This window comes from Biomphalaria glabrata, chromosome 7, assembly GCF_947242115.1.
Source record: "Biomphalaria glabrata chromosome 7, xgBioGlab47.1, whole genome shotgun sequence".
NCBI lineage: Eukaryota > Metazoa > Mollusca > Gastropoda > Planorbidae > Biomphalaria > Biomphalaria glabrata.
This window is the reverse complement of record NC_074717.1, coordinates 9,947,964-10,012,733: the sequence shown is the minus strand read 5'-3', so window position 1 is coordinate 10,012,733 and position 64,770 is coordinate 9,947,964. Positions and strand designations below refer to the sequence as shown.

At 34.3% G+C, this 64,770-nt stretch overlaps 5 protein-coding genes across 5 annotated transcripts; 2 read left to right on the top strand and 3 right to left on the bottom strand.

Moving 5' to 3' along the window:
- Positions 1-10,964: 10,964 nt before the first annotated feature.
- LOC106053299 (uncharacterized) lies at positions 10,965-14,941 on the bottom strand. Its single transcript, XM_056035629.1, has 4 exons — positions 14,784-14,941; positions 12,811-12,962; positions 11,962-12,185; positions 10,965-11,085 (listed from the first exon to the last, which is right to left on the bottom strand). Exons 2-4 carry the CDS (start codon positions 12,955-12,957, stop codon positions 11,043-11,045), a joined length of 414 nt encoding a protein of 137 aa, XP_055891604.1. The 5' UTR covers positions 12,958-12,962; positions 14,784-14,941; the 3' UTR covers positions 10,965-11,042.
- A 5,672-nt stretch (positions 14,942-20,613) lies between these two features.
- Positions 20,614-23,277, bottom strand: LOC106066298 (uncharacterized). The gene is made up of 4 exons (XM_056036760.1): positions 23,257-23,277; positions 22,675-22,826; positions 21,541-21,764; positions 20,614-20,723 (listed from the first exon to the last, which is right to left on the bottom strand). The coding sequence occupies exons 2-4, from the start codon at positions 22,819-22,821 to the stop codon at positions 20,681-20,683; spliced, it is 414 nt and encodes a 137-aa protein (XP_055892735.1). The 5' UTR covers positions 22,822-22,826; positions 23,257-23,277; the 3' UTR covers positions 20,614-20,680.
- A 7,198-nt stretch (positions 23,278-30,475) lies between these two features.
- Positions 30,476-32,869, bottom strand: LOC106066297 (uncharacterized). Its single transcript, XM_056036749.1, has 4 exons — positions 32,715-32,869; positions 32,386-32,537; positions 30,934-31,157; positions 30,476-30,647 (listed from the first exon to the last, which is right to left on the bottom strand). Exons 2-4 carry the CDS (start codon positions 32,530-32,532, stop codon positions 30,605-30,607), a joined length of 414 nt encoding a protein of 137 aa, XP_055892724.1. The 5' UTR covers positions 32,533-32,537; positions 32,715-32,869; the 3' UTR covers positions 30,476-30,604.
- A 7,140-nt stretch (positions 32,870-40,009) lies between these two features.
- LOC106066296 (uncharacterized) lies at positions 40,010-42,702 on the top strand. Its single transcript, XM_056036832.1, has 4 exons — positions 40,010-40,140; positions 40,443-40,597; positions 41,088-41,311; positions 42,577-42,702. Exons 2-4 carry the CDS (start codon positions 40,451-40,453, stop codon positions 42,617-42,619), a joined length of 414 nt encoding a protein of 137 aa, XP_055892807.1. The 5' UTR covers positions 40,010-40,140; positions 40,443-40,450; the 3' UTR covers positions 42,620-42,702.
- A 5,741-nt stretch (positions 42,703-48,443) lies between these two features.
- Positions 48,444-53,405, top strand: LOC129927391 (uncharacterized). Its single transcript, XM_056036264.1, has 4 exons — positions 48,444-48,560; positions 48,850-49,004; positions 50,368-50,591; positions 53,280-53,405. The coding sequence occupies exons 2-4, from the start codon at positions 48,858-48,860 to the stop codon at positions 53,320-53,322; spliced, it is 414 nt and encodes a 137-aa protein (XP_055892239.1). The 5' UTR covers positions 48,444-48,560; positions 48,850-48,857; the 3' UTR covers positions 53,323-53,405.
- Positions 53,406-64,770: the final 11,365 nt, after the last annotated feature.

The following is a 64,770-nucleotide window of genomic DNA, read 5'->3' as shown; positions in this document are numbered from 1 at the left end:
TTTATACACAAGTTTATACACTAGTTTCAACTATATTTATATTTAAATCTTGATAAAGACTGGATCTAGACTAGGATGTAGAAACAAATTTAATACATAAAAATCTAAAAAAAACAAACTACAACAGTAATCACCCCTTAACAAAACTTTGACATCTGAGATATAACTATTAGACAATAAGTGACTTTATTGTAGACTAGTGATTGTATTACACAAGTGAGCACCCAAACGAAAGAGATGACCAATAAATATCAATTTAAAAATATTATCAAAGACACACATCCCCCCCCCCCCCCCCCTAAACGTATGAACAACTTGAGATGACTTTCGATTGGGTTCAGAGCAAGGAAAACTGATCTTCCCGTAGTGCTCTGGCGAGAAACAGGGCCGTGCTGGCGTAGTGTAAGATCAATCGACATAGAGACCAGAACGAGCTATTGGTTCCACTGCCCACAGGTTGCGACCTCGAAGGTCTATGTTGAGCCCTAATATAACAATTGGTCTAGCGTAGTGCCTGATCTAGATCCAGATCTAGTCACCTTCCATATTCGGCCCCTCTAAACTTTCGGAGTCAGAGACACTCGTGCAAGATTAGTGACACTGTTTCCACGAAATTTTATCACTTTACTCGGACCTTTCTTTCTTCATTATGGGATATTCTCCAATCAGGCAAATGACGAGATCGCTAGAGTTATGGCGTATCAGGTGCACTAAATATAGGAAGAGTAAATAATTAATGTATTTTTGAATGTTTAGTACCATACCTTAGTGTTTGCAATTTTGAGAAACGTAAATTTAAATGTCTAAACCAGTGATGCCCAAGATACGGCCCGCGGGCCACATCCGGCCCACTACGTGGTTCTTTCCGGTCCGTGGTTTTAAAAATCCCCCCTTCCTTCATAAAAAAAGATTGAATAATGCATTTTTTCCTACTTTATGGCCCTCACTATTAACCTTTAACACTTTTGCGTTTCTGAAATGGGACTCGTGAATGTAGAATCAACCTGGAAAGGTGAACGGATCTTTATTTTTTTTTATGGTACATGATAATAAGCCAACATATTTAACTTGTAAAGAAAGTGGGTTTGATTTAAAAAGCATCAACATATTTAACGGCATTTAAAAAAATTATGACCGCATTCTTGGTTTGAGACGCGAATAAAGGGTTGTTTAACTACGCCTAGAGATTGGAGAATTGATGAAAATATTTACCAATACCAAAAAGAGACAAGAAAATAAGTCGATGGTAAGGCTAGCTGCAATATTTCTAACATTTTAAATGAGAAATGAAGCCACTTTCTGAAGCGTAAAAAAAAAAGATGTCTCATTAATTAATGTTTCTAATCAAATAGTTTTAGATCGATTTCATTTCGTTTTTTTGTACCTTTTCGGTCATGTGTCCCGTGACACGAGTGGTGGAAATGAAAATGGCCCGCATTGGATTGGGCCTCACTGGTCTAAACTCTTTTCAATAGTAGAACAAAGGAATGTGGTGTTATTTAGTTGATAACAAACATCTTTTAACATGATGTACTTGTTCATTATGATGTACTTGTTCACTATAATGGACTTGTTCACTATGATGTACTTGTTCACTATGATGTACTTGTTCACTATGATGTACTTGTTCACTATAATGTACTTGTTCACTATGATATACTTGTTCACTATGATGTACTTGTTCACTATGATGTACTTGTTCACTATAATGTACTTGTTCACTATTGTTACGGTCGTAGCGCAGCACGGTGTGCATGAATAATGGTGCGAATTTGTGTAATGAATGGAAGTGATGTTGAAAAGGGGAAGCCGGGAGAAATTGACAGGAAGAGAAATGAAATGTTCGTATTTACATAACTTGTTGTAATATTAAAGTATTTATAGAGTAATAACCTGAGAGTCTATTATTATTTCGAAGAGTCTTGTGTCGTAACAAGTGGCGCCCAACGGAAAAGGCAAGACCTGCGTTATATCGGTATCTAATTCCTGTCTACTGAGGTATTACTAGTACTACAAAGTGTAACAAAATCTCTAGATCTATTAAGATTGGGAGAGTAGCGTCATCTAAATCTCAAAAGCTATGTACTAGACTCACTGGTAAACATAAACCTTTAGTGGAAACTTAACTAAAAACATTATTGTTGAATTAATCAATTGGATTAACATTTAAATCTAGATTTATATCATTATAATTATTATGACGGTCAATTCTCTACATTCACCAATGTGAAAACGTCGGGGATTACCCACTGTATTTGAATGTGCTACGAATTTATTGGAAAAAAAAATAATTTAAAAAAATCATGTCAGGGGCTGCTGAAGTACATGTTCATTATTCTGGCTGGTCATAGTTCTCAACAATAACCTTTAACATTCAATATTGATGGAAATTTGTACGATTATTAGCACTGCTGTGGGCAACACTAGTGAATTTTGACTACGGTGGAGAACAGTGCCTATTTAGGACCAACGGATATACACTGACCACGGCATATAGACAAATAACGAAAGACACATATCACCGGCGGAGAATATACACTAGCATTGGCAGTTATACCATCAGGAAGAAGAGTATTCCGGGAAGTAGATACATATTTGTATTGGAATAACATTAAACGTTTGGTTCATTATATTACATTTAGATATGAACATTGTTGGGTCCAAGCATTAAGTATATGAGAATCAAATATATTTAATTGATATGGTCAGATAACTCGATAAAGAAAAAATACAAATGGCGGATAAAGCTGAGATAGTTGCTTTGAAAGAAGAAGGGAGACTATTGGAATTAGAAGGAGCAGAGCTGAGAAAATATGTACAAGAAAGATTAATAGAAAGAGAGAAACTAGTCAAGGAAAAGGAAATAGAGAAAGAGAAGTTAGCCATGGAAAAGGAAATAGAGAAAGAGAAGTTAGCCATGGAAAAAGAAAGAGAGAAAGAGAAGTTAGTCATGGAAAAGGAAATAGAGAAAGAGAAGTTGGCTATCAGTAAAGAGAAATTAGTTACGGATAAAGAAATTGAGAAAGAGAAGCTAGCTATGGAGAAAGAAAGGTTAGCCATAGAGAAAGAAAAGTTGGAAATAAAAAAAGGAAAAGCTAAAGATGAAGGTACTGGAAAGAAAAATGACGTGTCTGGAAATAAATTGGCAAAATATAAAGGTACAATGTTTGATGAGAATAAAATAGACATAGATATTTTCCTAAAGAAGTTTGAAATTGAAATGAAAGAATTAGCTTTTCCGGAAGATAAATGGACATTTTTGTTATCGAAGTCATTTGCAGCGGAGGTACCGTCAAAGATTTGCATGAATCAGAATAATTACCAAATAGTAAAGGAGCAATTACTACGAACATTTGGCAAAACTGAGGCGTTTTATCGTCAACAATATGTTAATTGCACCATTGAAACCAACGAGGACCCCCAAACATTTTTAGACAAGATGAATAGCTACTTTGACAATTGGACAGAGTCATCAAAAATAGAGAAGACGTTTGATGGACTAAAGGTATTTCTTATGCTGGATAAAGTCATTTATGAGAGTCAGGACGAACTAAAAATATTCCTGCTGGAGAGAAAGCCAAAATCTGTAGATGAGATTGTAAAATTAATAAGGGCTTACAAAGTGGCACATCCTGAAAAAACGTTAAACAGAGGTAGCGATATTGAAGAAATAGTAGCATTTAATAGAGCTAGAGAAACACAAGACAGTTATAGCAACAATAGAAGATTTAGATATGAAGGACAGAATAGGTTTAGAGGACAAGGAAGGAGCCAAATAGATAGTAGACAAGGCCAGTATAATAGCTACAGAGGGCGATATCAAGGAAACAGACAGGGAAGATATGACAGCGGAAGAAATAGAAGAGATCAAAGTTTGTCGTTATTGTCGAGTTCAGGAAGTCTAGACTGTTTTCAAGCATTTGTAGGAAATAAGGCTGCAAGAACGATAAGGGACACTGGGAGCACTATTGTTGGAATAAACCGAAAATTGGTTGAAGATCATGAATATACTGGAAAAAACAAAGCATGTATTATGTTTGATGGTAAAACAGTACGATTACCCGTGGCCCGAGTGAACATTAAAACACCGTATTATACGGGGATCGTAGAGGCATGTGTTATAGACCATGATAAAATTGATTTGATTATTGGCAATATACCAAACATAAAGAAGTGCACGGAAAATGAGATAGAAGTTTGGAAAAATTGTTGTGGAATGGCGACTACTCGATCCTGTAGTAATGATGTAGAGGAAGGAGATTTGGCAAAATTGTTTGAGTTATCAACTAAGGAAAAAGAGCAAGATGAAGAACAACATGAAAACACAGAAACAATAGAAATCAAAGATATAGTATTTAACAAAGAAAAATTTATCACAAAACAAAAAAATGACCCAGAGTTACGTCAGCTGGCTCAGAAAGGAGGTAGAGGAGGAAGATTCTTTATAGAAAGAGGAGCTCTTGTTAGAGAGATTGAATGGCATGGGGAAACAATAATCCAGCTTGTGGTACCTAGAGAATTCAGGCAGCTTGTTATGGAAAATGGGCATGATGTAGCACACGCAGGACATATGGGAATACATAAAACGAAACAAAGAATATTCAAGGATTTCTATTGGCCATCTATTAGTAAGGACATCAAAAACTATGTGACTTCGTGCAGACTATGCCAAATAAAAGGGGCAAGAAAAATAAAAGCACCATTACAAAGGGTGGATATAGCAGATAGACCATTTAGTAAAATAGCGATTGATTTGATTGGTCCAATGCCAGTAGTTTCGAATAGGGGTCACCGTTATATTTTAACTGTGATAGACGTGTGCTCAAGATGGCCAGAGGCTATTCCACTTAAAAGAATTGAAGCCAGAGACATAGTACAAGCATTATATACGTTATTTACAAGATTTGGATTTCCCAAAGAAATATTATCAGATAGGGGCACTCAATTCAACTGTCAGCTGACTACAACATTCTTGAACATGTTTGGGATTCAGCAAAGGTTTACAGCCCCTTACCACCCACAGAGCAATGGTATTTGCGAACGCTTTAATGGTACGCTAAAGAAAGCATTATCTTAAGTAGTGGATGATAAACCCAAAGAGTGGGATATGGCTATTCCGTCAATACTATTTGCATACAGAGAGAGTCGTAATGAAACAACAGGGTTTTCACCATTTCAAATGATTTATGGAGGAAATCCGCGAGGTCCAATGACAATAGTGAAAGATTTGATAATCTCTCATGAACATGTAGGAACTAATGACAGTTATGATATTGTAACAGAAACTAGAAATCAGGTTATAAAGGCATGCGAAGAAGCGGGTAGACAGGTACTAGAGAAAAATGAATTAACGCGTTGCAGGGTGAATAAACATAGAAAAATGACGGAATTAAACGTAGGACAAGATGTTTTGGTCTTACTCAAGGATAAGAATAATGTACTGTTCACAAAATGGCTGGGACCGTACAAAATAACAAGGAAAATTAGCGATGTGGATTATGAAATAGACATTGATTCGAAGCTCAAAATATTTCATGTAGATTTGTTAAAAGAGTTCAGACCAAGACAAAGAAGTGAAGAAAGGAGTAAAGATGAGTCAATGACAATGAGTGCCTGTGTGACGGAAGAAATGGAGACAGAGGAAAGGTTTAGACCAATAGAGACAGTGGCAACAGAAAGTAGGCAAACGTGGAAGGATGTCACGGTGGATGGAGTTTCTCTTGATAGAGCTAAAGAAATCAAGGCACTAATTGAGGAGTATAAGAATATTTTTACGGATTTACCTGGGAAAACAAGTATTATAGAACATGATATCAAGTTAACTGGCAAAGTACCGAATAAACTGCCACAATATACGATCCCATTACACCATAGAGAAACATTACAGAAGGAAATTGATGAGCTACTAACACTTGGAGTGATAGAACCATCTAGTTCACCATGGGCTGCACCAGTTGTGCTTGTTAAAAAAAAGTGTGGCAACTTAAGATTGTGTGTGGATTATCGACAGTTGAATAAAGTCACACAATTTGATCCATTTCCAATGCCACAAGCAGAAGAAATGTTTACTAAGCTAAAAAATGCAAAGATTTTTAGCACGTTGGATCTGTCAAGAGGATACTGGCAAGTACCTCTAAAACAAGAAGCTAAACCATTATCGGCATTTAAGACACCTTCGGGCATATATCAATGGAATGTGATGAGCTTTGGCTTGGTAAATGCTCCAGCCACGTTTAACAGAATGATGGCCAAATTATTCAGCCATAGAAGAGACACAATTTGTTATTTAGATGATATATGCATTTTTAGTGAGCAATGGGATGAGCATATACAAAGCCTTGGAGAGGTTTTTAAAATTATCAAAGAAAACAATTTAACATTGAAACCAACAAAGATAAAAATTGGCCTAAGTGAAATTTCATTTTTGGGGTATAAGATTAAAAATGAGTACATTACACCATTGGAAGAAACTGTATCAAAAATATTGGACATTAAGGTACCAAAGACAAAGAAGCAAATTAGAAGCCTTTTGGGGTTATGCAACTTTTATAGAAAATTTATCGCAAATTTTTCAGAAATAATTGAACCACTAACAAATCTAACAAAGAAAGGAAAACCTAACAATATAGTGTGGACGGAGGAATGTCAAGAAGCACTGGACATAATTAAAACTTTCTTTTCTGGGGCACCGATTTTGAAATTACCTGACAATACTAAGGAATTTATTTTGGCTACAGATGCATCAGCCATTGCAATAGGAGGCTGTGTAATGCAAAAATGGAATGGTGTCCCACATCCTGTTTTATATGTGAGTAGAAAACTGACAGCATCTGAGTTGAAATATGCTACCATTGAAAAGGAAGGACTAGCCATTGTATGGGGTATAACAAAATTAGGGTTCTACCTAATGGGAGCTAAATTTGAACTATGGACGGATCACGCTCCCTTGGCCTTCATTAATACAAATAAACTAGGGAACAACAGAATAGCCAGATGGGCATTGCAACTTATGGATTATAACTTTGAGGTCAGGACAATACCAGGGAAAGACAATGTGATAGCTGACACATTATCACGGTGTACCTAAGAAGGAAAAGAAATGGAAGTAAGGAAAGGAGCTTGGCCACGTCAATTTTGTTTCTGTTGGTTGGTCAAAAGAATAATGTCAGTAAAATCATTTTGGTGAGAACACAATGAATAGCAGTGTAATGAATAGACATCTATAACAGATTGGAACATTTTGTAAATATACACATACTACATGTATATGTAATCGAAGACTGTATGGATTGACGAAGCTTTGTTACATGTGTGAGGTGTCGAGATATTAATATATGGTGTTGTATTTAGAATTTTATGAAACCATTGTTAGAAATGTAAAATATAGTATTACAGTTACATAGTTAATTATAGTTTATAATTGTGAATTATGAGATTTACTCTGATTGGTTCGTTGGGGAAGTCTGGACATTATACATTGGGATGGATGTAAGTAATTTTGAACCTAAAATAATAATGTAAAGAATGATGATATTTAATTTTGCTGTTGGAGGGTTTTGTTGTTGTCGTTGGTTTTTACCTGGTTTAAAAGAATGAGAATTAATGAAGATAATATAATTATATTGAACAGTGATTTATAATTTTATTTGATATTTAAAAGACGTTCGATGTACATCGAACTTGGCAAACAAGGGGGGTGTTACGGTCGTAGCGCAGCACGGTGTGCATGAATAATGGTGCGAATTTGTGTAATGAATGGAAGTGATGTTGAAAAGGGGAAGCCGGGAGAAATTGACAGGAAGAGAAATGAAATGTTCGTATTTACATAACTTGTTGTAATATTAAAGTATTTATAGAGTAATAACCTGAGAGTCTATTATTATTTCGAAGAGTCTTGTGTCGTAACAACTATGATGTACTTGTTCACTATAATTTACTTGTTCATTATGATGTACTTGTTCACTATGATGTACTTGTTCACTATGATGTACTTGTTCACTGTGATGTACTTGTTCACTGTGATGTACTTGTTCACTATGATATACTTGTTTACTATGATATACTTGCTCACTATAATGTACTTGTTCACTATGATGTACTTGTTCACTATAATGTACTTGTTCACTATGATGTACTTGTTCACTATGATGTACTTGTTCACTATGATGTACATGTTCACTATGATGTACTTGTTCACTATGATGTACTTGTTCACTATAATGTGTTTGTTCACTATGATGTACTTGTTCACTATGATGTACTTGTTAACTATAATGTAACTGTTCACTATGATGTACTTTTTAACATGATGTACTTGTTCACTATCACATAGCCTACTTGTTCACTATAATGTACTTGTTCACTATAATGTACTTGTTCATTATAATGTACTTGTTCACTATAATGTACAAGTTTACCATAATGTACTTGTTCACTATGATGTAACCTACTTGGTCACTATTATGTACTTGTTTACTATGATTTAGAGTACTTGTTCAATATGATGAAATGGTTCACTTTGATATAGCCTACTTGTTCACTATGATGAAGCCTACATGTATAATATGATGTACTTGTTTACTATGATGTAGTATACTTGTTCACTATGATGTACTTGTTCACTATAATGTACTTGTTCACTATGATGTACTTGTTAACTATAATGTAACTGTTCACTATGATGTACTTGTTAACTATAATGTAACTATTCACTATGTTGTACTTTTTAACATGATGTACTTTTTCACTATCACATAGCCTACTTGTTCGCTATAATGTACTTGTTCACTATAATGTACTTGTTCATTATAATGTACCTGTTCACTATAATGTACATGTTTACTATAATGTACTTGTTCACTATGATGTAACCTACTTGGTCACTATTATGTACTTGTTTACTATGATTTAGAGTACTTGTTCAATATGATGGAATGGTTCACTTTGATATAGCCTACTTGTTCACTATGATGAAGCCTACATGTACAATATGATGTACTTGTTCACTATGATGTAGTATACTTGTTCACTATGATGTACTTGTTCACTATAATGTACTTGTTCACTATGATGTACTTGTTCACTATAATGTACATGTACACTATGATGTAGTATACTTGTTAACTATGATGTTCTTGTTCACTATGTAATATTTCACTATGATGTATAATACTTGTTCAATATGATATAGCATACTTGTTCAATATGATATAGCATACTTGTTCGATATGATATAGCATACTTGTTCACTGTGATGTACTTGTTCACTGTGATGTACTTGTTCACTATGATATACTTGTTCACTATGATATAATTGTTCACTATGATATAATTGTTCATTATAATGTACTTGTTCACTATGATATACTTATTCAATATAATGTACTTGTTCACTATGATGTACTTGTTCACTATGATGTACATGTTCACTATAATGTACTTGCTCACTATAATGTACTTGTTCACTTTAATGTACTTGTTCACTATGATGTACATGTTCACTTTGATTTACATTTACACTATAATGTACTTGTTCACTATGATGTACATGTTCACTATAATATAATTGTTCATTATAATGTACTTGTTCACTATGATGTACATGTTCACTATGATGTACATGTTCACTATAATGTACTTGTTTACTATAATGTACTTGTTCACTGTACTTGTTCACTATAATGTACTTGTCCACTATGAAGTACTTGTTCACTAATATAACTTGTTCACTGTACAAGTACATGTTTACTATAATGTACTTGTTAACTATGATTTAGCCTATTTTTTCAGTATGACGTACTTGTTCACTATGATTTAGCCTATTTTTTCAGTATGACGTACTTGTTCACTATGATGTAGCCTACATATTTACTTTAATGTACTTGTTCAGTATGATGTATCTTACTTTTTCACTATGATGTAGCCTACTTGTTTGCTATCCTGTTTCTGGTTCACAGCAGCCGTTGCTCAAAACAATATGGAAAGACAAATACAGTCCTTGACACTTAGGTCAGACTGAAGGGCTCTCTACTCATGACCACATATTTGTACGCTTGCGAATCTTGGACGCTAATCGCAGAACTAGAAAAGAGAAACCTTAAATCGAGATGCTATACAAGGATCTTAAGTATTATCTACATCAGCGGTTCTCAACCTTTTAAGCTCGGCGCTCCCTTTTTACAATCTCCCACTCAGCCGCGACCCCCCCAGACACACACAGCAATAGAAGAATAGACAATAACAATCCTTATTTTTTATGGTCTTAGGCGACCCCTGGCAAATCGTCAATCGACCCCCAAGGGGGTCGCGACCCACAGGTTGAGAACCCCTGATCTACATAAAACGCAGCACAAATGAGTAGATTAGGAACAAGATCACAATGGAAATAGGGCGCCACGATGACCTGCTTACTACTGTCAACAAAAAACACTTTATGGCCACATCACAGGTTCTTCAGAGCTTGGAAAGACCTTCCTTGAAGAAAATATAAGAAGAGGCAGGCAAAAAAAAAGAGACGAAAAGACATTAAAAGTGGTCAGGCTTGTCACTGTCTTTACTGGAAGAGCACAGGATAGAGTGAAATGGAGGAAGACGGTAGACAGATCATGTGTGTTGCCCCAACGGTTCAACAGACTTAGGGACATGTGAAAATGAAAGTAATAAGCATTGAGGATAATAGAATCTATTTCTAAAACGTAGTACCTGCAAAGGAATGCCTTTAAAAATAAACGTACTAATGAATATTTGGTGACAAGATTTTCTGGTGCCATACACTATCTAGTGATGTGGGGCCAGCTATCTTATTTTTGAACCCAGTTCACGAAAACCTTGCTACGCCTCTACTGGACCCTAGGCAAAACCTTTCTCTTGCCACCTACCCTCTTTAAACTTCAATATAATTCTAAATCTTCCATTGACTGTTGACAAAATAAATTTAAATAATAGAAAATAATATAAAACTATAAAAATGTTATTTTTTTTATTTTTATTCAACATGTATTAAAAAATATATATAAATAGTGTCTTCACTATAGATTCTTGTTTTATTTGCCAATTGGGTCGATTCCAGTCAAATCGTAAAAATATCTGAAAATAGAAAAGGTCAAAACCTAAATATGGTCATATTGAATTAAAATGATTTCAGAAAGTTTGTATGCTGTGTTTAAAACCCGCGATATTGTTAGTTAAATTGAGAAACCTCAGACCAGTCCAGATGTCTGCAAAATTCTACTGGCAGAGAGAATAGCTGGCAACAGCTTAATTTACAAATGACTAAGGTTTTAACCCCTAAAGGCCTCGATAGAAAGCATGCCAAAAATATAGGCTTTAAATGACATAGAAACAAGAATTTGATCCCCATAAGGCAATGGCTTTATTTGAGTTCACGTGGCAAGAAATATGTTGGTCAAGACTGGCTGTGTAAAAGAAAAGTAAAATTGGCTAGCATGCTTCATCTTCATGCTGGAAGACAATTACAGTGTAGTTTTAAAAACATGGCTTCTTTATTATCTGTGTAACATTCTAATTGAATGTTTTAGAAAAAAACTTTTGCTATTATAAAGAGTTTCCACAATGATTCGGGAATCTTCCAAATGTCTTGCATTTTTTTCCATTGAATCGGAATAAATAAAAAAAAAATCAATTAGACATTCTCTGCAGTGTTGCGTAGAAACTACAACTGACTAGAAAGTCATGCGTCCACGAATATGACCAGAGACCTCTACGTTTTACCGACAAATTAAAATGTATGTTTCTAGTTGATTAATATTTCTAATTACAAATAACAGTAATCAAGCCGTATGTTAAGTCACAGGTGTTTTTAGTTATGTAGGCCTATATAATAAGAATCAAATTATATAATTGAAAGGCTATACTTGCATATATCAATCTACATCATTCATCTGATATTTGTACTAACCTTATATTAAGGTTATATATATATATGTACGTTGTAGCTATTACCTAAGGAACTCCTGCTGGCTGACCAGTCGGTTGTTGTTGATATCGGCAGCTATGAAGAGGTCAGAGTAATCAGGGCCGTCGATGTGGTTGTCGTTGTCAAAATCTAGGGCGTCAAAGAGCCTCAGGAGGATGGAGTGAGCTTGAAGATTGTTTTCATGGTGAGTCTCCACTTCCTTGGCGTACTCTTGCCTTGAGATTCTGTTGTCATGGTTGGCATCAAAACGCTGTTGAAAAAAAAGTTTTTTTTTTTTTAAATTAACATCTAGATCGAAATGGAATATGTGATTGAGGATGTCATTACCCGTTGAACGTATTTTGTGCTATTTCTATACGATGATTTTGGATGTAACTTAGGAGTGAATCTATTGTCAGCTCTTTCTAACTCTTTCTAACTCTTTCTCAATCCTCAATCAGTCAATCTCTTCCTCTGTCTCTTTGTCTGTCTGTTTGTCTATTTGTCATCTCTCTCTCTCTAAAAATGATTTTAAGATGTACCTAATCTCTCTCTTGGACCAAAATGTCCCAGTAACAGGTCCAATATTATTCATACTTCTTGTGTGATCGCAAGTGTATACAATATTTGTGTAGAGCCGAACTCAGAAACTTCTTCTGGTCTCTAGGGCGATGTAAGAACGCCCAGAGATATGGGATAGTGTTGCTGCTAGTCCGCAATGCCAATAATATCAGATAGATAGTTTTATGCAAATTAAGCCCGTCAACTTTTTAGTATAAACCGAAAGTTACTTCAGAGTTAACGACCATGTACAGTTAGCTCGATCAGGGAGGCAAAGAATATGCGAAGCATACGACGTTCAATGCATATGTATCCATTCAGAATCAGAGACTTACTTCAAAGTATTGCTGTGTTTCCAATGGCTCTACATTACCATCTTGGTCAATGTCCAGCCTGTTAAATTCTAGATTTCCCAACGCAGTAATGTCCACTTGGCAAATGACCACAACTGGAAGGCATAGAATGAAAGCGAGTCTCCACATTGTGTCTGAAGATAAAAAGATCAATACAATAAAAAAAAATTGATAAAGAAATCAATAATTAATATTTTCTTTATATGGATTATGCTTTAGAACAATGTTTACTTATTGAGAAGTTATTAACATTAGTGATATTGATAATACAATGATAATAATTCTATGTCTGTCAAACAAATTTTATTGTAATTTTAGAAATATTTTTGTTTCTTAATCATTTTTTTTGATTGCGCTGTGAAAACATCACAGGGATAAGCGATGAAGCGAAACACTTTCTGGTTTGTAAAAAGTCCCTTGACAGTTTACGTCAGGGCTTGCACACTAAACGGTTTTAGGGGCCTTCTCGTAACGCCCTGACGGTACTAATCGGTGTTCGACCCTTTCAAGCAGCCGTGTCTTGCCAATGAATTTGACGGGGCAGTGCACTCATCAGCGTACATAAAGAAATGACGGCTTTCAGTCAGTTCATTGGTTTTCGAGTCATATTATAAAATACAAATTATGAAATAAGCAAAAATCAAGGTTTCAAAGAAAGTTTGTGTGGAAACACAAACTCAAAATCGGCCCCCGAAGTGGTCCCCCAGGAAGGTAAAGAGGCAGATTTCAAAGTTTTCTGAAAGAATACCAGAATGAAATTCTATTAAAGGCAAACGACAGAGAAGAATGGAGAAACAAGGTTGACAGATCTTGTGTGATGCCCCAACGGTCCAACAGAACAAGGGATATTGAAAGTGAAGGTGAAGTTAGATGTGAACCTGGCGTAGCCGATGTCATATAATGATTATCAAAGTGATCTAATTGTTTTTTCAATCTCTTATTCAAGCCTAAAAAAAATTCCTTTAATTAAGTGTTCCATTGCTATTGGGTCACACTGCAAAACACGCGATAATATGAAAAACTACTTATAAATTGTTGTTTTAAATTATTTTCCACTTATATGCATACTAAATAGTTTTTTTTCTCTTTAAACAAAATAGTATTATTTTTTTTTGTAAATATAGTTATTAGTATGGCAGAACTTTTTAAACTTCCCAATACTATTGTAAAAAAACAACAACAACCAAAAAACACTTTTTGACAAAAAATGTAAAATCATTTGCATAAATGTTTTAAAATAATGGTAATTAGTTATCTTCCCTACTAAGGAGCATCCCGTATTTGTTACTATTAATGGTGAATAATTGTAAAAATGGTGTATTTTTATGAAAAAAAAACTGCTTGCATAGTTGATTTTAAAAATTAGATTTTTCGCTTTCAGAAAAGAAAAAAAGTAGCCGTTCCATCAGAACTTTGAATTGTCTAAAATATCATGATGTCAGATTTTCAATATCTTTTCTAGTTTACGAGCTCTAAACAGCACGGACGAAGGACGGACTGACGGAAGGACTGACGGACGGACGGGCAAACAGACCACACAAAACTAATAGCGTCTATTCCATTTTCCTGGGCCGCTAAAACTGAGGATAGCTAGATACAGCAATTTAAAATCTCATCCAAAATAAAAAGCTACCCTCGACACTGGAAAAACTCCGTACGGCGAAACATCGTTGTATTTACGCACTTTGGAATATTTAGAAACGAGAAGGTGAAATCCCGTCAAATATCAAAGTTACAACGACACCAAAAAAAAAATCAAATTTTTTCTTCTTTAATCCGTACCGTCAAACCGTATAATGTGCAAACGAATTCATAAAATAATCTTTTATTTCACGCTTGTTAAATGTAAATAATGAAATTCGGATACATGCAATTATAGACATTGATATACTTTATAACAATGTTTAGAATAAACAAGAAACAAGTTCACTGTACAGTCTGTAACAAATTCATACCTAGTCAGCGGACGCTTCAGGTCAACAATTAGATTTCGTTCCGTCAAGTTTCCTTTTTATGCCAAAGGAGTCTAGGCCAGTCAATCAAAAGTCTCAATGACTGACACCAAAACCTTGGTTTAAAAAGTAGCGTGAGAGCAAAGTGAATGAAAACACACACGTGATCACCTATATACACACATACACTTAATTTCTAGTCTGATGCAGAATTTGCTGACTTTAAATCTGGTTTTCTAATCATTCGTTTGGTTCAGTGATTCTCAATCCATTACTTCGTTTAAAGTAAAGTACCCCTTTCATACATGCGTTCCATAGAGCAGATGATGTTAAGATCATCTGTTTCTTTGGCCAACGGTTAACGAGCAGGTTGTCATGTGGCCAGCACAACCACCAACCTCCTTTACTTTCCCCAACTAAAGTCAGGTACCCATTAGAGTTGGGTGGACTCAGGGGTGCCCTAAAAATCCCGAAATTGAAAAGCCCGGTCTTCACCGAGATTCAGGAGCTCTAGGTTAGGAGGCCAAGCGCATAACAATTCAGCCAACGCGCCTCCATTACTTAGTTTAGTGTTTCTCAAATTTTTGAATGAGTTACTAAAATTTGACTTTTTTTCCTTCGTAAACACGGAATATCTGTTGTAACGCCCGCTTGTTTCTGTGGGTGAAATTTACAAAGTACGAGATGTTCTGTCTGTAAGTCTGTAGCATTAAAAGCAAAGTTTTATTACGACTAAATATAGGTCTACAGAGACATGTTTTCTAGATTTAAAATAAAAAATCAAATAGTTTTTCACCTTCACCTATCCCATGGTCAATTAAACCTATTGAGATAAATACTGGATGTTAGGTCTAGAGCTACAATTGATATGAAAAAGTCATTTGTAACTTGCGAATTATGCTATCGTGTGACTAGATTGACATATCGAATTGAAAGGAATGTAGGACTATTTTTTGCAGCTTCCGTAAGGGTTATAGACGCTATTAGTTTTGTGTGGTCTGTCTGTCCGTCCGTCCTTTGTCCTTCCCGTTTAGATCTCGTAAACTAGAAAAGATATTGAAAATTCGACTTCATGATATTTTAGACCTTTCAAAGTTCTGATGCGAACAATTTAATTTTTAAAATCAACTATGCAAGCAGATTTTTTTCATAAAAATACACCATTTTTACAATTATTCACTATTAATAGTAACAAACACGGTAAGCTCCTTAGTAGGGGAGATGACTATTTACCATATTTTTAACACATTTAAGCAAATGATTTACATTTTTTGTCAAAAAGTGTTGTTGTTTTTTTTTACAATTGTATTGGGAAGTTAAAAAAGTTCTGCCATACTAATAGCTATATTTACAAAAAAAAAATACTATTTTGTTTAAAGAGAAAAAAGCTATCTAATATGCATATAAGTGAAACATAATTTAAAACAACAATGAATAAGTAGTTTTTCATACTATACCTTGAACTGTTGTGCGTGCAGAGTACAATGCGATAGTTAACTTAAAGGGAAACTCCAATAGTTTTGATAATTTTTGTTATAATATGTGTTTTGATTTACCGATAATGAATATATTATTTTTTTTCTTTTAATTTGCAATAATAACTTAGTAATTGATGTTTTTCTGGCGTAATTTTCCTGCGCATCCAAAAACGATCAGATTTTCACCGGGTTTCTATGTGACGTCACACTAACCTATTAATTTAATCTATTGACTTATTGTATAACGGGAGACCATACAGCAAAGTTTACATTCTATTAAAAGAAATATATCTTCGTCTTTGAAGTTAGATCTAGATCTTGTAAGCAAAGAAAAAAATTGCGTGTTGAAATTAGATTTACATGCATGACTAACTACGGCTGTGTGTATTTTCTCGCCAGACCGCTCAACACACAACAAACACTATCTCTTGGTTGTCTTGTCATGACCGACTACACGTAGTCTAGACTAGCCTTACACTGACCAGTTTGTTCGAATCAGTCAGACACACAATCTATTTACTTCTTGGGACAGGGAGGGGCTTAGATGAAAATGTTACTTTTTTTCAAAAGTTGGTTATCCTAATGCTTTTAGATCTATCTTTACATGTATAAATATAGCTGTACCTTAGCTCTGGACCAGGCCGTCACTAAGCCTAATAGCATAACAGCTGCTATAAGAATGAAGCGATACGATTGGTCTAATCTAGATTCATTTTCAGTATTGTTGAGGGAAGTGACGTATGCCTAACCTAAAAACAGAATCTCAAAGATCCCCGTTTTTTGGAGGTGTCAAGAATTTAATGACTAATTTATTAAATATAAATGTTTCTAAGCATTTAAATCAAAAATGGTAAAATGCTTACTATTACAACTTTTTACGCAGAGTTTAAATATGTCAATAACTCAAATTTGAAAAACCATCGGAGTTTCCCTTTAAGGAATTTTTTTTTTTTTTTTTTTTTTTTTTACGAAATGTTTTTTTTTTTTGTTGAGACATTGAATATGAGATTGATCCTTTACAAAACAATTAGATCAGTTAGATAATCATTATATGACATTAGTTAGGCCAGGTTCACATCTAACTTCACCTTCATTATCACCTATCCCTTGGTCTGCTGGACCGTTGGGGCACCATACAAGATCTTCTCTGTCATTTTCCTTTGATAGAATTTCATTCTGATATTCTGTCTGAAAATATTTTCATCTGCCTTTTTAATTGAATGGGTGGACCACTTCGGGGGCCGATTTTGAATTTGTGTTTCCACACAAACTGTCTTTGTAACCTTGTTTGTTTTTGCGGTTGGAGATAAAAGATAATACAATTTTTAGCCAATCTTTTAGACAAGAGTTCTCAATGAAAAGAAACGTTCTAGACAATAAATTAAGAGCCATGAGTGTCCCTCTCGACTGCATAGAGCGTGTAGAGCCATGATCAAAATAAGGGTCAACATTTTTTGGATGTTAAAGGACAGTTGAAAGATTAGGAAATTCTTGAATAAATACACAAGTAGGTTACTAAAAACAGAGAAAGTTCTAAGGTGAAAAAAATTTACAAGTTCATGTATGTTACAGCACACGTTATTTTTTTGTGGCTTCTAGATTTCACTTAGATCTATCGACTATCTTACCATTACGGTTCTCAAACTTAGATCTATGGACTATCTTACCATTACGGTTCTCAAACTTAGATACGTCTACTCTCAATGAACATAAGGACACGACTCACTGTTAAATACTGATATATGCATGTATATGTATACACCTTTTTACCTTTACCTATCCCTTAGTCTGTTGGACTGTTGGGAGCACTATGCAAGTTTTGTCGACCGTCTTTCTCCATTCCTCCCTGTCTTTTGCCTTAGTTAGAACATTTTTCAATGACAGTCCCGTCCATTCTTTTATGCTGTTCTCCTATCGCTTTCTCTGTCTGCCTCTTTTTCTTTTTCCTGGTACTGTTCCCTGAAGGAAGGTCTTTGAGAGCCCCGAAGATCTTGTAATATGGCCATAGATTATTAGCTTGCGTTTTTTTTTACAATAGTTAGCAGGTCATCATGGAGTTATACATAAAAATAATATAATAATCATTTAAATGTGCTGATGGTGTAGGAACAATTTTAAACTATATTATACTTATTCTTCTTTTACACTAGTGGTAATTAATGAAACACTTGACTAATTCAATATAAGTCCATAATCGTCAACAGAACATGGAATCTATTTTCTAACCATAATGCTCTCTTATGTCTGCCAAATAAATGTCCACGCATAAAACAAGCTGTAGTAGATCGGGGCGTAGATGTTTATTAATAGTTATCGGGAAAATCCACAAAACAATTAGCGGAAATAGTTTAGTGACTAAAAAAAAACTTTAAAAAAAAAGGCCGACAGTTGCTCTATGAACTTTGAGTAGAGAAGAGTTTTAGTTGTTCTTTTAAATGGAATATAACTAGGATGGACGTGAGGCAGTTACCCATCGGATCAAATATCAAGTTATTTGTTTAACAGTCTCTAATGTATGCATGTGTCTGTCTAATTGCGTGTTAGTTCTGTAAGTTAATAATTAACTGAGGTATACAATAAACAGTAATCAACTCAAGAAATCAAGACACCACATCAACAGTTCCAATAGTAACAACCAAACAACTGGCGACCTCTTACGAAGCATAAGTCCCTACAAGCCGCCGCATGAAGCTCAAGTAACTACAACACAACTGGCGATCCATGACGCAAGCTACGACACGACAATGCTTCATTCCAATATGTTTTTTTATAAGGCCAAAATCACTATCATCTTCACCAATCCCTTAGTCTGTTGGACCGTTGAGGCGCCACACAAGATTTTTTGACCGTCTTTCTCCATTTTTCTTTGTATTTTTCATTTGATAAAATCTCATTCAGTAACAGGCTTGTCCCTTCTTTTATGTTGTTTCCCTATCGCTTTCTCCGTCTGCCTCTTCTTCTTTTCCCTGGTAATTTTCCCTGTAGGAAGTTTTTTTTACGAGCCATGAGAACGTTGAATAAATCCTGTCTTTAATCTCTACGTTAGTGATGCGGCAGAAATACCATTTTATAACAGCACACAATTTAACATCTTTTTTTTCTAAAGCACTTTAATGACACGTGCGTAATTTCTGACCGATCTAAAATCTAATTAATCTTTAATTCTACACATCTACTCTTTTTTTTTTTTTTAACCACAGAGACACAGTCAAAATTAGCAAAAATAATTGATTAAACGAAATTGTTTTTTTTAGCGCTAAAAGAAGTTAGATGTTTCACAAAGTTGTTCTCTAATATACATTTGCGATAACCATAGACTGTATATATATATATATATATATATATATATATATAGTCTATAAAATAACTAAGTTTTGTTTTTCAGAATCCGTTTCATACTTTAAATAACAAGTAAAATATTTTTTTCCAAAGTGATTTGTGTTCGCTTTCTTTCGATTCGACTTTTAATTACGTCTTATTTTGTTTTTGTTGTTATTGTGGTTAAAGAGTAATAGAATTCACGGGTTAGTAGTCTATGTGGGAGGATATTACAAAGCTCAGGGTGCAAAAAACAAACAAACAAAAAATAAAAAACTAACACTTAAAATCGATTTTTAGCATCTCATTTGGGTTACACTGGATAGATGAATAATTAGGGTTGTCGTGTTAGAAGATTAAGTATTTCCCCAGCTGTGAACTATATGTGGGTAGATGAATAATAAGGGTTGTTGTGTTAGAAGATTAAGTATTTCACCAGCTGTGACCTACATATGGCTAGATGAATAATAAGGGTTGTTGTGTTAGAAAATTAAGTATTTCCCCAGCTGTGACCTATATATGAGTAAATAAATAGTCCTTGAATGATTAATTTTCACAATACGGTCTATGCGGTGTAGATGTGTCAAATAAACATAACAGAAAAGGGGGGGGGGCAGGAGATGGGAAGAATAGTGATTATAAAATACACGGGCATTATGTAGGTGTTCGTTGAGAGGGGGGGGGCGTTAAAAAGCGGACCGTTCCAATTTAATGTTCTAGATACTAAAATTCACGGTCCAAAAGTATGTTGAGAAGCGTTAAAATCCAGCTGTTGTATTACGTGTGAAAATAAATTAGGTGGGTTCCTGATATACTATATGGGAGAGAGTTACCATGCGAAGGATGCAATTAAAAGAAAAGGGGGTTTCGGCCGTTTAATTAGATGTGAAAAAACAAAAGAGGGGGTAACGTTTTCATATTTCATTTTACAAACAAAACTTAGCGAAATATGGTGAAATTAAAATTTAAATAGCTAATGTAGTTTTTGAGATGAGAACTTAACAGACAGACAAACAAAAAGTCTTTAAAGTATATAATTATGTTCTTATAAAATATTTATTTAACAAGGATTTATACAAAAATATAATGCCGAAATCAACTTTTTTATTTGCCTATTGGATCTATACCGGTCAGATCGTAAAAATATCTGAAAATAGAAAAAATTTGCATTTTAGAAATAAAATGGAACAAACAAATCAATCATTTGAAGTTATCTTTTAAACGTACTCGTCTTTCAAGCGTATTTTATCTGCAATAAAAAGTTTATCAACGTTTCTTTTTTGATCTGCTTGTAAGGTAAAGTTCTTTCAGACGTTGCGTACAACTGGACGGTTATTGTGGGTGTCATGTGACCAGCAAAACGACCAAATGCACTAAACATTAAAATCTCAGTCTTGACCAAGATTGGAACATGGGACACCTCGATTTGGAAGCCAAACGCTTTACCACTCAGCCACCCACTACATGTACCATTAGTCAAATAAAGCTTACTTAGACCAGTTCTGCCTAATTCTACTGGCACAGAGAAGTTTACCTTGCATGAGCTGAACTTGGAAACGACTTAAATATGACCGACTACAGACTAGACGACGAAAAGACATTATATCGAGCTTCAGTTGGCAGGAGAGACTTTGCAACGTCCTGTAAAATTCTGCAATCATCCTTAAATTTTATAACGTCAAGACAATTGTCTTGCTATTTAAACACAACTACTGCGTTGTCTTCTAACTCAAACAGATACAAAATCTTTAACTTTTTATCCATATTTTAAGAACCACTGGAACAAAACTTTAATAAAGCAACTAGAAATCCTCAGTAAACTTGCTTCAGTAAATATATGAAACCGACACTCTTCAGTTTCCCCAACAAATATCTGATACTCAGTATGTAGACATTACATTTATATCTTACAGAGATGAGCTTTATAATTATGTCATTACGAATACATCTTACTAAGTATTTACCTAAGGAATTCCTGCTGGCTGACGAGTCTGTTGTTGTTGGAATCGGCAGCCATGAAGAGGTCAGAGTAATCAGGGCCGTCGATGTGGTTGTCGTTGTCAAAGTCTAGGGCGTCAAAGAGCCTCAGGAGGATGGAGTGAGCTTGAACATTGTTTTCATGGTGAGTCTCCACCTCCTTGGCGTACTCTTGTCTTGAGATTCTGTTGTCATGGTTGGCGTCAAAACGCTATTTCAAAATAATTTTTTAAGGAAAGAGGTAAAATACAAGGTTATAATCGTTTGAAAATTTCCTATTGACACTTTATGATTTTTTAATAATAATTTAACACTAATTCGACGGACAAAGAAGGTCAATTTTTTTCTGTGAATATAAATATATAAAATTATAAATGTAAAACAACAATATATTCTTGAATAATTCAGAGAAGTGTTGCTCGAAGAATCCAATGAATTTGGAATCAATGATATTTCTTGATGTGGCCAGATTGTAGAATTCTGTTTTGCAAAATACCGATTTGTACTTTTTATTTTACCGTTGCCAGGTAATAAGTTAAGCTGATTAGATCAAGACTTATCGTTACAGAAGGCCTCAACACAAACACAACACAAATCTGCAACGTCACAACCTGTGGGCATTTTAGACCAATAGCTCGTTGCCACGTCACAGGCAACCAGATATTGGTCTAACTTGCCCACAAGTTGTGACGTTGCAGGTCAATGTTGAGAACTTCAGTGACGAATGGTCTCGATTAGGTTCAGTAACTTCTAATTGTTCAGTTTAGAAACGTCTTCTTGCATCAAAATCTAGAGAATTGGGCTTCATATGATGTCTTATCTATTCGGGCCGAACTCATATGCCAATAATATTATTTCAATACTAAAGTATGGTTCTATGCCTATTAAGCACACCAAAATAAAATAGAAGAATAGTTGCTTTTTTGTTAAAAAAATAAACTGTATAACTTTTAATTACCAATAAATTAATACTAAACGTTAAAATACAAGAAAAGTAATAATTTTTCCCCACATTGAAAAAGACTCTGGTCTTATCTCGATGGAGACCCATATAATGCAGACATCATGCACATAAGGTAATCAAATGCCATATATATTTAAAAATAAATAAAGAGACTTACTTCAAAATATTGCTGTGTTTCCAATGGCTCTATATTACCATCTTGGTCAATGTCCAGCCTGTTAAATTCTAGATTTCCTAACGCAGTAATGTCCACCTGGCAAACCACCAACACTGGAAGACAGACAATAAAAGCGAGTCTCAACATTGTACCTGAAAACAAAACAGAAATACACCGATGTAGTCGAGTATTATTAAAGAAATCAGCAATGAATGTCAAAAGTTCCACTACATGTTTCAATGATAACGTCCTCATCATACAATATTTAAACTTACAATAAAGTATACATTTTAAACTGTCTGAAATAGGTGAAGGTATATACGCATATGTTTTGCTAATGGTAGCTTTTATTTAACAGAATAAAGAGACTTTGTTTTATTTTTTTCTCCCGTTTCCGTGGTGGATACATCACATAAAATATAAAATACCATAAAACGATATACAGAAAAATGTTTTGCAATATTTTAAGTGAGGTAGAAAAAAAAACAAAAAAAAAACAACAAATAAAAATTTTTTTATATTTATTTATTAAAGATCGTTTTTTAATAGTTAAATAAAAAGTAACCCGTTGCAGATAGCTACTTTGTCGTTCACGGGGCAAAATATGTAGGTCACATCAGGGTCTGCGTAGAAACATGAAATACTGCCTTATTCCCTAAGCATTGAGTTTAAATACAAAACTGTCTAATATTTTTGTGTACATACACAACAGAAGCAGAAAGAAGGGTGAAAATGCAACGGTGCCTGGTGATTACATATGCCCAACCTGCGACCGCAGCTGTGTATCAAGGATTGGCCTCTTTAGTCACACAATAAGTTGCAAAGGGAAAAGATCGTCTCTCGAGACATAAAAAATGCCACAGATCAGAAACAAACATTTTAACCTAACATTTAATAGATAAATACAGGACAGGTAGCTAGAGTGGATAAAGTATAATTTAATCCTACCTAGTTAGAAGTGTTTTCTGCTGACGTTACAGGTAAACAAATGAACTTGGCTTTGTGAAGTTTTCTTATATTCTGCTATCAGTAGGTCACTTTGAATTGTGTTTGACTGAGACCTAGATGGTGGTTTCAAAAAAAAAAATGTCGTGTGAACGAACTTATTGAAAGAAAGTGAAGGAAATGAAAACACGTATGCAAGCATACACAAACACACACACACAGAGAAATTTGTTTCTAGCTTGACAAGAAAATAATTATTCTTAAAATTATTTATCTAGCCATCCCATAGTTCAGTGCTTCTCAGTCTTGCATCTAGCTCAGTGCTTATCAATCCTACACATAGCTCAGTGCTATTTGGTACAGCTCCAAGCTCATGGCTTTTCAGTGCTTCTCAATCTTGCACGTAGCTCTGTTCTTCTCAATCCTGCTCGTAGCTCATTGCTCCTCAATCCTTGACATGTCTCAGTGCTTCTCAATCCTTGACATGTCTCAGTGCCTCTCAATTCTTGACATGTCTCAGTGCTTCTCAATCCTTGACATGTCTCAGTGCTTCTCAATCCTTGACATGTCTCAGTGCTTCTCAATCCTTGACATGTCTCAGTGCTTCTCAATCCTTGACATGTCTCAGTGCTTCTCAATCCTTGAAATGTCTCAGTCCTTCTCAATCCTTGACATGTCTCAGTGCTTCTCAATCCTTGACATGTCTCAGTGCTTCTCAATCCTTGAAATGTCTCAGTCCTTCTCAATCCTTGACATGTCTCAGTGCTTCTCAATCTTGCACGTAGCGTATTGCTTCTCAATCCTTGACATGTCTCAGTGCTTCTCAATCCTTGACATAGCTCCGTGCTTCTCAATTCTTCACGTAGCTCATTGCTTCTCAATTCTGAACACAGTTCAGTACTTCTCAATTTCGTTCATAGCATAGTGCTTCTCAATCCTGCACATGGTTCTTCTCAATCCTGCTTGTGGTTCTGATCAACACAATCTCATAACAACATTAATCTAGACATCTTGACATCTCGCACTCAAGCTAAACATATCGTCTCATCCATCATCTCACAAACTAGGGCAATCGAAGGGAAAACACTCTTGTCCAACAACGATCTACGTCCCGTAGCACTTACATCAATTCCAATGAAGTGCTTGGAGAAAATGATTTTAAAACATCTATTGAAAGAAGTCGAAACACGCATTGACCCGCACCAGTTCGCTTACAAACCGTCAAGAAGTACAGAAGATGCAACACTATTTATACTGAATTGTCTATACCATCATCTTGATACCCAGAGACACTACGCCAGAGTATTATTCGTAGATTTTTCATCTGCATTCAACACCATCCAACCACATCGCATGATACAAACACTATCTGAATTGAACGTTAGCAAAAACATACAAGCTTGGATTCTAAACTTTCTTAGCAAACGCCCACAATATGTAAAAGTGAACGGGCATGTGTCAGGCACGAGAGAGCTTAGCACTGGAGCGCCGCAGGGGTGCGTCCTGTCATCAGTGTTGTATACCATATACACAAATGACATTCAGAGCCTATCAGCTGACACTCCCATCATAAAATTTGCTGACGACACAGCAATCATTGGCCTTATTGCAGGTGACGAAAATATGTACCATTCAACAATTAACACTTTTTACGAATGGTGTATATATAACTTTCTAATTTTAAATGAATTTTCAAAAAACTAAAGAAATGATTATTGATTTTAGGAAAAACAAAGACCATATTGCGGAAATTCAGATAAACAACCAAATCATAGAACAAGGACAAGAAAAGGCACAGCTATCAACAACAAACTGAAATGGAGTGAACACTGTCAAAATCTATACACGAAAATTCACCAGCGACTCTTCTATCTCAGAAAGCTAAGAAAATTCAACATAGACAAAACAATAATCAAACTTTTCTACACAGCAACCATCAGCAGTCTTATTAACTTCTCCATCACCTGCTGGCATGGTAATAGTTCACTGGCACAAAGACTTAGAATAAATAGACTAATTTAAAAAGCATCTTATATCACTCAAGTACAGCTACTATCTCTTGAAGAGCTTTTCCAAGAAAGATGCTTTTCCAAATCACTCATGATTCTTAAAGATAACCTGCACTCATTAAACCACTGTTACATAAGATCTGAAATAAGTGGTCGTCTGCTTTCTCTTTCCATTAGGACTAAAACAAAGATTTTAAAACTCCTTCATCCCACTTTCGGTCGAAGTGTTACAAGATCATCTGTTATCATCGAGAAGTACATAAGGGGGCTGTGACATCGCCATTGTGGTTCATTTTGTACACCAATGATTTTCAATCCGATAGTTCTTGTTGCTCCTTCACAAAATTCGCTGATGATGCGGCTCTTCTTGCCCTGCTCTCAGAGAGCTCAGACGTAAATGAGTATTTCAAAGAAATAGAACCCATTGAAAAATATTGTAAAGATAATTTTTTATTATTAAACGTAAAAAAAACCAAAGAAATGATAATCGATTTTCGTAGGGACAAGAAGGAAAATGATATTGTTTCTGTAGCTGGAGAGACTATTGAAATTGTGCAAACCTTTAAATACCTGAGTACTATCCTAGACAATAAACTAAATTTTACTGCAAATACTGATTATATCAGCAAAAAAGGGCAGCAAAGATTACGATTACTAAGAAAACTGTCCTCGTTTAATGTTAGCGAAAAGGCCTTGGCTATGTTTTATCACGCTCACATCTGCAATATTTTAAGTTTCAATATCACTGCCTGGTATGGCAATCTGAGCATTAAAAATAAAAATAAACTTTATAGAATCCTAAATGCTGCTGGCAAAATCATTGGCAAAAAACAAACCCCATTTGGGCAGTTGTTTGATACAAACATCAATAAAAAAGCTAACAAGATCCTCGAAATAAAGAATCACCCTTTGTGTCAGGATTTTGTGATTTTACCATCACAAAAGAGATACAAGACACCGATAGCAAAGACAAACAGACACAAACACTCTTTTGTTCCCCTGGCAATCAAATCATTAAATAAGAACAATCTGGTATAAACTTTGTCACATGTAAATTATGAGTGAGTCTGGTGTGAATGTACATTTTGGTTTCTTATAGTTATAATGTTTTTTGTTTGGTGTAATGCACAAATTGTAAGACAAATTTCCTTACGGATAATAAAGATTATTATTATTATAGAAGTCAAATTCATAAAGTGCTGGTTGTGAATGTGTATGTGTATTCGTGTGTGAATGTTGTTCGAATTTGTAATCAAATATGTTTTTGTACAGTAGTTTCGCTGAGCTTGTCAATTGTAGTCAAACTGAATTTCCATTAGATTGGATCAATAAAAATTATCTTATCTTATTTTATTTTCTAGAGATCTACATGCAACATTCTGACACCATAGATTGTGGTGAAATAATTTCACTTCCCTATCTGTGTCAATCATAATAATGCATGTTATTCCTGAGAGGAAATCAAAGTTACACCTGGTCATAATAGGTTATATGGTCTTGAGGGAAGCTAATCTTAATCTTACTTATCTTATCATCCTTGCCTTATTATACTTAACAAATACAGTGCATTACAGACATCGACTTGACGTCTTAATTAAGCAGGAAGTATACACAACTGAGTTTATATCTACACAATAAAATCGTCAGGAATAAAACTAACTAAAATTCAAGCATATATTTACTTTTTACAATGCTATTATTAACGCACTCCGTCTGTCTTTCTGTCTGTCTGGTACACATTTTATACACGTTTCTTTTTCACGTTCCATTTTCGGATCAAGATGAAATTCTGCACAATTTTGCATAATACATGAATTAATAATAAAAAAAAATCAGTTAGTATATCATTTAGTGGTGATTGTCACGAGTCGATACTGTGACCTAATTCAACCAGTTTCTAGAAGCCGAGGTCAGATCATAGATGACCAGAGTAAACACGTTAATTATAATCATCCAATTAGGGAAAGAGGTCAGGGGAAAAATAGCATACGTCAGTTTCTAGGAGGTCACAGTTAATAAAATATTCAGGGGAGAAGTTTCTAAGATTCTGGAAAGTACGGTTTAGAAACGTATAAATTTGGGGAAAGTTAGTTAGTCGGAGTCCTCCCATTGTAACGATTTTTGATAACAATGGTCTTATGTTTATGATTCTTCACTGTGTTATCTAGTCATTGATATAATCTCCAGCAAGATGATTCAGTTTGAACCATAACAAAATTAATATGAGAATTAATACCAAGTAATAAATACACAGAAATCATCGCAGTGACTAATTAATTTTGTTTTTATATGAAAAAAGGGAGTTAACCTTCCAGTATTGAGATATATGTCAATGATTAGGAGTCTTTTAAAAAGTATTTAATATATTTTGCTTGTTTTTTTCTGTGCAGAAGAAGTTGCAAGGCAGGATTTTGTTGAGAAGACACGAGTTTTCTCAAACATAACTTTAAAATAAGCCTTCTTATATGGAATCTAATCGTTTGCTGTAAAATAGAATAACATTAAACAGTTTCTCTAGTATATATTTATTATAGTTATATAGTTATATCTGCAACTATTTCTACAAAACATGTACAACATTTAAAACATCTACAATATCTAAAACAACATCTATAACATCTTTAACAACAACGAAACAACATCTGCAACATTTTTAAAAACATCCTAAACATCTACAACAACATCTAAAACATCTGCAACAACATCTAAAACAGCATGTAAAACATCTGCAACAACATCTAAAACAGCATGTAAAACATCTACAACAACATCTAAAACATCTGCAACAACATCTAAAACAGCATGTAAAACATCTGCAACAACATCTAAAACATCTGCAACAACATCTGCAACAACTTCTGCAACAACATCTATAAGATCTTCAATAATATCTAAATCAACGTGTTAACATCTCCATTAACGTCTAAAACAACATCTGCAACAACGTCTCCATTAACGTCTAAAACAACATCTGCAACAACGTCTATAACTTTCAACGAAATTTGTCTACAGCAACACCAACAACAACAAAGACTGAAATATTTACATGTGCAACAGCATGACCAACATCCATGGGCTTAGCCAGGACTTTTTTCGGGGGGGGGGTGTTTGGGGGGGGATTTTTTTCTCTCCCCCCCCCCCCCCACCGGGCGTGAAAAAAATATATGGGTGTACATAATTAATCTTTATTACATTCTGACCCTTCATTCTTTCGGAAGAAGTTTATTGTACTCTAGAATAGGTTCTTTCTGGAGTTAGTGAAAAAATTGTAGACTCCCCGTGCTTGCTAGCATGGGGGTCTGGGGGAGTGCCGGTATTAAAACCTAACAAAATGCATATTCTGAGGTATCTACGTGTATTATCCTGCTATTTCAAAAACCTATTCTGCTATTCTTACTGACTTAGACCCTCCCGCGCCGTTTGGCGTATTTGGCGGCAAGCTTTTTCCACAAAAATCTGTCTGAGGCCTCTTCCCACCTGCTCTGAGGATCTCCATGAAAGTGTGACGCCAAGTTGTACTAGGATGTCATCGCAACTCTTATTATGCGAAATTCATTTTGTCGGAGAACATGTCTCGAAAACCTTATGTGACGCTCTTTCACAACCTTACTAAGGGCTCGACTCCCAGTTCGGCATAGGATTTCTTTGATTTAGACACGATCTCTATAACTGACTCCTAAAATCTGCCATCTCTGTTGAGCCACATTTAGTGTTTAAATTTCGCAGATGACTATTCACTGCACTTTATTAATGAAGCCCAGCCACTGGTAGAAATGTGTAACCTCTCTTGACTACGCTCTTGGAATTAGGTGACTGTAGTTTGCTTTAGATTTTATATCGAAAAGAGAAGTTTTATCGTCAAAATCATCTGCTGGGGGTGGGGGGGTTTAAACTAAAAAATCTCTTTAAATTCAAAACCCCTTTCAGCTACAACTATAGAATTTGGTAACTGTAGTTTGCTTTAGAAAAAGACTGAAGAGATAATAGATAATTTTTGTGTGTAATTTGCTTTTTTTTTTATATTTTAGAGGTGTTTTTTTAGCTTCAAACCCCGCTGAAGGGGGGTTTAAACTCAAAACCCCTGTTGGCTACGATCATAGCAATTTGTGTGTAATTTGCTTTTTTATATTAAAGAGGTATTTTTTTAGCTTCAAACCTCACTGGAGGAGATATAAATTCACCCCCACCAGCCTCTTGACCTGGCTACGTTCATACAATTTGAGTGTGAAATTAGCTTTTTTTTATATTGAAAAGGTATTTTTTAGTTTTAAACCCCGATGAAGGGGGTTTAAACTCAAAACGCCTTTGGCTATGCTCATAGCATTTTGAGTGTATAATTTGCTTTTTCTATATTGAAGAGGTGGTTTTTAGCTCAAACCCCTGGTGGATGGGGGTGTTTAAACACAAAACCCCTATTTGCTACGCTTATAGGATCTGGTGACTGATGCATGGATAGTCTTATATTAAAGAGGGGGTTTATCGTAAATTTCGGAGGGGGTTTTAAAATCAAATTCTTCCTTAGCTATGCTCTTGAATTTTTTTTTGGTTTTGTTATATAGAAGAGGGAATTTGACTGCAAATTCCCCTGGTAGGGGGTTTTAAACTAATAACCTTCGGCTGCACTGGTGTAAGTTATGGTTTGTATTATATTCTCACCTAAAATAAACAGAATCAAAGCAAAAAATCAGTCATCAAATTCCGATCCCCCCGCAGGGCGGGGGGGAGGGGGATTTTCATTTCGGTGGAGGGGGGGTTTGAACCCCAACTCCCCCCCCCTGGCTACGCCCATACCAACATCTACATCATCTCTAATGTCTGCAACAATATGTAGAACAGTGGAACGAGAATAAAGTTTAATGATATAATTTATTTAAGAAGAGGATTTGAAAAAAAAAAAAAAAAAAGATAACTCAAAAAATCCCCGTTACAAGCAAAACTATGATCTGGAAGCAAGTTATAGCTAGTAGTTTCAATGTTTATTTTCCAACTGGATCAATGCCTGTCAGGTCGTAGAAATATCTGAAAGAAAAATAAGTCTAGTGAGTTACAAATTAAACAGAAAAAAAAACTCAAACAAACATAAAAGAAATAAATTAAAAAGCTGTTTGAAAAAAGAAACGAAAATGCCCTCCTTTATGAAAGAGATGACAATCTGTAAGAACGAACGATTACTATATCCCTAACACCTTAGAAAGGATTGATTTTAAAAGGATGGAAAATTTTCACCCAGCACTAATTCCCCCCCCCCCACTCCCAGCGTTTTGTGTTCGATTCCTAGTTGATCTTTCAATGCTGTAGTGTTTACCTGAGGAACTCCTGCTGGCTCACGAGCTTGTTGTTGTTGGAGTCAGCAGCCATGAAGATATCAGCGTAGTCAGGCTCGTCCAGGTGGTTGTCGTTGTCAAAGTCCATGGCGTCGAAGAGTCTCAAGAGAACCTGCTGTGCTGAAGGGTTGTTCACGTGGTGAGTCTCCACCTCCTTGGCGTACTCTTGTCTTGAGATTCTGTTGTCGTGGTTGGCGTCGAAACGCTTGGATAAGAATAAAAAGAGATATTGATCAAATAGTCCAAATTGACATACGTGAAAACGCGGCGTTGATAAAATAAAGCAAATAAGATTGATGAACTAGACAATACTTTGATCAACTAGAACATTTGGTATCGATGAGCTAGAACATATGACATTGATGAACTAGAACATATGACATTGATGAACTAGAATATGTGACATTGATGAGCTAGAACATATGCCAATGATGAGCTAGAACATATGACATTGATGAACTAGAACATATGACAATGATGAACTAGAACATATGACATTGATGAACTAGAACATATGACATTGATGAACTAGAACATATGACATTGATGAACTAGAACATATGACATTGATGAACTAGAACATATGACATTGATGAATTAGAACATATGACATTGATGAACTAGACAATACTTTGATGAACTAGAACATATGACATTGATGAACTAGAACATATGACATTGATGAACTAGAACATATGACAATGATGAACTAGAACATATGGCATTGATGAACTAGAACATATGACAATGATGAACTAGAACATATGACATTGATGAACTAGAACATATGACATTGATGAACTAGACAATACTTTGATGAACTAGAACATATGACATTGATGAACTAGAACATATGACATTGATGAACTAGAACATATGACATTGATGAACTAGAACATATGACATTGATGAACTAGAACATATGACATTGATGAATTAGAACATATGACATTGATGAACTAGACAATACTTTGATGAACTAGAACATATGACATTGATGAACTAGAACATATGACATTGATGAACTAGAACATATGACATTGATGAACTAGAACATATGACAATGATGAACTAGAACATATGGCATTGATGAACTAGAACATATGACAATGATGAACTAGAACATATGACATTGATGAACTAGAACATATGACATTGATGAACTAGACAATACTTTGATGAACTAGAACATATGACATTGATGAACTAGAACATATGACATTGATGAACTAGACAATACTTTGATGAACTAGAACATATGACATTGATGAACTAGATCATATGACATTGATGAACTAGACATTACTTTGATGAACTAGAACATTAGATAAGCTATGTTTTTAAAAAGTATCCTTTTTTTCTATTACTTATTTTCTGGATAGGGTGGGGCTACATTCCGAGTATCTCTGGACTAGTTTACTGCACTAACTTACTGCGAAGTACTGGTACATTTCCAAAGGCTCAATGTTGCCATCCTGATCAATATCGAATTTGTTAAATTCATAATTTCCTAGAGCTGTAATGTCCACCTGACAAAGGGTCAGTAGCGGCAAACTCAGGACAAGAACGAATCGAAACATTCTTTCTGAAGCAGAAAAAAAAGTTCTCCAATCATCACAAAATAATACATATTAAAACATTGTATCGGATTTTAAAAAAGGAACAATATTATGATATCATACTTATTTCTTATTTAAAAATTATTTTTTTTATAAAATCGAAAAAGAAAAATGTAGAATCGTTATGTTCTACCCCTTCCTACCTGGAGAAGGCGTTTATTGGGGCACTTCGTAGGGGAAAGATTGCTGAAGACTTGTGCTGTGTAATTATTTTTTGTTTCTTTAATGTGTCTCCAAGATAAGGATCTAGCTTGCAACACTCTTTGAACAAGAGATAAATGTTGAGAAAGATGCCAGTTGTTGTCTGACACGCGAATCTCTATGGAGTTCTGAAATAACATATTTCCAAACTGATACAATGAAAGGTTACCGTTCATTCCTGTATAGATCAGTATGGCTTAGTGAGCTCAAAAAAAATACAACAACACAGATTTAATTTTCTCTTAACGTTACAGTTTGCAGATAAAATATAAGATTTGCTTGGAATCTAAAGATTAAAACCATTCAGTTTTGAATTGGTGGTTGCCAAAAAAAAAAAAAGAAACTTTTTACTGAACAAATATTCTTAATTACACACTTGAACATTGAAGACTTTACTAGCTGTAAGTGGCTAGATATGTAAAAAGGGATGCTATAAGTTATGCCCTTACCATATTTAATAAACTATTTGCGATTCTCTGTATTATATTAATAGAAAAAAAAACTTGTTGAGACTACATTACCCTTTACTCTCTTCTCACCACCATAGTAAACAAATAAAATTCCACCTTTATGAAGCCGATGGTGGTCTATAATCTATTACTCTGTTCATTTCTTGTAGTTCTTCAATAATGCAATGACTTTCTTCCAGTGAACTTTACATAATCCATTTCTTCCATTACAGTCCATTTAATTTCTTCATGGTACATGAAGGTCTATTTATAGTCAACTTATTACTAAATACAAAGAAACATTTGAGTCTAGTGCTGGAAATGTATTCAAAAGATAAAGAAACATTTGAGTCTAGAGCTGGAAATGTATTCAAAAGATAAAGAAACATTTGAGTCTAGAGCTGGAAATGTATTCAAAAGATAAAGAAATATTTGAGTCCAGTGCTTGAAATGTATTCAAAAAATAAAGAAATATTTGAGTCCAGTGCTGGAAATGTATTCAAAAGATAAAGAAATATTTGAGTGCAGTGCTGGAAATGTATTCAAAAGATAAAGAAATATTTGAGTCCAGTGCTGGAAATGTATTCAAAAGATAAAGAAATATTTGAGTCCAGTGCTGGAAATGTATTCAAAAGATAAAGAAACATTTGAGTCTAGTGCTGGAAATGTATTCAAAAGATAAAGAAACATTTGAGTCTAGAGCTGGAAATGTATTCAAAAGATAAAGAAACATTTGAGTCTAGAGCTGGAAATGTATTCAAAAGACAAAGAAACATTTGAGTCCAGTGCTGGAAATGTATTCAAAAGACAAAGAAACATTTGAGTCCAGTGCTGGAAATGTATTCAAAAGATAAAGAAACATTTGAGTCTAGTGCTGGAAATGTATTCAAAAAATAAAGAAATATTTGAGTCCAGTGCTGGAAATGTATTCAAAAGATAAAGAAACATTTGAGTCCAGTGCTGGAAATGTATTCAAAAGATAAAGAAATATTTGAGTCCAGTGCTGGAAATGTATTCAAAAGATAAGGAAACATTTGAGTCCAGTGCTGGAAATGTATTCAAAAGATAAAGAAATATTTGAGTCCAGTGCTGGAAATGTATTCAAAAGATAAAGAAATATTTGAGTCCAGTGCTGGAAATGTATTCAAAAGATAAAGAAATATTTGAGTCCAGTGCTGGAAATGTATTCAAAAGATAAAGAAATATTTGAGTCTAGTGCTGGAAATGTATTCAAAAGATAAAGAAATATTTGAGTCCAGTGCTGGAAATGTATTCAAAAGATAAAGAAATATTTGAGTCCAGTGCTGGAAATGTATTCAAAAGATAAAGAAATATTTGAGTCCAGTGCTGGAAATGTATTCAAAAGATAAAGAAATATTTGAGTCTAGTGCTGGAAATGTATTCAAAAGATAAAGAAATATTTGAGTCCAGTGCTGGAAATGTATTTAAAAGATAAAGAAACATTTGAGTCCAGTGCTGGAAATGTATTCAAAAGATAAAGAAATATTTGAGTCCAGTGCTGGAAATGTATTCAAAAGATAAAGAAATATTTGAATCGAGTGCTGGAAATGTATTCAAAAGATAAAGAAATATTTCAGTCTAGTGCTGGAAATGTATTCAAAAGATAAAGAAATATTTGAGTCCAGTGCTGGAAATGTATTCAAAAGATAAAGAAATATTTAAATCGAGTGCTGGAAATGTATTCAAAAGATAAAGAAATATTTGAGTCCAGTGCTGGAAATGTATTCAAAAGATAAAGAAATATTTAAATCGAGTGCTGGAAATGTATTCAAAAGATAAAGAAATATTTGAGTCCAGTGCTGGAAATGTATTCAAAAGATAAAGAAATATTTGAATCGAGTGCTGGAAATGTATTCAAAAGATAAAGAAATATTTGAGTCCAGTGCAGGAAATGTATTCAAAAGATAAAGAAATATTTGAATCGAGTGCTGGAAATGTATTCAAAAGATAAAGAAATATTTGAGTCCAGTGCTGGAAATGTATTCAAAAGATAAAGAAATATTTGAGTCCAGTGCTGGAAATGTATTCAAAAGATAAAGAAATATTTGAATCGAGTGCTGGAAATGTATTCAAAAGATAAAGAAATATTTCAGTCTAGTGCTGGAAATGTATTCAAAAGATAAAGAAATATTTGAGTCCAGTGCTGGAAATGTATTCAAAAGATAAAGAAATATTTGAATCGAGTGCTGGAAATGTATTCAAAAGATAAAGAAATATTTGAGTCGAGTGCTGGAAATGTATTCAAAAGATAAAGAAACATTTGAGTCCAGTGCTGGAAATGTATTCAAAAGATAAAGAAATATTTCAGTCTAGTGCTGGAAATGTATTCAAAAGATAAAGAAATATTTGAGTCCAGTGCTGGAAATGTATTCAAAAGATAAAGAAATATTTCAGTCCAGTGCTGGAAATGTATTCAAAAGATAAAGAAATATTTCAGTCTAGTGCTGGAAATGTATTCAAAAGATAAAGAAATATTTCAGTCCAGTGCTGGAAATGTATTCAAAAGATAAAGAAATATTTCAGTCTAGTGCTGGAAATGTATTCAAAAGATAAAGAAATATTTGAGTCCAGTGCTGGAAATGTATTCAAAAGATAAAGAAATATTTGAGTCCAGTGCTGGAAATGTATTCAAAAGATAAAGAAATATTTCAGTCTAGTGCTGGAAATGTATTCAAAAGATAAAGAAATATTTGAATCGAGTGCTGGAAATGTATTCAAAAGATAAAGAAATATTTGAGTCCAGTGCTGGAAATGTATTCAAAAGATAAAGAAACATTTGATCGAGTGCTGGAATACCCGCTGTAATGTATTAAAATTATAAAGAAACATTTAAACGAGCTTGTCAATACACGCTGAAAGCTTGTTTGCAACGATCAAATGTAGTTTAAAATTCAGTATAATGTTAGAAATTAGAACGGTTAAACCAGAGTTTTCATTGTGTGGCCAATTAGATAAATTTTTCCCCTAAAGATAGACATACATGTAAAATTAAAACTTACAAGAGGAGTTGTATAATAAACGCATTATTGAGACGTTAAGCGTATTTTCGACTGCAGCAAATTGACAAAAAAAAATGAAGTTGGGTCTCCAAACTACGGTCATTTAGAGAGTAAAACTACATTTTTAAATTCAAAAAAGTTAAAAAACAATTGGTTTACAGATAGATAAGTGGAAAGAACAAATAGTTACAAAACAAACTTGTGTGGAGAGAAATTGTAACAAGACGAGTAGTATGGAGTGTGTGTGTGTGTGTTTCTATGGTGACGGTGGGAAGAGGTTAGCGATTGGTTCTGAACGATGCAAGATAGGAACATCCGAAACATGTAAAACATTTTACAACACAAATTTTACAAACACTAAATAGCATGGCCGCACTTAACCATTGTGGGGCCCTATGAGAAACGAATTTCGCGGGCAAAGTTTGGGTAGGGAAGCGGATAATAAGTGACATTTAAGAGTTTGTATTAGAAAAAAACATTTGCCTATGCATTTTATTCATTCTTTACTACATACAGAATTACTTTACGAGCCTTGCGTGTAGCAAAGTCATACAGTATCTCATTAAAATTCTGTTTCCTACATAGATCATGCTCAATAGCAAGAATTACCAAATGTTTCAATCTATCTTTGAGAATTGTTGACCTCAAGTAAGTCTTCATTAGTTTGAGGCGCAAGAAGCTTCTTTCACCAGATTACACAACTAGTGCTAATGCAGAATGCCGTTTTTATTTACTGCGCGTATGATTGGCGTTTTCCATATTGAACGACACCCCAAAATGACAATTTTCGTCTTTATATTTCCATATATTTTAAGGACTTTTTCGTATATTTTGTAATTTAGGGAGATTTGTAGGAGCTCTTGGTAAATCGACAGGAGGGCGCGGGAAATCTGTTTTAAGTTATACAATGGTTAAATTTAATAATTTATACACCTTGAATTAGTGCGGATCCTATACAAGTGCGGGTCCTATGAAAGTGCGGGGCCCACTGCGGTCGCATAGGTTGCAGTGGCCTAGTATATATATAAAGAGCTTATTCATGCAGTATTGAGAAATCAGGCAGTCGGGTAATTTTGCAGTTCTTTACCTTAGATAAGCTTGGCTTTACAAGATTTTAAAAATATGCTGCTAGTTAAAGCTCTTAGATTTGCTGAACTATCTATCTTTTGTAACGGCTACAGTGACCTTTGAATACGGCGTCCTTGACATTGTCTAATATGTCTATTTTTTTGGAAACCTCTCCAAATATTTTTTTCTCCATTATCTTTCCTAATCTCACCCTCACATATCTCTGGGTTAGACAGTGAATCAAGTTGAAAGCTTTAGATTTGTTTTTGCATGACGTTGTCACTATGCTATTCGCATATATAAAACTAGTAAACAAAAAAAATGTGTTCGTACATTGAACATTCAAAACGAACTTTTTAAAGTAAGGTTTTGTCGCTCATGGTGGCGCCATGGCTGAGTGGTAAAGCGCTTGGCTGCCTAAACGAGCGGTGCTGGGTTCGAACCCTGGTGAAGACTTGAACCTTTATTTCGAGACGGACGCCACCAAGCTATAATGTGCCCTTGGCAATAGTCGGGGGGGAAAAAAAGTAAAGTCGTTTAGCTAGCCTCATGACACGGTTGTAAAGCGTGGGTCACAGATAGTGATGACCCTTACATCATCTGCCCCAAAGATTGCAAGATCTGAAAGAGGAACTTTTTCTTTTCTACGTTATCCCCTATGACCGAGAGAGAGAGAGATAGAGAGAGAGAGAGAGAGAGAGAGAGAGAGAGCTTGTGACCTATGCGCCGAAGAAAATCCTATATTTATTGGCATGGAGTTTTGCTTTTAACAGATGAATCAAAACTCTGCGTTGGGTTTGTCCGTTACTTTATGTCATTGCTGAAATAAAGTTTCCAGGAAGAGTTATTTAAACTAAATAATGGGGAAATTAATAGAGTTCAAACTTGTGATGCGTAAAAACGATCAAGGTCGTGTCACGGGATGTCATTTATAAAAAAAAGGTCAGCTTGACCTTATCTGTACTGTAAACGTGAACGTCTTCCTCACAATCATGAACATAATTTTGTAAAGTTGTACATTTAGAATGGTCTACACCTACACAGGTTTAGCTGTACTAATTGTTTAGTTGTACTCATTGTTCAGTTGTACTAATTGTTTAGCTGTACTAATTGTTTAGTTGTACTAATTGTTTAGTTGTACTAATTGTTTAGCTGTACCAATTGTTTAGCTGTACTAATTGTTTAGCTGCACTAATTGTTTAGCTGTACTAATTGTTTAGTTGTACTCATTGTTTAGCTGTACTAATTGTTTAGTTGTACTAATTGTTTAGTTGTACTCATTGTTTAGCTGTACTCATTGTTTAGCTGTACTCATTGTTTAGCTGTACTAATTGTTTAGCTGTACTAATTGTTTAGTTGTACTAATTGTTTATCTGTACTAATTGTTTAGTTGTACTAATTGTTTAGTTGTACTAATTGTTTAGTTGTACTAATTGTTTAGTTGTACTCATTGTTTAGCTGTACTAATTGTTTAGCTGTACTAATTGTTTAGCTGTACCAATTGTTTAGCTGTACTAATTGTTTAGTTGTACTAATTGTTTAGTTGTACTAATTGTTTAGTTGTACTAATTGTTTAGCTGTACCAATTGTTTAGCTGTACTAATTGTTTAGCTGTACTAATTGTTTAGCTGTACTAATTGTTTAGTTGTACTAATTGTTTAGCTGTACTAATTGTTTAGCTGTACCAATTGTTTAGCTGTACTAATTGTTTAGTTGTACTAATTGTTTAGTTGTACTAATTGTTTAGTTGTACTAATTGTTTAGCTGTACTAATTGTTTAGTTGTACCAATTGTTTAGCTGTACTAATTGTTTAGTTGTACTAATTGTTTAGCTGTACTAATTGTTTAGTTGTACTAATTGTTTAGTTGTGCTAATTGTTTAGTTGTACTCATTGTTTAGCTGTACTAATTGTTTAGATGTACTCATTGTTTAGCTGTACTAATTGTTTAGCTGTACTAATTGTTTAGTTGTACTAATTGTTTATCTGTACTAATTGTTTAGTTGTGCTAATTGTTTAGTTGTACTGATTGTTTAGTTGTACTCATTGTTTAGTTGTACTAATTGTTTAGTTGTACTAATTGTTTAGTTGTACTAATTGTTTAGTTGTACTCATTGTTTAGTTGTACTAATTGTTTAGCTGTACTAATTGTTTAGCTGTACTAATTGTTTGGAGATACAAACCAAAGACCTAATAATTAACAATTGTACATAATGTTTGACATGCAAAAAGTTCTAGAACATTCGTCTTACATTGAAACATTATCGAGTCTGGAAATTAAGGAACAAATAAAAATACAACTCATATGGAAGACAGATGTTCGGCTGTGAGACAAAAAAACCTTGACCTTGGTTACCTATCAAAAGGGCTTGAGTATGAAACCTGACTCAAGCTATGTTATTTCAACGCCTAAGGGCAGTACGGAAACCTTCTCCTACACAACCAGTCACCCCACTGGTCCACAAAGAAGATTGGACAGTAGCATGAGCTAAGCATGCAGTACAAGGGAAAGAATGATGAAAGATGCGCTGTTTCATTCATAGTCAAGTACAGTAACCTTGAAATCTGATATGCAAATAATGTCGACTTAATGGAATACTAAGTTCACTCACGTGGGCGTCAACAAAATTAAATTCATTCACAAAAGTTTACTTATTATGTAAAATTTTAGGAAAACACTTGGCCATTTTCTCATGACTTTTTAAAACTCAAAATTAAAAACCTCAGCAGTGTTTGTTTGTTTTTTTGTGTGTGGTCTTATCTTGACCATCTATATAAACCCCGTAGTCCTTTGAACAATTACATCTTGTCAATCTGAACAAAGACAGTTTGGTAAAACAAAACTTACTTTTCAACTTTTAAATTGTATTTCTACCTGAATTTAACTCTATTTAGAACATTAATGAATACATGTGCGTCATATATAAGTATAAACATCATGATGTGTACAATGAATGTGTCTTTTATAGATATCAACTTTATAACATTCAAATTTGAATGTGTCCAACTCTAGTAAAGTTTATATCATGATGTTTGATTTAGAGTTTCGCATGAATAAATGTGAAAATCCTGAAATTTATTTAGAATGGGTATACAACTAGAAATGTGATATCATCATGATGTCAATTTTTCAGAAAGAAAAATGTTGTTGTTGACACTTCTGATCGCATTGCCAGCTTTGGCTTTTTGCCAAGTGGACATTCAGCATCTTGCTGACCTTCAGTTTAACAGATTTGACGTTGACCAGGATGGAAATATTGAGCCATTAGAAGTAGCCACATACTTCAGAGTGAGTCATCTTCATTACTGTTACAATTTTCGTATTATTTGCTATTGATATAATTTTTATTCAATGTATGCTATTAATACAATTTTTATTTAATGTATGCTATTGATACAATTTTTATTTAATGTATGCTATTGATACGATTTTTATTTAATGTCTGCTATTGATACAATTTTTATTTAATGTATGCTATTGATACAATTTTTATTTAATGTATGCTATTGATACAATTCTTGTGTTCTTTGCTTGTGTTATTAGCTAATGAGTATTGATACAATTATTGTGATTTTGGCTATTGACACAATTCTTGTGTTCTTGGCTATTCTTGTGTTATTTGCTATTTATAAAGTTATTGCGTTCTTTGATATTGATATAATACTTTGCCCTTTGTTTTTTAGATACATCTCATATTATATTTGCTAATTATAACTTAGCCTCACATAAATGATAATGAATAATGTCCTTGCCCTTATCCTCCTGTGTTTTTTTCCAGAGATTTGACACCAACCAGGACCAACAGATCTCCAGAGTTGAGTACAACAAAGAGGTAGACACCCACCACGCCAACGACCCACCAACCCACACAGTCCTGCTGCGTCTTTTCGACGCCTTGGACTACAACAACGACAGCCACCTCAGCCAGAGTGACTATGACGCTCTCTTCATTGCAGCAGACGCCAACAAGAACCACCTGGTCAACCAGGCCGAGTTCAGAACGTACGTCTGTCATGTTTTCATCGGGTTTTTTAAATTTTATTACAAGTACTTAAGATCATCTTAATAATACTAATAATAACACTAATAATAATTATAATTATAAGCCTAATAATAATTATAATTAGTACACCAACACTTGGCTTTGACACCTAATATGATAAACAAAAATACTCCTCATTATTACAAATACTCACCACAAGTTGTAACAATAATATTAGATGGGGACAACATTGACAAGGCTGCTTCCTTAACATGGCTCAAAGCAGGTCATCTCTACCCTGGAACTGAAGGCTTTGTCACAGCAATTACAGGACAGAGTAATAAGGACAAAAAAATACGAAAAGCACATCCTAAAACTCAATGTTGTTGACAAATGCCGAAAATATGGAAATTTGGGCGAGTCAAATGAATCAGAATCTGCATACCTTTGTCTTCATAACCAAGTTGCAAAGTTAATACACCAGCACTTGGCTTTGACACATAATTTGATCGGTAAGAATACTACTCCGAATTACAAATACTCACCACAAGAGGTTCTCGAGACTACAGGTTATCTGCTGTACTGGAATAGGCCTATTTTGACAGACAAAACGGTAGATTTTTTACCCTGATCTGCTGCTCATCGATAAAAAAGAAAAAGCCGCTACCATTATTGAAATCGTCGAACCACTATCTCTTAATTTAAGATAAACTAAGTTGGAAAAACAATGAAAATATGAGAACCTTGGCTTGGAAATAAAGCGTTTATGGAGGTTATCTAAAACAACAATTAATCCCATTGTTATATTAACCGAGGGGATAATAACAACTCACCTCACAGATACCTTCAAGGCCCTTAACATTCCTATGAACATTATCGTTGCCTGTCAGAGGGCGGTACTGCTGCAGACCTGCCACATTATCAGAAAATTCCTCTATGGAAACTGATAAAGGGACTTTTAAACAAAATTCGACCCTGGTAGCGCCAGAGAATGAATACTCGTTCGTTTCCAACATTAATGATAATAAACTAATTAGTTAAATTCATGTGCTGTCATTGACAATGAACCTTCACGTAAAGTTTCGACATAACACAAAGGTACAGAAACTATTGAAATACAAACATTTACATACAAACACACATAAACTCCTATCAACTAATCAAACTCCATCTAGTGACAACTTAGAAAGATACACAGGGTAGTAAACATTTGTTACATGTATTTGTTTCGATATTTTAATTCCTTTTTTTAACTTTTTTTTTTCGTGTCTTTTCTTGTTTACAGAGTGTTCTACGATCTGACTGGCATTCTTCCTGTTGGGAAATAAGACACAATCCAGGACAAAATCTAATATGAAATCTATATATAAAAACAACCTTTTTTGATATCTAAATAAATGAATTCCCTTTACTTATCTGTTGTTATAATTTTTACATGTTTAAGTTTATACTTATATCTATATCTATCTATCTATCTATCTATCTTTCTATCTATCTATCTATCTATCTATCTATCTATCTATCTATCCATCTATCTATCTATCTACTATCTATCTATCTATCTATCTATCTATCTATCTATCTATCTATCTATCTATCTATCTATCTATCTATCTATTTATCTATCTATCTATCTATCTATCTTTTTATCTTTTTATCTATCTATCTATCTATCTATCTATCTATCTATCTATCTTTTTATCTATCTATCTATCTATCTATCTATCTATCTATCTATCTATCTATCTATCTAGCTATCTATCTATCTATCTATCTATCTATCTATCTATCTTTTTATCTTTTTATCTATCTATCTATCTATCTATCTATCTATCTATCTAAGTGTGTGTGTCGGGGGGTGGGTGGTAGAGACTAATATATGATGCTAATAATGCAGTGAAGTTGCTGATGTGGATATCAATTTAGTATAGAATTATTTTTGTTCTCAATGTTGAATAAATGGATATGTGACGCATTCTGATACAACCAACAAACCACGAACATTAATCAGACAGTTTTATTCATTGGAGTGTTCGTACTTTTGGAGTTTAATAACCAATAGCGAGTCATTGTTTCTGAATATTTTTATTTGCTACTTAGACCCAGCATTGACCTACGTATTTTAACACACCGAACGTAAACAAAAACGTCTTGCTTGGAGTCTATGTTTAGCTTCCTTTCTTGCAGTCATGCGTCTTTATTTGTCGTTAATTGTATCAGGTTTCAAATCTCTCGCACATTTTGTAAAGCTGTCTATTTTTTGAAGCGTTTCCTGCCATGTGTCAATGATAAGAAACTGATTCCTCATATGAAATTTTAAGCTTTAATCTGGGAACACAAGAGAACTTAGAATGAAGAAAAATTTGATAATTAGCTTAAAAAGATTTTTTGATGTAAATGAAGATTAGCTATTGCATATATTATCCAGATACGTTCTACTTCTTTCTAAGGCACCACTAACGAAAATTCGTTCGCGCCCCCATTCCCTATTCTACTTTAGGGGTCTATGTGAATGCTAGTAAGCTCCCACAGTAAGGCCAAGAAACGTACAGACATGTATTAATTTACAAATTCCTGGGTTTTTTTTGCATGCCTATTTACAATAAGTTTAAAATCCAAATTTACTTCATGAATGCTCATTAAAGCTTCTGCGTTTAAACTTCAAACAAATTCATTGTCTTGCGCATCTTGCTTGGTATTTTCATTTGTGCACCATAAGGTTTTGTTAATTTTAGTTTCTAAGGATGCGCTATATTGGTGTCATCGCTCTCTTGTTTTGCCTTGAGATGGAGTTTTGCCTTGACAATAAGTTTAATATCCAAATTTACTTCATGAAGGCTCATTAAAGCTTCTGCGTTTAAACTTCAAACAAAATCATAACAAGAAAACATTTTAAAAATAATAATAAAAAAAAAATATTAAGCAATAGCTGTTTCTATTAATTGGGATCAGTCAAGTAATTAAGTTTGTAATAGATCGAATTTAAAATAAAAAAAAAAAATAGACAAAAGAAAAATGTGGAACGATCTGAATTAGAACAGAACTCATGTCTCAAGCCTCCTCAAGCTGACATTGTAACTACTCTACTAATGAAGATATTATGAACATAGAAGATTGAATGTATCGTTTTTATAGTCTCATCGTATTTCGCGTTTGTGTTCATTATAAAAACCTATATAGGGACTAATCAGTGGCGTAGCTAGTGTATTTGAAGCCCGGTGTGGCAACTCCTCGTAAAGCCCTCTAAAAAAAAACGTATTATAAAAACTAAATTAAAAAAAAAACTTACGTGGTTTCTTACTTGCTAAATTATTAATAATTTTATGTAAATTTTTTCTACCTATTCTTATTCTATAATCAAAATTTCCAAATTAATTTGATGTAAATTTGTCATCGCTCCAATACAATTACGGAAATATGCAAATCAGGATGACGATGTTGGGAAATGAGCTATCAAGTTGACATTTTTGTATAATACAAAAGATTTATCAAAGTTTTTGTTTTTTAAAAATTTAAGCTAAGTAAAAAAATTTTGATAAACCGTTGAGGTCTCTTTCGCTCTAGACGTTTTTCTTCATGTCGCTTGTAGCACTTTCGAGATGTGTTTGAATCTGAGGATTCAATAGTTGGAATGGTGACAAAAAAAAACAAATGCATATTTATTTCTTAATTAAAAAATCCGGTGCAAAGAAGAATGAAATTCTTTCCCCTTTTTAGACTGGCATCTTGTCGCAAATACGTCTTTGAGGATTCCCACGAATCCCTAACCCGGTCCAAGCAAGAATAAATTTCACGTCGTAGCTCTTTCTTGCTGTTAATACAAGATCTTCATCTTTTTTTGCCTGGTAACTTTTTTTGTGGCTAATACGTCTAGGAGATTCTGTACCGATCCCCAGATCAGCAAAGGTAATACCCCGGGTACGCTATTCTGCCTCAACGTAGTACTCGGGTGGAAACGATAATTTGAGGAAGTGATTAGTCTAAATGAATAGCAAAAAAAACTCCTGTGGGAGTGTCCAAGGGAATGCGAGAGCTTTCCCATTGCACAGTACGGAGTTGAAAGAGAGCTTCCACGTCCCTGTCGATAATACATATACATACTCAAGGGACCGTTACACTAACGGCGGGTCCACGGTAAGCTTGGTACAACATAGGAAAAAGGCGGTGGTTTCCGGTGTACTCGACCTTCGGCCATGCATTCTAGTCCATGCGCCCCGAGTGCCAGATACATCGGAAATAGCAATGCTTTACATAGGCATTGACTTGGATCTCTTCCAAAAAGAACGGTTGTTCAAGCAGGTTTACATGCCTAGAGCTCGAAGAGCCTTAGGCTCAGCTCTTTTGACAATCAAACGCAAAGGTAATGCTGGTTTCAGCGATGACCTCCTGACAATTAGTTTAGAATGTTTTTAATGTTTTTCAATTTGAATACGCAGTTTTGAATTGGCAATGTTTATTTTTGAATGTAGACTTGTGTGTGATTTAGTTCAATTAATTCAGCATCCAAATCCAAGGAAGATGATAAAATTAAAAGATGTATGTATTTAAGTCTGTCTGTCTGTCTGTCTGTTAGTATGTATGTATGTATGTATGTATGCATATATGTATTTACATGTATGTATGTATGTATGTATCTATGTATATATGTATGTATGTATCTTTTTTTTTTGTATGTAAATTTTATTTTGAAAACGACTCGAACGATTTTCTATAAAAATTCAACCTATGTGCATATTAATCAGAAAAAAAATCTCAACTCATTGGCCACATCGCGAAAACTCAAGGTCGACCGTTATTGTAGTTAGAAATGTTTCATTGGCTAAAAACTAATTTTTATAAATGAAAATTTTCCGTATGAGTCCAAAGGAAAAACATTGACATCGCCTACGTCACTTGGCTTACAGCAGTTCACTAAGGAACGTTCATGTCAGTAATTACCAATACAATTTCCAAAATGACTTCGGGTATATATCATTCCATATGAAAGTATTCAACCGAGCGCGGGTAGGCAACCTGGTACTTCATTAAAAATAACATTAACTAATCGTCAATCAATTACTGATAATTAACTATTATGCATTATATCGAAAAAAGGGAAATAAATTCTACATTATTGATATATATATATATATATATATATATATATATATATATATATATATACTCGAGTTATTCCCATTAGAGAAGTTTTTTTAAAAAGTTTCTTTTATATTTTACTGGTTCGTTTGTTATTCTCACTTAGTCAACAAAATGATGTACTTAAGTCGAAAAAAAGAGTCCAGAATTGCTTTTTGCAATGTCTTCTCCAAAAATGATTAAATCGATATTGTTGCGAAAACAATTGTCAAAACTTCACTCCCTCCATTGAGGGGGAGGCGCCCTCCTAGTTTGAGAAACGCTGAACTAAAGGCTGATGAAAATTATGAGATTCTAAATTCCATTGTAAAATGTAGTTAAGTAATTTTAAAATTAATGCTTATGTGAGTCTATCGTAAGTTTGATATTTTTCCTATCAGTGGATGATTATTTTCTTTTCACATTTGTACCGACAATACTTGAATTGACGTCAGAGCATCTAGACAGTGTCTTACCCTTTATAAATATATTTATAATTATAATTATATATATATATATATATATATATATATATATTTCAAACTAAAATCTGCATAATTATTTAAAAAAATGACTTTAAATTTACAACTATTACATTTCTTACTTTTTAAATATGCTATTCTATACGCTTTTAGATATAAATATTATTATTAATTAGAGGTATTTTATTTCTGCTTTCGAAAAAGTGTACGGTTCTCCACAAAATTATGCCTTGGAGCCTCAACTTTCTTAAATTCGGCCCTGGCATAAATATAAACATATTTTTTTTAAGTTTAGTTAAACAGCATGGGCGTTGAAATGTTGTTTTTTTTTGTTTCGAAATGTTTAGGTCGCCATAGAGTCCACCAGGCTCTAATGTGCCATTGACAATAGTTGGGAAAAAGTAAAGGCGGTTGTGCTATCCACATGACATCCTCGTGGGTTACAAAAAACCTCTACATCATCTGCCTCATAGATCGCAAAATCTGAAAGAGGAACTTTTTTCGTGTTACGTGTTGTCATTTTTTGAAAAGGTCAGCTTAACCTTATCTTTCCCTGTGGACTTAAAATGTAACATTTTTGTTTTCACAATCATGAGCATAATTATTGGGAAGTTGTAAGAATAGTCTACGTCCACACCTATTTAGTTGTACTCATTCTTTAGTTGTACTCATTCTTTAGTTGTACTCATTCTTTAGTTGTACTCATTCTTTAGTTGTACTCATTCTTTAGTTGTACTCATTCTTTAGTTGTACTCATTCTTTAGTTGTACTCATTCTTTAGTTGTACTCATTCTTTAGTTGTACTCATTCTTTAGTTGTACTCATTCTTTAGTAGTACTCATTCTTTAGTTGTACTCATTCTTTAGTTGTACTCATTCTTTAGTTGTACTCATTCTTTAGTTGTACTCATTCTTTAGTTGTACTCATTCTTTAGTTGTACTCATTCTTTAGTTGTACTCATTCTTTAGTTGTACTCATTCTTTAGTTGTACAAAATGTTTGGAGATATAATCCAAAGACCAAATAATTAATAATGACGCATACAGTTTGACATGAAATCAAGTTTTTGAACATTTTCAAGTCCGGAAATGAAAGAAAATAAATCAAATAAGATTCATAAAGAAGTGAAATATCGATCGTGAGACAAAAGCCACTTGGCTACCTATCAAAGAGGCTTGAGTTCGAAACCCTACTCGATCTGAGTTGTGTTTAGCTTAACGCCTAAAGGCAGTACGGACACCTTCTCCCAGACCTCACTCCCCCCCCCCCCCCCCCCACTGGTCCACAAAGAAGATTGGACAGCTGCATAAACTAAGCTTGCACTGCAAGGGAAACATTGATGAAAGATGCGCTGTTATGATGAAAAAAAAGCTTAGTAATCTTCGTAGTCTAGTACAGTAGCCCTTAAATCTAATATGCAAATAATGTCGACTTATTGGGATACTAACTTTGCTCACGTGGGCGTCAACAAAATTAACTTCATTCACAAAAGTTTACTTTTTATGTAAAATTTTAGAAAAACACTTGGCCATTTTCTCATGACCTTTTTTTTTAACGCAAAAATTAAAGACCTCAGCAGTGTTTTTTTGTGTGTGGTCTTATCTTGACCATCTATATAAACCAAGTAGTCCTTTGAACTATTACATCTTGTCAATCTGAACAAAGACAGTTTGGTAAAACAAAACTTACTTTTCAACTTTTAAATTGTATTTCTACCTGAATTTAACTCTATTTAGAACATTAATGAATACATGTGCGTCATATTTAAGTATCAAAATCATGATGTGTCGTTTATAGATATGAGCTTGACGACAATAAATTTTGAAAGTGTCTAGCTCTAGTAAAGTTTATATCATGATGTTTGATTTAGAGTGTTTCATATATAAATTTGAAAAGCCTAATGCTTATTTAGAGTGGGTCTAAATCTAGAAATGTGATATCATCATGATGTCAATTTTTCAGAAAGTAAAATGTTGCTGTTGACACTTCTGATCGCATTGCCAGCTTTGGCTTTTTGCCAAGTGGACATTCAGCATCTTGCTGACCTTCAGTTTAACAGATTTGACGTTGACCAGGATGGAAATATTGAGCCATTAGAAGTAGCCACATACTTCAGAGTGAGTAATCTTCACTACTGTTACAGTTTATATGTTCTTTGCTATTGAAACTTTATGTTCTTTGCTATTGAAACTTTATGTTCTTTGCTATTGAAAGTTTATGTTCTTTGCTATTGAAACTTTATGTTCTTTGCTATTGAAACTTTATGTTCTTTGCTATTGCAACGATCCTTGTGTTCTTTGCTATTGAAAAGATTCTTGTGTTCTTTGCTATTGAAACATTTTTTGTGTTCTTTGCTTTTAATATAATTGATACAATTTTCAGCGGCTCCCGAAAGGAAAATAGACGTTATTTGTTTCATGTGGTCTGTCTGCCCGTCCAAACGTCCGTTTCGTTTAGATCTCTTAAACTAGAAAAGATATTGAAAATCCGACATCATAATATTTTAGACCTTTCAAAGTTCTGATGCAAGGCTACTTTTTTCTTTTCTAAAAGGGAAAATTTAATTTTTAAAATTAACTATGTAAGCAGTTTTTTAAAATAAAAATAGACCATTTTTACAACTATTCACTATTAATAGTAACAATCACTGGAGGGTATTCAGAAAGGTAGATTTACCTTTTACCATATTTTAACACGTCTATGCAAAATGTTTTAGATTTTGTCAAAATTTTTTTAACAAAAGTTTTGTTTAATAAGTTCTGTCATACTGACTACTACATTTACAAAAAAATGTTTACTTTTTTTTAAAGAGATAAAGTCTATTTAATATACATATAAGTGGAACATAATTTAAAACAACAATTAATAAGTAGTTGTTTTTTTATTTTTGCTTGAGCTGTAGTGCGACATTGCCACATTGAAGCACTGAAGTGAAGGAATTTAAAAAAAAAATTGTTTTACGAAAATATTACTATATTCTTGAGGCTTTGAATAAGAGATTGACCATTAGACAAAACAATTAGATCAATTAGGTAATCATTTGATGACATCAGTTAGGCTAGGTTCATATCTAACTTCACCTTCAATTTCGCCTATCCCTTTGTCTGCGGAATAGTTGGGGCAACCTTTTTTCTCCATTCTTCTGTGTCAATTACCTTTGATAGAATTTTATTATGATATTTTTTCTGAAAATATCGAACCCTTTCTTTTTACCTGCCTGGGGGGATTACTTCAGGGCCCGATTTTGAGTTTGTGTTTCCACACGAACTGTCTTTGTAACCTTGTTAATTTTTTTTATGCTATTGTTACAATTCTTGTGTTCTTGGCTATTGATACGATTCTTGTGTTATTTGCTATTTATAAAGTTCTTGTGTTCTTTGTTCTTTGTTTTTGATATCAGTCATTTTACATTCGCTAAATTAGCCTCACATCAATCATAATGAATAATGTCCTTGACCTTATCCTCCTGTGTTTTTCCAGAGATTTGACACCAACCAGGACCAACAGATCTCCAGAATTGAGTACAACAAAGAGGTAGACACCCATCACGCCAACGACCCACCAACCCACACCGTCCTGCTGCGTCTTTTCGACGCCTTGGACTACAACAACGACAGCCACCTCAGCCAGAGTGACTTTGACGCTCTCTTCATTGCAGCAGACGCCAACAAGAACCACCTGGTCAACCAGGCCGAGTTCAGAACGTACGTCTGTCATGTTTTCATTTGGGTTTTTAGTTTCTTTGATTACTATTATCTTATCTTATCTTATATAATACAGACGTTACTTCAAAAAAGAAGATGATTACGTCCTACGCGTCATGCACTTAGTCATGCATATTAACCAATGACTTAAATTCTGCCAAGTCACTGGTTTTCTTGGCTAGCTCAGGCAACCCATTCCATGCTCTAATAGCACTAGGGAAGAAGGAGCGTTGGCACAAATTTGTCCTAGCATATAGAACGAGGAATGTGACTTTATCTTTGAGTCTTTCTGAGTATTTTATTAGGTTTTGTTTTTGTATTTGAAGATTATGGTTCAGTGTTTTATGTATAATTGCTACTTTACTTTTGAGTCTTCTGTCCTGAAGGCTTTCTAAATTTAGTGATTTTACTGTAGGTGTTACTCTAGTCAAATGTATAATAATAATAATAATAATAGTAATAATAATAATAATAATAATAAATGTACAAAATGTGTGTCCCACTTATTATACATGGATGATCTAAAGCTATACGCAGAAACCGAGCAAAAATTACACACCTTAATCAAAACGGTAAAATGCTTTAGTGACGATATCTGTATGTCTTTTGGCCTGGATAAGTGTGGCATCATAAGCATTAAAAAGGGCAAGGCAACGAACACCAACATTGAATTTGAAGGCATCGAGGAATTGAACTCCGCCTCTATTTATAAATATCTTGGAATAAACCAGAATGCCAAGATAAACCATAAGAAATTAAAAGAGGACTTTCTTGGCAAATATAGGCAAAGAGTTAATAAAATCCTCAACACCAAACTGTCTGGCAGTAATCTCATCACTGCAATAAACAGCTGGGCCGTCCCTGTGCTCCTTTACACGTTCGGTGTGATCAAATGGACTGACACCGACCTACATGACATTGACAGACTCACTAGAAAATTACTAACCAAGTTTCGATGCCTACACCCCAAGTCCTCCACCATAAGGTTATACCTGCCCAGGAAAGATGGGGGTCGTGGATTGCAGAACATCTTCAAACTGTGTAAGATGCAAGTTTTAAAAATACGATCAAAACTGCTCGCCTCCAGCAACAAATTAGTTTCCTTCCTACGGAAATACGACTCCGATGCAACCCCCCTGAACCTACACAATGCTGATGTCAATATAGGTTTGGACGACGTAGGGCATGAGATTCGCCAATGGGAAGAAAAAACACTCCACGGAAAATTTCCGGCTTCATTACATGGGGACAACATCGACAAGGCTGCTTCCTTAACATGGCTCAAAGCAGGTCATCTCTACCCTGAAACAGAAGGCTTTGTTACAGCAATACAGGACAGAGTAATAAGGACAAAAAATTACGAGAAGCATATCCTGAAACTCAATGTTGTCGACAAATGCCGAAAATGTGGAAATGTGGGCGAGTCGATTGAACACATTATGGCAGGATGTCCAGCCCTATCAGAATCAGCCTACCTAGGTCGCCATAACCAAGTTGCAAAGTTAATACACCAACAGTTGGCTTTGACGTACAAATTGATCGGTAAGGACACTCCCCCTTATTATAAATACTCTCCGCAAGAGGTTCTTGAGTCTACTGATTATCTGCTGTACTGGGATAGGCCTATTCTGACCGACAAAACGGTAGATTTCAATCGCCCGGATCTGCTGTTCATCGATAAAAAAGAAAAAACCGCTACCATTATCGATATCGCTGTACCACTGTCTCATAATTTAAGAAAAACTGAGATAGAAAAACAAAGAAAATATGGGAACCTAGGCTTGGAGATTAAGCGTCTATGGAAATTGTCCAAAATAACAATATACCCCATTGTTATATCAACCGAGGGGATAATAACAACTGACCTCACAGACACCTTCAAGGCCCTTAACATTCCTAGGAACATCTTCGTTGCCTGTCAGAGGGCGGTACTGCTGCAGACCTGCCACATCACCAGAAAATTCCTCAGTGGAAACTGTTAAAGGGACTACGATGAATTTTGTTTCTCTTTAGCGAAACTCGACCCTGGCAATGCCAAAGAATGACTACTCGTTCATTTCTAACATAATAATAATAATATCGCCGTACCACTGTCTCATAATTTACGAAAAACTGAGATAGAAAAACAAAGAAAATATGGGAACCTAGGCTTGGAGATTAAGCGTCTATGCAAATTGTCCAAAATAACAATATACCCCATTGTTATATCAACCGAGGGGATAATAACAACTGACCTCACAGACACCTTCAAGGCCCTTAACATTCCTAGGAACATCTTCGTTTCCTGTCAGAGGGCGGTACTGCTGCAGACATGCCACATCACCAGAAATTCATCAGTGGAAACTGTTAAAGGGACTACGATGAATTTTGTTTCTCTTTAGCGAAACTCGACCCTGGCAGCGCCAGAGAATGACTACTCGTTCATTTCTAACATAATAATAATAATAAACTAAATGGTTATTTCTTTTATTGATTCATGTGTGGTCATCGACAATAAATATTTGCGTAATGTTTCGACATAACACAAACGTACATAAACTATTGAAATACAAACATTTACATAGAAACACACAGAAACTTTTGTTAACTAATCAATTTCACAGGGTAGTAAACATTTGTTACATGTATTTGTGTGAATATTTTAAATCCTTCTTTTAACTTTTTTTTTTCGTTTTTTCTTGTTTACAGAGTGTTCTACGATCTGACTGGCATTCTTCCTGTTGGGAAATAAGACACAATCCAGGACAAAATCTAATATGAAATCTATATATAAAAACAACCTTTTTTGATATCTAAATAAATGAATTCCCTTTACTTCTCTGTTGTCATAATTTTTACATATTTAAAGCTTATGCTCAAATCTATATCTATTTATTTATCTTTCTATCTATCTACCCATCCACCCATCCATCCATCTATCTATCTATCTATCTATCTATCTATCTATCTATCTATCTATCTATCTATCTATCTATCTATCTATCTATCTATCTATCTATCTATCTATCTATCTATCTATCTATCTATTTATCTTTCTATCCTTCTATCCATCTATCTATCTATCTATCTATCTATCTATCTATCCATCTATCTATCTATCTATCTATCTATCTATCTATCTATCTATTTTTTATGAAGAATTTGATTATTTCAGTACTACATTGTTAGGTTGTTGTGGATATCAATTTAATATATTTGTTTTTTCAATGTTGACTGAATGGATGTGTTAAGTATTCTAAGACAACCAACAAACCACAAACATCCTACAAGAGACTTTTTTTTTTACATTGAAGTGTTCATACACTTGGAATTTTATATCTAATAGAGAGTCATTACTTTTGAGCATTTCAATTAGCTACTTGGACCCGCGTTGACCTATATATTTTGACATTATAGTTACAACAAGTTTAGAATCCAAATTCACAAAATTCATAAACGCAACTCCGTTTAGACTTGATCTTAACAATCTTAACAAGAATATAAAAACATACTTTAAAAAACAACTTACATTAAGAATAATTGTATCAATTAGTTTGGATCTGTCAAATAATTAAATTAGTAATAGATATAGAGTAACAATAAAAATGCATTTACAAAAATATATATGGAACGACCTGAATTCAAACTTATGGCTCAAGCCCACATTTTAACCACTCTGCAAGTAAAGTTCTTATGAACATTGAAGATTGTATAGATATGCATTCGTCTATAAAGGGGGCTAATTCAGCTTATACCAGTACTTCAGTCAGGTACAATTTCTTTCTCTTATTCAAGATACCAAACAAAATAAATAAAAACAAAAGCTAATTAACAAATTAGTTTTTTTTATTGATTCTTGTGTTGTCAGATAAGAGAAATAATTGTGCTAATTTTCAGCTTGATCCGAGATTGGGTGTGGGAGAAATAACGTGTACAAACTTTTTAACAGACAGACAGATAAAATGATAAAATATTTTTTTTTTTAAAAGTGTTTCATGGATAATTTAAAAGTGTTTTATAAACTAGAAAAATCAATTCTGGAGAAAGTATTAGAAAGGCATCAGGTTCCACTTTCAGCCAGCGAAGTGTTTGTTGGAGCTCTATAAGTCCCCCCAGTTGGTCCATGGCGGATTCCCTGAGCCATTCATTTTTTTTCGGTCTGAACTTCAGAAATTTATACTCCAGGAGTATAAAATGCATTTTTTCTCATAGTAAGAATAGTTGATAAAAATAAAGATACGCATGTCTACTGAAGTCTTATAAAGGAAGAGGCTGGCTGCACTGGGTACAATTATATAAGGGAGATTCGTTGTAAATATAGCGCACTTAAATACGTGATCGTTGTAATGTCATCTTAGTTTTAAGTAAGATCTCTTGTTGCGGACCTTTTTTTTATATGAAGCTTTTATCAACTCTGTCTGTCTGATGAAAAAATTTAACATGCTAATTCTCCCACATCTATTCTCTGATCAGTTTAAACGTTACCCTATTATTGCTTGCTTCTAACAAAACATGAATTAATTTAACATAAAATAACTAATTATTTAATGAATTACATGTAGTAAATTATTTTGCTTGATATCTAAAAAAGGAAATACATTTTTACATTATTGAGAGATATATATGTAATTGTGGAATTCTTCCCATTCAAGAAGCTTTTTAAAAAATTATTGTTATATTTTGCATATTCGTTTGTTATGCTCAAGTCGTCCAGAGAACGATGTACTAAATTCAAACTTTCTAGCTAAAGAGATTCCAGAATTGTGTTTTTTTTAATGTTCTCTCCAGAAAGTATTGAGCCAAAATTGTCGTGAAAACAGTCTACTTTTTTTTAAAGGTCCAACTTATATGATGAAACAATGTCTCTAACGAAAATATTATAGATCTAATTTTTGAGAAATATTTTTATTTTATTTGGGTGATATTCAAACATGCCTTTATAACCACAATGAAACTACTATAATGTTTGTCCCTTGAAAAGTAAATTGAGTAGTCTGCCTCCCCCCCCCTCTCTCTTATCAATACGTTGAGCCCTTCCTGGTGGGAGGGGGGGGACCACCACCTAGTTTGAGATAAGCTGCTCTAAAGAATGATGGAAATGATGCGATTCTAGATTCTAAATTTATTTAAGTGCTTATAAAAATTACTGATTATATTAGACTATTGCTACTGTACAATTTCTAGCTTGTTTGTCATGCTGCGACTGTGCTTGATTATTGCCTCCCCCCCCCCTTTTTATAGACATTCCTTCAAATCTTACGGTCGTGATAAAGAAGTGCCCTGGATTGACGTCATTGCGTCTAACCAGTGCCTTACCCTCCACGAACTCCTCAAAAATATTTTATTTCAAAATGAAAAATATGCATTTTATTTTATTTAAAGAAGAATACGAGATTAAATTTACGAGTAGTCTATTTCTGTTTACTAAAATATAACATGTTTTTAGATCTAAGAAGTATTAATAATAAGTGGATGTTTACTGAGGCTTTCGAAAATGTGTAGGGGGCCTCCACAAAAACCCTGCCTCGGAGACCCAACTTAACTCCGGCCCTGGCAAGTTTTAACTTAACTCTTTCTCTCCTAACTGACGATAGCAGCGTTGATTCCACCAGAATGTGGTAAATAATTACGGAGAGAAAGAGTTAAGCCATGAATATAAACTTCTTTTTTTTTAAATTAGTTAAACTTCGTGGGCGTGGAAATGTCAGAGGATATCTGTTATCATCTGCTTTCCTCTATGCTAGTGAGAACAAAATGGCACCTGGGTTAATCTTTAAAACACTTCTGGGGGACACCTCTGTTACTCCATATTCCATAAAAAAAAGATTGCTTTTGCTATGCGGTCATCTCCCATGGTGGAAAGATGTATGAGTCAGCGCAGAGGATATGCAGTCTTATACATCAACTTTAAGTGTTTCCCAATACATTTTCCCAAGCACCCCTAAATTGTTTTTTGTTAAAATTAATTTTATAAGTATGGCATTTTAGCATCGACTTTCTTCCATAAATATCCTCAAAAAGAAAGATTCAAAGTGTCTATTTTTACTGATTTTTCTTCCATGTACATGCAGCCACTCGCAGAAGACAGATGTTTCCAGTTGGGAGAGCAAATCTGTAGACAATTTCTTTTACAGAAGAGATAAGAGTTAACAAGATCTATTTCCAGTTTACTAAATGCTAAGATTAAATATTTGAATTCTTATCTTTCAAGACAGTTCTAACTATGATAAGACATTCTTTCAGAACTAGCTTATATTAGGTATGAGTCCCTATTGTTGAACAGGTTGACTAGATTGTATAGAAAAAAAAACAACTAAATATAAAGAGTCCTTTTTCCTTAATAAAAAATATAATAATCTATTACACAAATATGTTTTTTCTGAATTGTCTAGATTTTACTGGAGGATATTTACTGCCTGTAATATATCTACATGCTAGAGTCGCTACCAATTTTAAATCCTTAAAATTGAAAGCTCTTTTTGAGAGCGATCAATCATATTTTTAGTCTTTCTGTTTTTTTGTCTGTCAGTCTGATAAAATGTTTGTACACAGCCGCTCTCGAATCTAGCTGAAATTTACACAATTATTTATTTTACCTGACAACACAAGAATCAATAAAACTATTAAAGCATTAGTTAGTTAATTAATTTATGGTAATTAAATATTTTGGTTTGGTATCTCGAACAAAGGAAATATATAGTACTTGACTGATGTGGTTTAATTATTCCCCTTTATACTTTGTTTGAACTAATAATAGATAATTATAAAACCTTCTAATTTCGTAAGCACTTCCCTGGCACATCGGTTAGTGCATTGGCTTAAGGAGGCTTTAGCCCTCGAATTCGATTTCAGGTCGTGCAACTTTAAAAAAAAAAATAAATGCACTTAAAAAAGCGATTGCGGTAACATTAAATCAGATGCTTCCTTCTTTCTCACCCTTCCCTAATCCCAACTGGTCAAGACAAGTGATCGGATCAAAGCGTATTGACAACGCTAAAAGAATGAATTTGGTCAAAATATTCGTAATTATTGTTCGTCTACATCTACTACAATTAAATGACATGTCTTGACCAATTGGAATGGGTTGTCTGAGTTAGCCAGGAAAACCAGTGACTTAACAGAATTTAAGTCCTTGCTTAATATGCAATGACTGAATCCATGGTGCGTAGGACGTAATCTTTTTTGAAGTAACGTCAGTATTATATAAGATCCTAACTATGCTTAAATATAAGCTTTCTTTTTTATAAATAAATTCAAGAAAAATAAAATTAAATTTAAATACTACAAATGTTCTTTAACAAACATAAACAATAATGCAAATAGACTTATATAGGTATTGGATTGAGCAGTGTGGGTTCAGATCATAGACATTAAATAAATATAGACTGGCCGATAAAAGAGTTTTATGAAATGAAAATTTGTGACTTGTAAATTTATGTACTTTATTATACAGCAGTGTAGTTTTGTTTAATCTCTAAGACTGAAGATCATGCAACTTTTCAGAATTCGGAAATCCGACAACAATAGATATACATGTTTTCAAGTTACATGAAGTTATTTCCTTTTTCCAGTCTATATTTATATAAGTCCATAGTTCAGATAGAAAGGGAAACAACTCTTTTTAAACATGTATCTCACATGTTGTTATTAATCCAAATATTTAAAACATATATATTTAACCATAGAATGGATGATTTATAAGTGAGGTAATATCCAGACCGCATCACAAACAAAGAGATTAGAGACAGGGTTACTGCAGCGATTGGACCCATGATGACCTGCTAACTATAATAAAAAAACGCAAGCTAAAAATCTATGGCCATATTACAAGATCTTCGGGACTCGCTAAGACCTTCCTTCAGGGAACAGTAACAGGAAAAAGAAGAAGAGGAAGACAAAGAAAGCGATGGGATGACATCATAAAAAAATGGACGGGCATCTCAATGAATGAGGTTCTAACTAAGGCAAAAGACAGATAGGAATGGAGAAGGACGGTCGACAAGTCTTGCGTGGTGCCCCAACGGTCCAGCAGACTAAGAGCAAGGTTAAAGGTAAAAAGAAATGTCCAGAAGTTAGATTTGATGGCCAAAAGCCACAGTATTCCAAAGATTTTTGGTTAGGTGGGAAAGTAACAGAAATGCTCTTTACAAAATAAAACACTTTCTCCAAGTAGAAATCACGACAAAAGATTAAATACACAACTTTAACACAATAAAACTCAATTTAAATAAATGATTCACAAAAGTATTTAACATGAAGCTCGATACTTATTAAATAAAAAACCGAGGCATAAGCTGGTCACACCTTTTTATATGTTTTCCAATAATACCTTTTGAACAGAAAATAAAGTAAAGCTAGTAGATTCTTTTTCATTAAATTTGAACGCTCAATAATTGCTTATTATATCTCGGACTCATATTAGCGGCCAATGAGTTTATATAAAAACACAAACTCTCTTTGTTGTTTTATTTGTTCTTGTTTTGTATTTGAGTTCTAAAGACACCCGCTGTTCATTGTGTACATTGTTACAAATATCCACGTCAATACGTCAAGGATAAAAATAAATAGAGATATGATAACAGAAAGAATAAGAATGATGGTAAGATAAAAATGAAAATGTCAGGGAAAGAAGAAAAGAATATTAAAAGACACCAGGATGGAAAAAATTAGACCTACAATTTCAACTCAATACATAAGACAGAATAAACAAGGTTACAAAAGACAGTTTGTGTGGAAAAACAAACTCAAAATCGGCCCCCGAAGTGGTCCACCCAGGCATGCTTCAATATTTTCAGAAAGAACATCCGAATGAAATTATATCAAAGACAAATGGAGATAAGAATGGAGAAAGAAGGTTAACATATCTTGTGTAGTGCCCCAATTTTCCCGCAGATCAAAGATAGGTAAAAGTGAATGTAAAGTTAGATGTGAACCTGGCCTAACTAGTTTCCCTTTCAGACCTTGTGGTCTATAGGGCAAATGATGTAAAATTCATCTGTTTTTGTGGCCTACGGTTAACGAGGGTGTCATGTAGCCAGCACAACGACCAACCGCCTTTACTTTTCCCCAACTAATGTCAGGTACCCATTAGAGCTAAGTGGACTATGAGGCGCCCAAAGATTCCATAATTGAAAATCCCAGTCTTCACCAGGATTCGAACCCGGGACCCCCAGTTCGAAAGCCAAGCACTTTACCGCTCAGCCACCTCGCCTCCCCTGGACTAACTGATGTCTTATAATTGATCTAATTGTTTTGAAAGATGTTCAATCTCCTTCCGATGTCGATATTATCGTAAAAAAAAAGTTGAGGAAATGAAGTTTGCAAGATTCGTTTTAAATTAGGTCTAACTTATACTGCATACTAATTAGCTTTTTCTCTTTAAAAAACTGCTTGCATAACTGCTTTTAAAAATTTTATTTTTCGTTTTCAGAAAAAAAATAAATTAGCCGTTGCATCAGAACTTTGAATGGTCTAAAACAGGGGTGGGCAACATTTTTGTATCGAGTGCCGCATTAAAAAAAAGTTTGGGCATGGCGGGCCGCATATATATATCTTAGAAAGATAAGCTTGCTGTGTAGAATGTCTTTTAATTCATATATGCACTGTATTACGATTTTTTAAAAATTGCTATTGTCTTTTTATATCACATTATCCCCACAAATATACAGTTGTACTTAATATGCAGTATTTTACTTCTTACACTCGAGCATAATGTTTCTTAACTGTGAAACTATCTTACTAGTTGTTACCTCTGTGTGTGACTGCTGTCAAATTACAGTTAGTCAACATTGACCAGTGGTTATACTTGTTTAGTTTCCACAAAAAATGCTTGCTCACTGAATGAACAATTTATGTTCCGGAAGTTAAATGTCGGGACGAGCGAAGCCAGAGAATGCATCACCAGAGAATGCTGACCATGTCCTTCAATGGTGCATACTAAATCAAGGGACCCGAACAAGACTCTCCAAAGACTATTAGGAGAACTGCCTGATCTGGAAACCACTACGCGGTTCATCTCAGATATAGGATTACTGATTTGAACCATTCAACATGTAAAATGAGAACGAAGAAGAAGAACTGATGTATGTGTACCCAAATAGTGTGAGCAGAAGCAAAGTTTTTTTAAGTGTGGAAATACAGCTTCTGGCAGCCATAAAGCTCCCGTGGTAGTGCTGACTGGAACTTCTCTTTGCTTTGAGTTATGTCCTCTGGAGCTGAATCGGCTTCTCTTAATAAGTGTTGCACTTTTAATCATTTCACTAAAGATAGTTTCACCTTTCACCTTTTTTTTTTTTGGTTGCCTGTAGAAATGGGAAAACCTTGTTTGAAAAGATTTAACATGCGTTTACATTTCATATGTAAACAATCAATTGCAATTCATAAATCAAAGCTGCCCTTGGTTAGCTCACCTAGCTCTTGTAAATTCCATTACTTCTACAAATTAGTTTGTATTAATATTCAAATTATATGCAGCTTTGTGCAAACTTTCCTGTTTCAAGTTTATGGTTCTCAGTCAAAGATCGAGCTCCATAAGTTGTTACACTTGCTATCTTGTTTCAATCCTACCCAACACTCAGACATTGTGTCTTAAATTGATTGTATTGAAATTGATGTATAACCAATAAGCATATTCTTCGTTTACTAAAAACTAATAAGACAGTTCAATAATTTATATAGATATTTTTTTAAAAATATTTACATTATTTTATCTATATACTGTGGGCACACCTGATTTTTGTAGGTGTCGGCGGGCCGCATAAAACACCTCGGCGGGCCGCATGTGGCCCGCGGGCCGTAATTTGCCCACCCCTGGTCTAAAATATTGTGATGTCGGATTTTCAATATCTTTTCTAGTTAACGAGATCTAAACGGGACGGACGGACAGACGGACAGACATTGCGCACAAAACTAATAGCGTCTTTTCCCCTTTCGAGGGCCGCTAAAAAAATATGAACGTGAAATACTTTATTAATGTCTCATTAGCTCCCATCTCTCTCTCTCTCTTTTTCTTTCTCTTTCCAAATCTTTATTTTGTTGCTATCTCTTGATATGTCTCTATTTGTTTCTCTCTCTCTTTCTTTCTCTTTCCAAATCTTTCTTTTGTTGCTATCTCTTGATATGTCTCTATTTGTTTCTCTCTCTCTCTCTTTCTCTTTCCAAATCTTTCTTTTGTTGCTATCTCTTCATATGCCTCTATTTGTTTCTCTCTCTCTTCCAAATGTATCTTTCTTCTCCTTCTCTCACCCCTCTTACGTTTTTTTCCCTTTCTTTCTCTCTTTTCGTATTCCCTCCTTCTTTCTATCCTGGTGTCTTTTTAATATTCTTTTTTTTTCTTTTCCTGACCTTTTCATTTTTTTATCTTTCCATCATTCCGGTGAGAAAGGAGAAGGAGGGATTCAGCGTGGGACTAGCGACCCCACCCTGCTAAACCACAATTGCTACAGAAACGTCAAACTTGACACATAAGTAAATCTTACCATCATTCTTATTCTTTCTGTCATCATATTTCTATTGACGTATTGTGCTGTCTCTGTCTCTTCTCTCTACTGTCTTTTTAGTTTCCTCTTCCTCCTCCTCCTGCCCCCCCCCCCTCTCTTTCACTTTCTTTTTCACTCTTTCAATTTTCAAAATTATTTTCTGAAGTTCAAGGGAGATAAATAATAAATTATTACATTAATAACTATCTAATGACCTGCTGCACTACCTTTATAAGGAGTTATCTTAATATATTAACTCTTTCTCTCCGTAAGTATTTACCACATTCTAGTGGAATCAACGTTGGTATCGTCAGTTAGGAGAGAAAGAGTTAATACAATTAAATACATTTTGTGACGTTATTGTTAAGGCATACATTTCTTATGGTCATTTTGGGAGATTCAACTTCTGGTTTCATCAAGATGCCCAACGATGAGAAGCAGATGATATGAGACTTATGGAGACACACCAAGTCATGTCATAATGTCATGTTATAATGAAATATAGCCAAGTACATCTAAAGGATGCCTTCGCATTGAACAATTCCAGGTGTCAGAAAATAAATGTATTGCACATTCTTTTCTTAATTATATTTTTATTATAGCTTTTATATAGCGCTACTTGCATGCTTATAGCATGCTCAGAGCGCTTTGGTCCAATCTCATTTGTGGACCAGTATCTAGGAGCTGGTTTTCCGTGCTGCCTTTAGGCGCTCAGTAAACACAACTCTGCCCGAGTCGGGTGTCGAACCTCGAGCCCCCTTCTAGGTAGCCAAGCCAAGCCAAGTTCAAGCGCACTTAGCTTCTCGACCACGCTTCCCAATATGATCATCAATGAACTGTCTCGACGGAAAACGACTGTATACAATTTAGACGTTATGTCTGCTTCAAGATTTACATACGAAATCATTACATTAAAATATAATTTGATAATTTATTTATTATTTTGCAACAGGAGAAGATCCCTGATTTGATATCCAACTATTTATTTTATGCATTTATTGTAGTTTATATTTTAAAAGCTAAATGTTTTTCGAGTAATTTTTGTTTGCTGTACTATGGCATCTCTCTCAACTGGTGTAAGGACTGTGGATCATGATGGAATTGATCAGCCGCCGCCGTGGAGAGTGAAAGTTCGAGTTTCTCTCAAATATTTAGGCTCTAAACTGGCGGCAACGCAAAATGCATTCTTCCTACAGATAATGTCTGGACTGTTTTCACTAAATGCTCTAAGCTGAAATCCAAGTCTCATTTCTATGTCAAGAAAAAATCTAAAGAAACTCGGATCTGTGCAGACGTGAAATGGCTCCATAATGCAGGTGAAAGGCGATAGGCCTGGCATTTAAAAATGTGCTTATTTCGCCTCACAATTTTGATACAAAGGGAGAATGAATGGGCCACGTTGTGAAAACAGGGCTAACGTTCTTCCCAATCTTGAAAACTTTTTTTTCCCCAGAAATAAATACAACCAAAAATAAACAAGCGCCGGAAAAAATTATCAAGAACTTTTTACTCGGAAATCAGGATAAAATCAGTAAATTCAATCCGAGAAGAAATAGCGTTTTAATGCAACAATGTTTACTACAGAGTTAATGCTCAAACATTTGATTGTTTATGGAAATCTCTCTCTCTCTCTCTCTTTCTGTCTCTCTCTCTCTGTCTCTCTCTCTCTCTCTTTCATTTTGTTTCTCTTTTTTCAAATTAACCGTTTAATCGACATTGGCAAGCAATATGTTACTGTAAAATGATTGTAAAATGGTTTCCATGTTTTGGATGCTCCTTCAGAGTTAAAAATAATTTACTTCCTAGTCCGAAACTCCCGCAGGATGACTGGGGATGGCAGCGGGCTGGGTATGAACATTGAACCATCCAGATAACCAAACGACAGTCCAGTGCGCATACAGCACAACTAGGCGACTATTCTATTACTGCTTGGAATGACTAAAAAAAAAAGAGATAAATTTTACAGATATTCTTAAACATTTTTGAAAAAAAACATTCCACGAAATGCCACTGAAGACAGAATTGACTGAAACATGAACCGGGGATGTGAGGAGAATGTAACATTTCCTAGTCGAGCTGTAGTATAGCAGATTAGCCAAAGCCTGGTCCATTGTGTAGATACCCCTGGAACACTGAGCTACCTTCAAATAACTTCAGATACTTATGGGTCAAATGAACAATATCTCTTGAGCCTCAACATATATACCAGCATGATGCCAAGTTACACGAATTGAATATTTGTTTACGTTATCGAACAAGGGCTTAAGCAAGAATGGAAAAGAAAAAGTCTTAATATAGAATTACTTCCCTTGGATCTCTAGAAAATTTGTTGTCATCAAAAAATAAAAATTAAAAAGAATTTAAAAAAAAAAAAAGGGGGGGGGGGGTTATTACTATAACGTGACTTTAGGAGACAGGATGTCAACTTGTATATAACTTGACTTTAGGAGACAGGATGTCAACTTGTATATAACTTGACTTAAGGAGACAGGATGTCAACTTGTATATAACTTGACTTTAGGAGACAGGATGTCAACTTGTATATAACTTGACTTTAGGAGACAGGATGTCAACTTGTATATAACTTGACTTTAGGAGACAGGATGTCAACTTGTATATAACTTGACTTTAGGAGACAGGATGTCAACTTGTATATAACTTGACTTTAGGAGACAGGATGTCAACTCATGAAAGGATTTGGGAGACAATGTTTCTTGGCTCTC

Excerpts from the sequence above, each read along its gene's own strand:
- LOC106053299 (XM_056035629.1), bottom strand. The coding sequence starts at position 12,957 with ATGTGGAGACTCGCTTTCATTCTATGCCTTCCAGTTGTGGTCATTTGC. Across the intron at positions 12,186-12,810 it reads AAACACAGCAATACTTTGAA|CGTTTTGATGCCAACCATGA; the intron begins GTAAGTCTCTGA and ends TTTTTTCAACAG. Across the intron at positions 11,086-11,961 it reads AGCCAGCAGGAGTTCCTTAG|ATATTTTTACGATTTGACTG; the intron begins GTAATAGCTACA and ends TTCTATTTTCAG.
- LOC106066298 (XM_056036760.1), bottom strand. The coding sequence starts at position 22,821 with ATGTTGAGACTCGCTTTTATTGTCTGTCTTCCAGTGTTGGTGGTTTGC. Across the intron at positions 21,765-22,674 it reads AAACACAGCAATATTTTGAA|CGTTTTGACGCCAACCATGA; the intron begins GTAAGTCTCTTT and ends ATTTTGAAATAG. Across the intron at positions 20,724-21,540 it reads AGCCAGCAGGAATTCCTTAG|ATATTTTTACGATCTGACCG; the intron begins GTAAATACTTAG and ends TTCTATTTTCAG.
- LOC106066297 (XM_056036749.1), bottom strand. The coding sequence starts at position 32,532 with ATGTTTCGATTCGTTCTTGTCCTGAGTTTGCCGCTACTGACCCTTTGT. Across the intron at positions 31,158-32,385 it reads AAATGTACCAGTACTTCGCA|CGTTTCGACGCCAACCACGA; the intron begins GTAAGTTAGTGC and ends TTCTTATCCAAG. Across the intron at positions 30,648-30,933 it reads AGCCAGCAGGAGTTCCTCAG|ATATTTCTACGACCTGACAG; the intron begins GTAAACACTACA and ends TTTTTCTTTCAG.
- LOC106066296 (XM_056036832.1), top strand. The coding sequence starts at position 40,451 with ATGTTGTTGTTGACACTTCTGATCGCATTGCCAGCTTTGGCTTTTTGC. Across the intron at positions 40,598-41,087 it reads AAGTAGCCACATACTTCAGA|AGATTTGACACCAACCAGGA; the intron begins GTGAGTCATCTT and ends GTTTTTTTCCAG. Across the intron at positions 41,312-42,576 it reads AACCAGGCCGAGTTCAGAAC|AGTGTTCTACGATCTGACTG; the intron begins GTACGTCTGTCA and ends TCTTGTTTACAG.
- LOC129927391 (XM_056036264.1), top strand. The coding sequence starts at position 48,858 with ATGTTGCTGTTGACACTTCTGATCGCATTGCCAGCTTTGGCTTTTTGC. Across the intron at positions 49,005-50,367 it reads AAGTAGCCACATACTTCAGA|AGATTTGACACCAACCAGGA; the intron begins GTGAGTAATCTT and ends GTGTTTTTCCAG. Across the intron at positions 50,592-53,279 it reads AACCAGGCCGAGTTCAGAAC|AGTGTTCTACGATCTGACTG; the intron begins GTACGTCTGTCA and ends TCTTGTTTACAG.